This window comes from Pyrgilauda ruficollis, unplaced genomic scaffold, assembly GCF_017590135.1.
Source record: "Pyrgilauda ruficollis isolate IOZ18807 unplaced genomic scaffold, ASM1759013v1 scaffold61, whole genome shotgun sequence".
NCBI lineage: Eukaryota > Metazoa > Chordata > Aves > Passeriformes > Passeridae > Pyrgilauda > Pyrgilauda ruficollis.
In genome coordinates this window covers 644944-716362 of record NW_024527822.1, presented here as the reverse complement: position 1 = coordinate 716362, position 71419 = coordinate 644944, and the positions used below count along the sequence as shown (strand labels likewise).

General features: G+C 45.8%; 1 protein-coding gene across 3 annotated transcripts; it reads right to left on the bottom strand.

The window, feature by feature from the left end:
• Window positions 1–39180: 39180 nt before the first annotated feature.
• Window positions 39181–59219, bottom strand: GATA3 (GATA binding protein 3). Of its 3 annotated transcripts, XM_041483798.1 has the most exons (6): window positions 58879–59219; window positions 57640–58009; window positions 54419–54955; window positions 51348–51493; window positions 45859–45984; window positions 39181–40032 (listed from the first exon to the last, which is right to left on the bottom strand). In XM_041483798.1, exons 2-6 carry the CDS (start codon window positions 57878–57880, stop codon window positions 39748–39750), a joined length of 1335 nt encoding a protein of 444 aa, XP_041339732.1. In that variant the 5' UTR covers window positions 57881–58009; window positions 58879–59219; the 3' UTR covers window positions 39181–39747. The 3 variants fall into 3 exon arrangements, with proteins under 3 accessions (XP_041339732.1, XP_041339730.1, XP_041339733.1); XM_041483796.1 differs by lacking the exon at window positions 58879–59219 and having other exon boundaries at window positions 57640–58096; XM_041483799.1 differs by lacking the exon at window positions 58879–59219 and having other exon boundaries at window positions 51348–51490; window positions 57640–58096.
• Between the last annotated feature and the right edge of the window lie 12200 nt (window positions 59220–71419).

Here is a 71419-nt window from a genome sequence, read left to right as displayed (position 1 = left end):
AGAGGGTCAACAAAGAGTTTGAGAGCTTGGCACAAAGCAGGAATGTCCTGATGAGTGGAAAGGGATATCCAAGGCCACATTTCCAAGTCCTTTTGTTACTCATCTCATAATCCCAGAAGAGAAAAGGACTTTGCCTCACTGCAGTCACCTATGATGTCTCTCCCCTTGCTAGTTTTTGGTACTTTCAGATTATTCCATCTTTCATTTTCCCATCTTGTGAGGAGCCTTTCTCCTGCTCCATCTCTACTGTTCTCCACCTTAGCCCCTCTCCTCCCCAGCTGCCTCCTGCCCATTGACCTGAAAACCAACCACAAAAATGTGAGGAGAATTTCTCTGCATAGGTGGTGATGAGCAGCACAGCCAAGTGATTGCCTGGTTGTGGAGGGTAGAAATGCAATTGGAGAGAGGTTTCCCCATTCCTACTGCCAAAAGAGCAAAATTCCAGAGCAAGCTTAGGGAAATTAAGTCTTCTGCCCAGTTTCAGCAGATGGCAGCAATTGGGGAAGGCATTGTCCCAACTGGGGACGTGACAGAGGTGAAAGACCCCTTTTGGCCAGCAGTCCAATATGTAGAGGGAGAATGATTTCCATCCCAAAACAATGTACTCAGCAAGGACAGAGAGGAGGAAAGCCAGAGGTGAAATGGCATGCCCCAAGCCATACGGAGAGCAAGTTGCAGAGCCCAGAAAAGTGCCAGGAGCTGCTGTACAGTCACTTCAAGTCTCCCTGACACCATCCAGGAAGTCAGCTGAGGAATCCCCAGGAATGCTGTCCCTGCAGACCTCACAATCTTCTTGACCCAAAGGCCCCAGGCCAGTATCTTACTGTGGGATGCTGCAGTAGCCATGAGCAGGTGTGTTTGTTTTGGTCACAGTGAAGTTTCTGTCTCAGAGGACATCTACAAATTTTTCAGTCAAGCAAGGATGGCAGGACTCTTTGCACTTGCAAGGAAATAACTGTGGTATTTAACTTCTGATGAGAAGAATTGTTTTGCAAGAAGAGATTCCCCCTTTTTTTTGTGGAAGCAGACCTAAGGGGGTTCATTAGCTGTGCTCCACAGGTCAGCCCAGGACCAGCTTTTTGGAGAACTGGCGGACTTGGGAATGGGTCCCAGCACGGACATGAGGATTCCTTCAGACCAGGAATCTCCAGCTGGGGGGTAGACCCATGGTCAGCTGCCTGCCAGCCCCTGCCACCTCTCACCTGCCTTGGCAGCAAAGCCTGCCATGAAAAGCCACAATTTCCAGCCAGTATCACACCCCAAAAGGCCATCAGAACTAGCCAGGGCAAGTCCAAGCAGCCCTAAGGGTGTTCGATGGCGTGTTTGCAGAGTCCCTCCACAGTGCAGAGGCACCAGAAGGCACAGGGGTGGATTAAAGCAGTGGTGGCTAACTCCAGACTGTGGCACAAGAATGTGTGCACACACATGTGTGTGAGTGAATGTATCAATGTGAAATATGGCCGATATATGTGAATGAGTTCGGAGCCAACATTACAGCTTCGGGGGAGCCAATCCAACATTGTTACTCATCTAATTCCAAAGAGCAGTTATTCCTTTTAGTCTAAGTTTTATTTTTATTTCAAATGTGATGTGGTTACAAACTCATTCCCTTGTATAATTTTGCTTTCCAAGTTAATTACAAGATGTTCTAATTAATTATATTTAATGATTAACGTACAAACTCACAAGGAATGAACATAGCTTAGAGAACGTTTGCTCTCAAAAGATATGTCTAGACTAGTTTGGTTTATCAGGAAAAGGTTGAAAAAATTAAAATGAGAGAGAGCCAGGGAGAGAGAGAGAGAGAGAGCAAGCAAGCAAAAATACACTGTGGAAGAAAAAATAACAATTAAAAAAAATCAAATTATGTCCAAACAAGAGCATATTTTTCTTTGGAGTTCAAACACCACCTTTAACCATCTCCCCACCCAGGATCTGATTACTTTTAATGGGACTCTGCTTGTGATTTAAGTTGTTGTTCATTTGTACAGTAATTAAGTTGAGTTGAGTTGGTGTCTATTACATCATGGTTTATATTATGAATTCACACTGCAATTATGTGCGTGTGTGCAAGGGTAAGTGAGCAGAAAAAGGACCTTCTAGTTAAGATCACGACTGATAACTCCATCAGGCTGGGCTTAGCTAAGCTCTGCCAATGTCTTCTTCTTCAGCCTTAACCATGTCACCTCCAGACACCCAAATGACACATACAGGAGTGGAGACTTTGCCTCAAGATGTCCTAGTAACACATACACCAGAGAGAAATGCCCATGAGAAAGCAGGATACTGGGAAGAGGCTGTGAGGCTGATCTTCCACCCCTTGGGCCAGATAACTGCTGACACCTCATCTCTGAGCAGCCACGTGTCTAAGCCCAGCAGGACCATGGTTTTAAACAGGGTCTCCATTGCCCCAGGAATCAGGGATCGTAACATGATGTATCCACCCAGTGATCAAGAATACGCACACATACCTATTACACACACCTCTGTTTGTAATACACACACACACATCACATTAAAAATTAGTCCCGTAATTTCTAATGCAAGAAACTTAAATTTTATATAGGCAGAAATTTGAGTAGATTAAGTCAAAATAAGCCCCAAAGTCAGAATTTAAAAGCCGGCTTGATTTTCTTTTCCTTCTCTAGTACTTTGTCCAATTCAGCAAATTACCAGTGGGCTGAGAAATTCATCTAAAGGTTAACATCAAGATGACTGCAGCAAAGATTTTGGAGCACAGACCCCCAGTTTGAAGCGTGTGGGTGCTCTGTGGGGCTCAGTGCTTGTGGTGCCACATTGCTTGGTGAGCTGGCTGGGGACAAGGACACCCCTCCACGAGGTGCTGCACGAACACAGGCTCCATTGTTCACCCAGGAAGTTGAGTGCTCGTGGCAAGGGATACCAATACACCAACTTTCATTTCATGCTGTGAGAATGGGCCAGTGTCATCTCACCAGATTTATTCTCACCTGCAGCACTGAAGTCTTATTACGACCTTCCACCCAATATTGCACTGGAGCAGGTTGGAGGGAGTGAAAAATCTTGTTTCACCAAGTTATGACAGAGGCATCAAACACTCCTGACAAGAGCCTGAAGGAAAACACCAGAACACCTTGTTTCAGCTAAAAAATTCACTTCCATTCCAGTATTTAATAACCATGACTTGCTACTTTAGTTGTCTACCTTCATAACTTTCATACTGTTTTATCTGGGAAGTGGCCACAAGTGGATTATGATTGCACAAGAAAACAGCAGCAGCAGAAAAAGGCAATAAGAAATCTGGTCCCTTTTAGGATTTCTAGAAATGAAGCTGTGCACAGCAGATCCGTAGGAAGGAACTGGTTAATATTTGGAAAAACCAATCACCACTTTTATCCTCTTTATTTTTTTTCCAGCTCTACGATCCCATCCATGCTCCCAAGTCCCTATTCAGCATCTCAGGCTACATTCTTGGAAGCATTTAACTTCATCTATTCTAGTAAATAAGACATGCATGGGGCTGTTCTCTGGCCCAGAGGCCAATTGGCACAGACCAGTTTGCGTCCCTGCTGATAAGCGCCTCTCCTTCCAAAACTGGGGGGGCTGCATCTGAACCGCCTGTGGTGATGCTCCTTGGCCCAGGCTGTCCCTGGACCATGCCCAGGCATTGTCTGGGAGAGTGCTAGTTGGAACAGGACAAAACCATCACCAGGGACCATGCTAAACGTTGGAGAGTTTGGGAGATCATGTGCCAGCACCTGGGCTTGAGCTCTGGCCCTGTTTAGTTTATCAACACAGCCATAGCTTTAGGTGTTTAAGTGTAATTATAGAGGGACCTGATTGCCATAGATCTCCCTGTAGAATCCACCTAAAAACAGATTTCATAGCAGTCTGTCTGCACAGGGTCAGGATCTGCCTAAATTACCCAATAGAGAATGCCAAGGGGAAAAGATAAAAAAATGAAATGTTTGAAATTGTGTCTCCCTGTAGGATACAGGTACCATATTCTGGGCAGCAAGAGGACATCTCCCTTCCCAGATAATTCACAGCCCTGAGCCCTCTCCTGGAGTTAAGCAACGATTTTTTTCTCTGAGATACCCCAGAAAGGGACATTCACTTTCCTCTGCCCCACCTCTTTTATCCCTCTTCTGAAGGACTTGACAATAGGTGTGTAAGTACTGGGTGAGCTCACTGCTTCTTCTGAAAGGATTATACATGAACAGTACATGAACACCAGGACAGTACATGAACAAAAAAGTGAAAGGAGGAAGTTCTGGGAAGCTGAAGGAAGAGGACAAATAGAAAATGTTGAGAGGGACTAGCCAGGAGGAGCTGTTATTGACATGTAAGATTTTATTATTAATTAATTAGGAGGAGGAGAGAGAAAAAAAATAAAAATAAATAAAGACTGGAAGAGAATCTAAAATACTCTAGTGAAAAAAAAAACTTTGTTTTTCTGCTAATCCCACTGAAGTCTCTAGCCTGGTGTTGTCTCAGCAGAACATATTCTGTGAGCAACTTGGGAAGTAATTTGAACGTCTCTGAAGTCTTTCATTGGCTCATCCAGTATTAAATCATCTGGCAATAAAGAAAAGTGTTTAAAGTTAGCTTCCATACAGAACAAATTCCTCTGGAAAACTCTTGTCATTGAGCCCGGTTTACCCAAAATCTGGTAGCATTGATTAGACTGAGGCTGGGTTTGAATTTTTTTATGTGTTTTCATTTTTTTCTATTTTAAAAAAATGCAGTTAAAAAAAAAAAAAAAAAAAAAGAATGCTGGGAACTTCTATGGACTTAGCCACTTAGTGGAAAACTTAGAAGGCAAATGTTTGAGATGGGAAGAGAAAGTTTGTGACATGCTTGTCTGTCATCTTTGGACAATGAGGCTGCTACTGCACCTTCTCTGGGACACTGGGGATTAAAAGCCTTGTGTCGGTGACTCTGTAGACCCAGGGAAGCAAGGACCATCCCTTCTTGCTACTGCCTGCTAACCAAGGGCTTTGCAACTCAGAGCTGGAGATAAAAGCAGCCTGGTACCCCCACTCAGTGGGGTGGTCTAGCAGGATTCCCCCAGCTCCAATTCCACACATTGGGATTTTGCATTCACGCTGGTCTTTCCTTCTCTACTTTTTAAATGTTTAAATGCCAGGGAGGCAGTGAAGCCTTTGATGTTCGCAGGAGTCCTGCTTCAGTGTCTGTATGTGCACACACCCACCAGTGCCCAGCCAACCCAAGGAGCTCCTCGTCTGCAGGCAGCGTGGTGTGTCCTCCCAAAGGGCCAGCACTGCATCTCCACACATCCACCTTGTCCCACCTGGTCCCCTAGGTGGCTTGACACTTGCCATTTGCTCCCAGCTGCCTCAATCAACTTAAACCCAGGTCTCCTCAGCATTTTTCCCTTGTTTCCAACCAATTCCCCATTCTCACTAGCTATGCTGAAAGTCCTGCTCACCTCTTCCTACCCGCAGGCTTGGGAAGCTGAAACACCCCGTCAAGTAACACACCTAGTTAACTGTGTAATGCTGTACCTATGGGGCAATTCCATCCCAGCACCTGCAGGGATCCTGATTACACCCTAAAACATGATATTTCAATTTCATTATCTGATTGGGCATTAGCAACGAGCACCACTAATGAGTATATTAGTCAGTTCCTTTATTAAACTAGCGGCAGCATTTGATGCAATGACCTCCTGATGTAGCTCTTTGATGCCATGTGATTTGATTTTTATTTCTTCTTTTTTTTTTTTCTTTTAATTGAGAAAGATACAGCAAAGCAAATAGAAAAACTGTGAGGAGCACAATGGCAATGCAGGCAAATACATGTTCAGCAAGGAGAATAAATTTTATTGTAACTGCAGAAGAGACAAGTGGCGAGCTCCAGCTAGCTAACATTTGAATATAACCATTCATTACTCCTGCCATCATTATTATGAATTTGTTGTTGTTATTCTATTACACAGCCAGTCCTGAGGACTGGTTTTGCCATCTGCAACCTGGCGATCTTTCACCCTTAGCAATTGTTGTTTGGCCGTGTTACCACAGGGCTCATTGTGCAAGAGGCTGCACAAGCCCTGAACAAAGAGGGGATACCAGCCCCAGGGCATCTCCAGTGTAAGTGACAGATGAGTGACAACAGGCAGATACTGATGGACAGAGGAGCATGAGGAAACAGGGTCACACATGTGGCTGAATTCAGGGTGAAGTTTTGGAGCAAGCTTCAGGCTCAGCCACCTACCTACTCCACCAGTGAAGCATTGCATTCAGGCACTTGAATTCCTATGTCCTGGCAAAATTCCAGCCTGGGGAATAATACAGAACATCCTACCAAAACTGCCATTATTGTTTTCACTAGAGAAATCATCACACTCTTCCTTCCAAGAAACTCTGATACCACAGTCACAGCCCTGGATGACTCCTGCAACCTTCCCAAACACGACTGCATTTTCACAGATTTCATCTCAGGTCCAGTTCTAACCTGATATTTAATCATGAGAGTGTTCAGGTCTCCTTCAGATAATTACTGGAGGTATTAAGCCATCCCAAACTGAAGCACCAGGTGCTTTGCACCCAGGCAAGTGGCTTGCATGGGCTTACACAAGAAGCATTTGTACTGGCCATAGATCATTTGTGGCCCTGCTCTGGCATGGTGTCATGTGAAACACATCATGCCATCCACCTGGCTTTGGGACTTTGAGGCAAGCCCACTCAGGCTGCTGGAAGTAATATGGGAAGTACACAGGAGATTTTAACAGAATTATTTCTGCAGTCATTTTTCTTCAGGAATCCAAGAACCAAAAAACTAACTGAAAATATGAGGACAGAAAAAATATCTCTGTTGGTATGATAAGTGCTGGAAGGTCCAACCTGCCTGCTTCCTGCATGATCTTCTATCCAACAAGGTTAAAATATTGCTTCCTCTGTTCCAAGCATGTAGTCTAAACCTAATAGTCATGTGGCACCAAGCTGCTGTTTTCTTCCCCACCAGTAGTAAAGTTGCTCCTCACTGCCATGGAGGATGTGCCTGCACTGGCTCTATTTATAGCAACCAGAGGTGGGTTTCTGGGTCCAGAGGGCTGATTCACATTTCTCTTCAAAGGAAACAGGGCCTGACATCGAGGTTCAGGATCAAAACGCTGCCCAGAAATAATGCTAAATTCTCAACAACTCAAGCAATACTTCCATGACTTCCCTTAACCAGGACTGTCAGGTGAGCCCTTCACCACCCATCTTCAGAGCAGTTGGGAACTGTGCATTTTTGGGGGATACCTACAGAAGACCAAGCAGGAGCTGGGGACCCCCCTCCTCCCAGTATACTGAAGTAGCTCAGCCAAACTGGGCCTTGTTGAGTCTTTTCAAGCAGACCCTCTGCTGCAGATCCCTCACCTGAGCCGTGTGTCCACAGAACCCTGGCAGGGCTCCCAGCATACCTGGGTCTGTAATGGGCCTGCCTCCTCTGACTGCCCAGTTAACATCCTCCTGCTGCCTCCTTAATTATAATCCCTTTATTTTATCTAACCCCAATTGTAGCAGTTGGTGAGTCACCAGGCTCCATAACAAGACAATCAGGACACATTTCATATTACACTGCAGTTTTCATTCCAGGGCGTGGGCTGAAGGCGTTGTTTATTTATTTTAATTTGGTTCGGTTTGGGGTTTTCTCACAGGTGATGGAGTACAGAGATTTAAGCAGGGGGTAGAAGGGTGGAAGGGGTAAAAAACAAAAACAACCTCAATCCATCTGGATCAATTAAATCTTGTTGAAAAGTTTTCAACCTCAGGGTTGCCTGAGGTAGGTCTAATAGTCACACTCTTTGGCATTTAATGAAAATGCTAATGATTTCTCCTTTGGAATATATTTTCACTTCTAGTTTGAACAAGATGCATCTCTCCTCCAATCAATTCCACAAGCTCTTAATTTTTTTCCTCCCCACTTATGCGCGTGCCCCTTCGGGGCAAATTAAGAAATTATTGCCTCTATCCAAAAAGTAGCTGAAATGTGCAGCCTTATGCTTCACGTCACAGGGGTGGGGAGGAAAAAAATCTGTACATGGGAGCAACAATCCCATTTGTGTCTGACTTGTGTAGGAAAAATATGGCGTCAAACCTTTCTCATCCTGGTTCTCCAGCTGCAGGCACAGGTTTCAGCCCGTGAAAATCACCACAGATCCAATAGAGCTGCATCTGGATTGAAGACCTCACCTAAAACATTCAATTTTCTTGTTAATAGCTCATTGTAGTGAGAATAAGAGTGAGCAAATAAAAAGAGGGTTGTTTAAATATAGGATGAGATGTTTCTCCCCCAGTTTCTAAGGGTTCAGAATGGAGACGAGTGCTTCAGGTCAGCCATAGGCTCTGGAGGGAGACAGGTTCACCCCCACCCCAAACCTGACTCTGAAATTTTTAATGGCTGAAATATGATGGCTGAAACAAAGCCACCAAGTGGAAGAATTGCCACAAGTCAAACCCACCTAGAATTTGCAAAGGAAATTCAAACAAATCACAAAAGTTTCCAGTTAAAGGATGGGAATGCTGAACACAGGCTTAGAGGCATAAAGGCTAATGGAAAAGAGGGATGGGAGTATGAAGCATTTTCTTAAAATTACTGTTGGCTCAAGGGAAAACTAAGCAATCTCCCTGCAGAGGTCTGAGAAAAGGCACAAAGAATCATTAGTTTTGCCTAAACTAGCATATTAAACAAGGCCAGGGCATGTGATTGCCCTGCTCTGAGCTCTGTCCCTAGCAAGTTTTGTCCTGTGGCACCTGACATGCTGAGGTGTGGTTGAGAAGACATCATGTGCATTATTCCCAGTACAGAGTACCCATGGGACAACTTTTTATTTTGGTGGGAAGTTGGATTTTTAAGTGTAGGTGTACCATCTCAAGCCATGCCCTGCCATGATTTTTGGGATCAGAGAATGAACCCTGGACCATTTGTTTACTTGTCTGAATGTAGGCACAAATGCTGACTGTGACTAACTTTAACTATTTGAACTTAGGACTTTGTAGATCTTTTAAACTGGAAGATGTTGGCTGGCATCAGCAATAAGTCAGATTATGGAACACATTCAGCAATAAAGATTAATTAAAGGCCTGGATGCAAATGAAAATTGAAATAAAACACGTGTTTTAGAAAAGATAGATCACTCTCAACTGACCTAATCATTTGTTTTGATAGATAACTGATTTTCTAATGAAGAAAAGGTAGCAGGTCTAATCTATCTGGACTTCAGTAAAGCATCTCATATGGTACCTCATAAGAAATTATTAAGTGGTAGAATATGGAGATCAGGAGAGGAATTTTATGATGGAAAGGGGAGTCACTAAGTCAGAAATTGCAACAGGTAGTGCTGAGAGAGGATGTACTGAGGTGGAAGGAAATTATGACTACAGTTCTTCAGAAATCAGTTTGGGGACTGAATTTATTTCTGAAAAGTGGGATGCATGGATCATAGAATTATAGAATCATTTAGTTTGGAAGAGATCTTTTAGATCACTGAGTCCAGCCATTAACCCAGCACTGCCAGGGCCACCACTGAATCATATCCCCACGTGCCATTTAAATTCCTCCAGGAATGGTGATTCCACCGCTTACCTGGGCAAACTATTCAATTGCTGAAGACACTTTTTTCCTCACATCCAATCTAAATGTTCACTTTTCTCTTGTCCTGTCGCTTGTTATTTAAGAGAAAAAATCAACCCCCACTTCACTACAACCTCCTTCCAGGCAGTTGTGGAAGGCAATAAGGACCCCCTAATTCTCCTTTTTTCCAGACTAAACAACCCCAGTTCTCTTAGCTGCTCCTTATGTGACTTACTCTCTAAGTAAGTCACATAAGGACTTCACCAGCTTATGTTTTTCTTCTCACCAGCTTATGTTTTTCTTCTCTGGACAAGCTCCAGCACTCAATGTCTTTCTTTATAGACTTATAGAGTAGTTTATCTTGGAAGAGACCTTTAAAGTTCATCTAATCCAGGAGCCCAAAAGTGAGCACAGGACTTGAGGTGTGGAGTTTGGGGGCACAATCACTGCCCTGGTCCTGCTGGCCACACTATTTTTGATCCAAGCCAGGATGCCATTGGTCTTCTTGGCCACCTGGGCACAGCTGGCTTATCCAGCTGTCAGCCAACATCTCCAGGTCCTGTTCAGACACTCTTCCCCAAGCCTGCGGCCCTGGAAGGAGTTGTTGTGACCCAAGGGCAGGACCCGGCACTTTGCCTTGTTGAACCTCATCCAGTTGTCCTCAGCCCATGGATCCAGCCTGTCCAGATCCTTCTGCAGAGCCTTCCCACCCTCCAGCTGCTCATCACTCCCACCCAACTTTGTGTCACCTCTGAACCTACTGAGGATGCACTCATCCCCTCAGCATTAAACAGAATTGGACCAAGCATTAAAAGAGGGCAAGTGACCTGGCTACCAAAAATGTGCCTCACAACGTATTTCCCATAAGGAGAGGCGGATTTCTGTATTGATCTGCACAAAACACGTGGAGGACAACCTCCAAAGCAACAAAACAGGTCCTAGTTACCTGTATTGAGGAGAAATGATCTCACAGTACAAAGCTACAGTGCTGAAATATGTCAGGAAATAGTGAACCCATGACACAGAAAAAGTAGATACATCTTGGCTTGTTTAGCTCAACAAAGCAAGGACTGGGACAACAGTGCTGATTTATATATAAATACATCAGGAGAGCAAATAGGGAGAAAAAAATATCTATTTAAACTAAAAGACAACATGAACACAACAAATGGCATAAACTGAAACTAAATAAATACACACTAGCTGAAGAAAGACTAGGGTGAAAGACCTGAACAACTTGCAGTTGGTGCAACGAGATCAAATACACACCAAGAAACTTCCTTCCACATGAACCATTTTCAGCTCATGGAAGAGTTTAAAAGAGAGAAGAGATACAATTTGGAGAATCAAGAGATGCCCTCCAGTTTTACTCATCTGTATGTGAGAAAGAACAAGTAAACTTCTTGAAGACAGAAAAACCTGTCTGGTGTGCTACACCAAAAACTGCCTGGTTGTCCTTTTAGCACCTGGCACTTCCTTTTTCTCACCAGGCTGGTGGTGTTTCACTTGTAACAATACACTAATTGACTAGCACACTGACAGATTTGCATGCCACAGTCCTCCCGCTTCTGATTTCTTTGTTGTATTTGTGTACATCTAAGCCCAGAGAAAAGGAAAAAAAAACCCAACAACAACTAGCAAGAGAAACAAAGCAAACACACATGCACACAGCACTTCCAAACTGGTCTTGACAGCAAACAATAGTAGAAAGGGATAACTACCACTCTCAGGGCTCTCAGATGATCAGGTCAGCAAAGCAGACACAAGGAAAGGGGATTTCGAGAAACAAATAATACCTGTGCCTGAAATGGGAGCTTTGCTGTAAAGAGAAAAGAAACATATGCTTTTCAGCTGGAGTGGATTTCTTATGTTGCTCAGAAGTGAGTGGCTCATCCTCAGTGTAAAGGACTGGTGTTGTATTAACCGCTCTGTATCAGTTTCCCTCTCGAGTCCCCTGCCTGAGCCGCTGGGTTATTTCATTTCTGGCAGGCAGCACAAACAGGAGCCTGGGGTAACTCAAGTCCCTGATGGTGCTAAGCAGACATCCATCTGTGCTTCCTGGGATGCATATCTATACCCTGTCAGGGCTGGATTGGCTGGGCAGCACTGGTCAGGAGCTGGGACAAGTGGTGACAGTGGAATGACAAATGCAAGGCCCTGGTTTTCACAGAGTACCACATCAGCTTCTTCATAAGATCCCTGATGCCCTGACCCTTCTTCTCTATGAGCTGACCTCGTCCAAAAAGGAACAACAAGAGTCTCAGCATCCTGCTCACTGAGGGCAGAAAGTCCCCTGAGAGCACATAGGCCTCAGGAAGCTCTGTGAGAGCGCTGGTTGTCAGAGCACAGGCAAAATGTGTGCTCTGCAAGTAGTTTAACAAATTTCGGGTCCATCATCATTCTCCCTGTTCTCATGTGGTATTGTTTATGCTTAAGCCAGCATTCTGAAACAGGCACTGCCAGGTTCTGCATCATGACTGCAACAGAGCTGGCTCCTTTATTATGTATCCATTCCTAACTGAAAATAAGGCATTTGCCCCTGGGGAAGAGGGAGGTGAGCTACCGTCTGAGTTTTTCTCTGTACCACCCTCTACCTCACATGGTTTCAGAGCCAACATACACAAAGTTTCCTTTGCCTTCAACCTACGTACCTGAACACAGTCCCACTCCCAACTATTCCCTCCCTGCAGTTGTTTGCCCACTTCTGGGAATTGTATTTCAGCTGTCTATGGCCTAGATCCAGTGGAAAAAAAAAATAAAAAAAGATCTCCCAACAACAGAGCTCTTATTTGCCATAGACCTAGATTCCTTTGGTACAGAAGCATTTGCTTTCTTGAAAGACCAAGACTCACAGACGAAATGTAGGAGATTTTCCTGAAACTAGAGCTGGGAATTATCCCCAAACCCTACATTTAAGCAGAATAACGTCAGGGGAGCGTGGACCTGCTTTGATCTTTATAGCATCAGCCCCTCTTTCTCCAAGCTCAAAGCAAAGCAGATTGGGACTTGCCATCTTGGCCCAAATGAACATCAAGATAGATGCTGAAGACTTCTTTGTTCCTTGAATGTCAACTGTAAGTGTGAGTCATTGTGGCTTCAGGAAGGAGGGAACCTCTCAGACAAGGTCTTTCTGAGAGAGAGATGGGAATTGATAGCTGATGCAGAAGATCCAGTTTTAAAGATACGAAGCTAGATTCTCAGGGACACTTGTCTCCCATTGATTCCTAAGTGCCTTATAGCACCCAGCCATAATGACTGAATCAGAAAATAATTTCAAGGGAATCCAAGTGCATCGTTCCACGTTGTTGCAATGTTTAATAAAACAAAATATCCATGTATCACCCAGATAACAGCTGAAAGCTCAGTTGTACTCTTTATCTCCTGATAAACCTTTCCCCACAACCAGATCCACTTTCTTGGGCTGCAGGTGTGATCATTCCCCTCTCTGTATTTTTTTCTCATTAAGTGAATTCAATGGGATTTCTTACATGAGGGTGGAGCAACTTAACAATGAACAACTTGGCAAAATTGGGCTTTATGTAATTACTTGAGGATTTGGCCCAACATACTGGTACAACATGAGATGTATCTCATGATCTTTCACTTGCGTAACCCTCTTCCTCTTGTTGTTTATTGTCATCCCTTGCTGGGTTAGTTCCTTGGGGCAGAGACCTTTTATTTAATTAGTCTGGAAAGGGCCTGGCACACCTACAGAGCCATATTAATAATGAGAAACAGTACTAACCTACCCACAAGAAGATGTGAGCTTCCTTACAAGATATGTGACAGGGTACAACCACAGTGATCAGTCACACTGTGACCCAATAGGGCTCACCTTGGTTTGTCTTGGGTGGGAAACTTATCACTGCCATGTCCCCAGGCTTTTTCTCCTTTTATATTTGGAGAAATGTCATTATGACAGATCATCTGTTGATTAGATTTACCTCAAATAATAAGCTAATAAGTGTTTCTTACACCTTCTGGAACTCCCTTTCCAAGCATTAGAAGAGGGAAAAAATAGGAGGTGGACAGCAGGTTTCATGGAGCTCGTGTCCAAGTGATTTTTGTCTGCTGGTTGGTTGACTTCTAAGAGGGTAGCACTAAGGTCGCAGCAGGAGGTCCCTTATTAGTGGAAAAAAAGAGACAAAGAGAGGTATTAAGAGAGAGAGAGGCAGAGAAAGAAGGAAAGAAAGAAAAGAAAAGAAAAGAAAGAAAGAAAGAAAGAAAGAGAAGAGAAGAGAAGAGAAGAGAAGAGAAGAGAAGAGAAGAGAAGAGAAGAGAAGAGAAGAGAAGAGAAGAGATAAAAAAAGAAAGAAAGCTTATGCATGTGTTTGTGACTTATTCGGTGCCACAGAGAAAACAGAAGCAGCTGGTGATTTCTGTGGTATCTGATAGGTCATTAACAGATTAAAGCTGTTCTTACAGGTAGGGCATTCAAAATATCCTTCCTATATGGATTCTTTAATGTCTAATAAGGGTGGACCTAACATTGTTGTCTTTCTTTCAACAAAATCTCCAGCTCCAGTACTGTACTGTTTTCCAGCAGCTTACAGGAGCTGCATATCTTCAAATCTACAGTCCTGCTGTCAAATGTGATTGAATTTGGTTAATGGCTTCCAAAGTTACAAGGCAGACAGACACACAGACATGTACATGCATCCCGCCACACAGCATCGTCTCATGAGCCAAATTTCCATCAGAAAGGAAGCTTATGGAAAGCAACATGACCAACTCCCCCTTGATCACACCCCAGGTGTGAAACACTGGTCTGCACCCACATGGAAGACCAGACTTTGCCAAGAGCCCAGCGACAGTCGGCCCAGCAGCCCTCATTTAGCTGTGCGTCACGCTGTGCCAAAAGCAGCATGTTTTCCTTTGTCACTGTTTAAGGAAGAGTCTGGAGGTGTCATTGACTTTCCCTTTTTGTCCCATCCAGCAAAGCCAGCATGGCAAAACAAAACTGGAAGAGCACGCTACATGTGTGGTTTTTTGGTGCACCTATGGCACAGCCTGAATTTCAGAGGCCATGTTCTGGAGGCTTTCTCTACTCTCGGCACCTTGGAAAGGCAATTTGTGTCTTACATGAACTAAACACAGGTTTTTCTGACAGATATCAGAAGGAAGAAGAGTTGAATTCTGCTCAGAATGCAGGGGTTTGGGGGTTGGGGTTTTTTAAGCTGAAGAGAGCCCCAGAGTTGTCAAACCCTCCCACCATTCCTCAGTTCACCTGATTCTTTTGATAGCTCCCAGGCTGTGGATGTCAGCTTTTATCAGAGACAGAAGATAATCATAATGACAACAAAACTATGCTGAGAATAAAACTGAAGTCTATTTAAAAATTAAAAAAAAAAAAACAGGAGGAGAAAAAAAACAACAATGCACACTAAAATATTCCATATGCTCTTATGGTGGGTTGCCCTCGGCACATAGAGAGAGATTGTAACTAGGCACAATCTGATAAGGCAGAATGCAACTGTGAGCTACTAGGCAACCACCAAAAAAGAGGAAGAAAAAGGACAGAATCAGCATACACACAAAAAAGAATAGGGTGGAAGAAAGAGGTGAAACTGAGTTTCTGCACATAAAATATCACTATTCATGGAGGGCCAGATGTTAATAAAACTTTGCAGGGGTTTCCAAGTGAGGCCATGACTGAGGCTGCAGTCTGGATGCTGCACAACAATGCCTGTTGTAGTCTAGCTGGTTTTCTTTCCCTTTTCCTTGCATGGTGGAGAAACACACGCCAACCACATAATCACAAGGCACCCTCGGCACCTCCTTCCCCCTCTCTTTGTAGGTCTCACCCCACTGTCAAGCCTTGTCATTAATAGAAGCCTTGATCCTGCAATGCGAAGCACGCACAGGATGGCCGGTTCTTACATGGGAAGCTTCTCCTTGCATGGAGAACAGCTTTTCACTGGGATGCCAAGGAAGGGTGTTGCACTGCAAAGATGACAGCCAAGGTCTGCAAAGCCAGTTTTGTTCCCATTTTATGGCTTCCCAATAAAACTCACATGTGTTAGCACATAATTAGAAGTTAAGCACTGGTGGATCTAGACCTGAGATTGTGAAGGACAACTGTTGTTTCCTAGCACAAGAGGTCTGATTGCTGATTAGGAATTTGATGCTCTACTGCAATTAATAATAATAATAATAATAATAATAATAATAATAATTCACTAGGTCTAGGCTTACATCTCTGTTTCAAACAGAATTCTTATTGAAATTAAGCAGGCTTCCACGCATCCTGAGAAAGCGTGTCTCCTTACAAAATGGAAATGTGATCCTGCAGTCCTACCCTATGGTAGCAGTCAGGCCCAGGAACAGCGCCAAAAAGCTCAGCAAGATGAGCCTGTACAAGGGCCATTTTACATAAAGCAGGAGTAATCATGGAAACATGGCTCTCTGGATTGGAACCAAGCCCCTGAGTCACGAACCGGGACCCCCCTGTTGTAGTTTCTGTAGAAACACAAAGCAACGTGGGAACACAGCCTCATTTGAAGAGACAAAGGACAAAATCCCTTATTCTGGATTTTTATGGTAAGCACTTTCACACCAACCTGCTCTTTGTCTTTGAGCAAATCACTTTGCTTGCTTAAGTTTGTTGTTTTTTTAAATTAGTACTGAAAATGGGTTTCGACACATTTTTCCTCACGGGAGTGTTGGGAGGCTGAGTTAATAAATGCTTGCCAAGCAGTAGGAGATTCTCAGATGAATCTCACTTCCCCTGGATGTGTACCATGCTCATTGAGGCCATGTCTGAACACTTACGCATGTATAATTAAGAAGGACCATGATAACAGAAAGTGCAAAGTGCTGCTCCTTTCTCACTGCATAATCATGTCTTGGAGGTGGGTGGCCCAAGAGGGAAGCATTGCATCAGGTGCGACAGAGCTTGCTGCTGAGGTATGTTCTGAGAACAGTGAGTTTTTGTCTTTCACCAAACTGGGGCTCAGTACAGCCTTTAGAATTTTCACTATATGCTAATTAAACCTTCCCTGGGCACTCAGCTATTCCCTCCAGCTCCTGCTTGCTTTCTGTGCACAAACCCTCTGCAAGCCTACACAAGCACCCATCAGCTTTCATTATAATTTACCTGCAAAATCCACACACTCCTGCTTTCATGTAAAAAAAAAAAATAAATGCTAAAAAAAATCCTAAGATATAAAACCATCGTGAAAGCCAGTGAAATAATCTGTTGCCTACAAATCAGGCCTGTGATGGTAGGAATTAGACCTCCCACATCACATTAGCTAGGAGGGCTCTCCCTTCCCCTTAGCCTGCAGTGGAATTCCCACTCCTACCACCATGGTGGAAGCCAGCCCTGGCCCGGTGTCTACATACCACCCGTCCTGTAGCTGCAGCATGTTTACTTCAGTATTAAAAAATCAGGAGTGGGGGAAATGGCTGTGAGCTAACAGCAGTCTCTTTGTCGTGTGTGGCAGAGGCAGGGCAGGTGGAAGGATCCCACCTTGGTCAGAGAGCAGGCTGCATGGCCTCCCCATCTATTGTCACCAGGAGCTGGGTGATCTCAGGTGAGGAAACATTATAAAGAAGGAAAAGGCAGGTTGGGTAAGGCAATTCAACAAGGCTGGATTAATGTGTCCTTGGCCTTAAATACTCTATATGATACAATCCCCACTTTTCTATAACCACTGCTCCTCTGTCCCAAAGGCCTCGCAGCAAAGGTTCCATCATTAGTTATTACAATATATAGCTGTGTCACTGTATCCTCTTAATGCTGCTGGTTTCACATTTTGAATTTCCAAAGACAACCACACACACGTGTAGACAGTAATCACTTGCAAAGTGGGGACAATTCCCAGCAGAGTGGTACAATTCTACCTCACAATGTCCTCTCAGAGATGAGGCCCTTGCATGGCCCAGTGGCCATCCCAATGCTGTGAGGAGCACAGGGTTGTTCTTGCCACGTGGGTGTTGTTTCCTTTTCCTCATTCATGTCACCATCCCAAAGGCTCCCACCAGCATCCTCTGCCCTCATGCCAGCCTCCTGAAGGACGAGAGGAAGGAGAAAAAAGACCATGAGCAGAGCCAGTGCTCCAGGTTCCACCATCTGCAAAAATGAGGGCTTGAAAATACTGACTCAAGTCAAAGGGTGCCAACTCACCAAAGCCTGCACCGCACCCTCTCTTTTTGGCATACCTGAAGCAAACACTGAGGAGCCTTCAAAATGAGGGCTGTGCAGTCATTAGGACCTAAGAAATGGCTTGCAGGACTCTGCCAAACTGGGTACTGCAGCAAAAGCTTGGGAAAGGCTGGAGTCAGCAGAATGTTTTTGGAGAAAAGGTGCAGTAGGGTCTCAGATATTTGGGCATTTTACACGCTGAATCTTCCTAGGGTGTATGGCATGGAGTAGGTGGATGCCAGAGCCATTTGAACTCATTGTCTCCTGCACATTCATCAACAACAGATACAGTTTTGCAACAAAATCCTGAGACAGGTATTCAGTGGTGAAGCTAATTAATCCCCCAATTTTGGTACTCCAAACAGTCCCCTAAATATTACAGCCACTTAGATTGCACAGTAAGTTCAGTAGTAGCTTTCCTGCCAGAATCTTCCTGAGGAAAGGAAGACTGAGAAAAGAAGAGCAGGAGGACAAACTATTCCCTTTAAGAAGTGAAATGGGGTACAGAAAATCCAGTGAAGGAATCGTTTAATCAGATTCAGGCTCCCTGAGGGGACCCACTTCAATCAGGAGCAGACCATGCAGAGAGACAGGTTCCCATCCAGAGACATCTAGGATTTTCCTAGGGACTGGAAGGGAAGCTTGGAGAACATACTACAAATCTACTGAGCTCTATTTTGTTCATTAGTGCAGTAGTTAATTAAGGAATCATTTTGAAGAATCCGAAAGACTTTCAACAGGATATCAATATACCAAAATCAGGCAATTTACATTTTCCCACTGCACACTTTCATGTCATGTGAAGAAGGACAATACGTACCACCATATCCAGGAGAAAAACAAATGAACAGATCTCTCCTTGGAAACTCCTGGGCAGAGAGGATATGTAGAATGTGACCATGTGGAAAGTCACTTTTAAAACTGACACTTTTCAGTAATGGATGCAATGGGCCAGCAAGGGCAAAGATGCCTGTTAGCTTTTTGTGCATAGCTAATGAATTTGGAAAGTTATTATGAAGAGTCAAAAGCAGTACCTATAGACCTGTTGGCATAGCAAGGTTTTATAGTTCTTCCCGTTGAAGATCCAAGTCCTCACTTGGATCTTCTCACTCACATTCAGAGCTCATATCTCACTGGTCTCATTAGATATTCCATAGTCGGAGGGCTGCCAATGCCCAGTGGAAAAGCAGCAACCCCAGCAATGTACCCAGGGTCATGAACCCCTTGGATAGCTGCATATTTTTCCCTTGTGGTTTGCCAGCAAAGAAAATACCTTCTCTGTGATTCCCAGCTATGAAATGGTTGGCAGCTCCCTGACAAATCAAGCTCCTTGCTTATAATCCTCCCCTTTTCAGTTATCCAAAAGTCAGATCATTATTTTCCATAATGGATAATGGCTTCCCCGAGGGGCAACTTGTGATCTCCTGGGATTGCCATGTAACTAATAAGTAATTGGTGGTTTAGGGATACTATTAAGTATTCCGTTTTTCCTGGGAGCCATCAGACAAGACAAGAGAAATTATTTCTAATGGTGACTGTATTAATCACTGAAAGAGGAGATTTTAAGAAGTGCTGACAAATATCATCCCATAAAGAGAAGAGCTGAACCTGTCTTCAGACACCTCAGGGAGTGAAGGATTCAATTCCCTCACCCATGAAGTTCCTTCTCATGTTATTTTCTGCATTTTTTTTTTCAGGAAAATATTACAGTTCCTTCCATTCTGCTCTCTACAGAGGGAAAGGTCAGGTCGTCCCTGTGCCACCTCCATCTGAAGGTGTTCAGAAAGCTTTCAGTAACACCGTGAGGACCAGACCCATTGTCTTCAGCCAGCAGCAAGCCAAAGGCAGGCAGCAAAGGCAGCTGCCTCCATAAATGCCCAGCTCATCAACCTGGGGGGCTCACACAACCTCCAGCTGGAAACACCGCGAGGCTTCTGAGCCACCCAGGACCTCGTCTACAGGGACGGGCTTGCTGCAGGTTTGCTGCGGTCTCTTGCCACCTCGCCGTACATAAATCAAACATAATTAAAGACATAATCAAACGGATTCCTGAAAACAAGCCCTGACTGTAAAGTTTTGTTACAACCCCTAACACACCTGCTAGTGCAGCTATCGCCCGGCTGTGCGCTATCAAAGGTGTAATAACACGGCCGTATCCTGCGAAAGCTCCAGGGGAAAGCTTGAACAGAAAAGCCTTCATAGTCTTAAGGCAAGGAAAATATTATTGCACTTCCACAAAGCAGCTTCCCTTCCTCCAGAATAACCACCTCAGGACTTTCATCTCAGCGAGCTCTTGGCATTTATTATTTTAGAGCTTTTTCGCATCGAGAAATGATTATTTTCTTTCTTGCTCCGAGATCACTCTTTATTGTTAGTTAAATAAATAAAATTGATGGAGAAAATAGCAAATGCTTAGCAAAAGTGTGTTTCATAAAACTGTCTGATCTTGGGGATCCCAGGTATTCATTCAACATGGAAAACCTACTCAGCTGGATTTATATATATATATATATATTATACACACACATACAAATGCACTCTTATATATCTCACAAGTGTGTATACATTCATGTGATGGCTAATATCAAGTCTCTCTGTCCACTGCTGAACGTGATCATGTTTCTTGAGTACAGACCTAAAGTCTGTCTCTTTCATAGGTAACAAAGAGGGTAAGTCCCAGAGACTTCCATTGATTTCATTTCCCTTGAGAAATTTAAGTTTTGTCTGCAAGAGTGGCAAGCACTTCACTGGGAAAGGAAAGGAAATGAGATCATGTTCCCATCTGCCTCACTCTGTGCTTCTCTAGCAAAACTTCTCTGACAAACTCTGAGATTTATATGGCTTGCAAACTCTGACAAAAAATAATGAACTTAGGTTTTGCAGGAACTTAGAATAATCCCACACACATCCCTAGGTTTACCGTCACTTCTGGAGTATCCTTTCATGCCAGGTGGCTCCCTGATGCCTTTCAAACCCAAGGACTGTGGTTTCATGGAGCAGATGAATATTTGCTTTTTATTCACCCTTTGATCAAGACCAGCTCCAGCAGGAGCAGCAGCAGGCAGTGGGTTCTGACAGCATCCCTTTTGGATCTGACCCATTTTGGGTACTGGTTTCTGCAGTAATAATCCATGCACGCTTTAAGGCATGTTTTTGTTCCTCATCTATCTATTCACTCAACAAATTAGCTCAGTCTAGTCTTATGCAAATCAGAGGTTCGATTTCCTTGTGTACATTGAAACTCTTCCTCTGCCTTTACCAGCCAATGCAGAGCTACTGTTATTTCCCTGCTCAGATGGGTTTTCATGGCTCGCTGCAGGCTGTAGAAATTAATACATGGGAACACAATCCAAGTAAGCTAAGCATGTGTTTTACCACGTACAGAGAGTAAAACATGGGGACAACAAAGAGACAGGAGATGGAGGAAGAAAAGAAAGGGTCAGATTCATTTGCTTTCAGAGGACAGAAAGCAAAACATAAATAAAGAATAAAAAAGTGATAGTTGGAGACAAGAGGATACAACCAATTACCCACACTCAAATGCAAATGAAAAATGACTCCACACTCCAAGGTCCACACTTGATGCCCTTAAAGAGAAATGGAGGGTGCCCTTCACATGTAAGAGCAGAGTCGGGGGAAAACAACATGTAATTTCCTTTCAGTAGCACCTAGGGATCATAGAATCATATAGATTGGAAAACACCTTTAGAATCATCAAGTCCAGTGACTGCCACACTCACAAAACCATGTGCCTCCCTAAGTGTCACATCTACATGTGCCAGAGAGTCCATGGGTCAATTTTCCAGACAAAAACCAAAAACCTGTTTATGGTGCTGACAGAAGGCCTGGAGAGTGTAGAAAAGAGAAAAAAGAAATTAAGGAAAACTTTATGAGGGATTGCAAAGAGACAATCCCACAGCAGACCATGGGCTAGATCCTAGCCCTGTAGTCCATCTCCAGACTCTGACCACTGGACAATAAAACCTGCTGCCCAGCTGCTGTTTTCATTTGATTTCAGTCAAGGTAAACTGGGGCCTGACTTCCATGAAACTGTAATTGTGTCAAGGGAATTGTAATGTGTCCTTTGCCAGCACAGTTAAAACACCCTAACAGATGTTATTCTGATGACAGACATCAAAATAAGTAGATAGATTAACTGACAGATATACAGAAAGAGATTGAAATAAGAAAAATACATACAGGGAGGGAGTGAGAGAGATGGATAGATAGATGAGCAGGAAGAGCTGGGAATATAAAAGATTATATAGATAGATAGACAGATCTTGGCATAAAGCACTCACATCAAGGTGCAGTTGGCAGCCCTGATTTAATGCATCATTTGCTCAAAGTGCTCATCTCCCTCCGAGTAAAACGAGGTTGTTTGTTATGTGTTACAGAACAAATCCGTGTGTGGGCTCCCTCAGGGTCATGGGATTGCATGAGGTGAAGGGCCTGATCCTGCCAAGTTCCCGGCACCCTCTCTCCCCTCTGAAGCACAGGGTGAAAGGATGATGCTCAGCATCAGCACCCAAAATGCCAAACGCCCTGAGAGCCCTGGCCAGGGCTGGAATGAGCACCAGGACACAGGGAGGAAGGAAGGAGGGTGGATCATGGCTTACCCACATCATCTCATAACCTGCCTCAAGATGTATTCAAATTATAAATAAGTAGTAAGATTCCTTCTGTCAACACATTTCAATTTAGGACTTCTGGTTTGGCAAACAGTTTCACAAGAAAGCTTCTTACAATACCCAGGATGGTGTGAACACAGAGGACTCATGGCCACTCTTCTGCATCACAGAGCACCTTTTCCAATTTCACCTGAGAAATACTTCTTGTAATTTGTTTAAACTTTGAGGCTCTCAGGAGGCTGCCTACCCCTGATTTTCATTTAAAGCAACTATACCTTGTTTTTGCTCTGCATTAAACCCCAGCATTAAGGTCTTTTTGCCAATCCAAGACTGAAGCCTAACACAATGTTTTTAAAAAGACAGCTTTATGCAAAGCTTGGAGCTGGGGAAAAGACACAATGCAAATAAAAGATTGTAATTCTCTTATTAAATAATCTTGGTTTATTCTCCCTGACTCCTGTGCTGTTAGTCCCTATCTGTTGGCTCACCTCTGCTTTGTTTTAAGATTGGTGTAAAATTTACCCTGATTTCAATGAGAACAGAAATTTTTGCATCCTCAATAAAAACTTGGCCAGGGCTGAACTAACATTAGTTCTTCACCCAGAGGGTGGTTGGGCACTGGAACAATCTGCCCAAGGAAGTGGTCATGGCCCCAAGGCATGGCTGCCAGAGCCCAAGGAGTGTTTGGAGAATGTTCTCAGGCACATGGTGGGGTTCTTGGGGCTGTCCTGGGCAGGACCAGGAGTCAGATTTGATGATCCTTGTGGGTCCCTTCCAACTCAGAATATTCTATGATTTTGCCATTCTAGTTTAGGAATGAAGATTTTGTTTTGCCCTCTTTGTCTCCATAAGCCAGACCCATTCTCAGTCTGGCTTATGGATACAAAGAGGGCAAAATAAAAGAGGGCATTCTCACCCACAACAAAGATTCAATCTTTACACTCAGGACAGCGAGGCTGGGGAAGGTTTGCACTCAGGGGAAAGGCCCCACCTCCAAACCTGCTCACGAGCAAGAGCCATCCTGAGCCCTGCAAAAATGTGCTGGAAACCTCCCCAGACCAGGCGGCCCTTTGCGGTATTTCAGCGCATCCTGCTTCTTGTCCTACCTTGGAGGAGTGAAAATGAAAATATGAATACACTTTCCAAAACCTCAACATAGTTTTGGTGCAAGGGTGGGGAAGGCAAAGCTGTGGTTTTGTTTGCATTGCACATCCACAGAAAGTTCTGTTGTTGTTTTTTTTTTTTCCCTTTATTTTTGCACCAGTGCCTGATTACCCACTGTGAAATGTCCCAGACAGGGCAACATTGTGGCTATGGAGAGTGTCATTTATCCATATAAAAAAAAAAAATCATCATTTCTAAGCCATAGTTACTTGTGGCTGCATTCCTGACCACTTTACATGGACAGACAGCCCCAACAGTGGTGCAGAGTCACCTATTGTGGTTAGAGGAGGAAACACTCCAAGAATTTCAGTTTTACTCCTTGCTTGGAAAAAATGACAGCCCTGATATCTCCAACGGGGTCACATAAAATCCTGCATTCATTTTATGGTAATAGCTTTCTTCCCTTGGCACTCTGTGGCAGTGCTTAATTAACAATCGCTCAGACCTGAGGAAAGATGTGAAAGATTGGAGATATTTGAGGTGTATCACCAAAACTATTTTCAAAGAGGTCACCAGTGGTGATTCACTTCAGAGAATTACTGCATTTTCCAGCAGCAGGGCCAAGCATAATAAATTCAGGGGGAAAAAATTACAAGAGTCAAAGCAAAGCAAAACGGGAAGTTTGAAGGTTTTCATTTGGTTTTAATGAAACAAACAACAACAACAAAAATCTTTTGAGTCAGCTCAAAACATTTTCTTCATCTGAAAATGAAATGTTGAGTACCATTTGGAAGTCATTTAAAAGTTTTCTTTCTTATCTCTTTCTTTTAATATAAACTAGGTCAATCCTTCAAGGAAAATGCCATTTGGAAATGAAAAATGCAAAAAAGCGTTTTAGTTATTTTTCATAAAGGAAGAATTTTACCCTAAAAATACCCATGTGTCATGATTTTTAAACACTTCCCTTATTTATTTTGGTGACAAATTTCTTCAGCAAATTCAAGCAGTGTTTAGTCCCTGGTAAAAATATTCTGTTTATTAAAACATATATATTGCCCTCCACACCATAGATTACAAAGTGCTAATTGCTTGTCACCAAAAGCTGAATTCAGTAAGTGAGCATGAAACAAGACAGTGCTCCCAGTCATCACCAGTGCCCTGGCAAAAATACCCAGCAAGTGACAGGTTCTGTATCAAACCAGACCAGAACCAGAGTGTGTTTTGTGGCCATTGTCCTTGGGAAGGGACTCACAGACAGCGTGATGAAGGAATTCAGGCAGGAGTTCAGGTTCACCGCTGAGCTTGTGCAGGTCTGCAATAACATCTGCACACTGGAAAGCTGTCAAGTGTCAAGAGAAGGCTACAGCCCCGTGCCCCTCATGTTTTCTGCGGTGGTTCTCATAGCAGTAAGGGCCAGAGGAGGTCACAAAGATTATTAGAGGGATGAAACTCCTCTCCTATAAGGAAAGATTTAGACAACTGAGTGTTCAGACTGGAGAAGAGGAGGATCCAGGGTGACCTCATTGCAGCCTTTTAATACCTGAGGGGTCTATAAGAGCTGAAGAGGAGATGTTTGCAAGGGCATGGAGTGATAGGACAAGGGGGAATGGCTTTAAACTGACAGAGGACAGGTTTAGATATTAGGAGGTCGAAATTCTCTACTACGAGGGTGATGAGACTCTGGCAAGGGCTGCCCAGAGAAGCTGTGACTGCCCCATCCCAGGAAGTGTTCAAGGACAGGGCTTGGAACAGCTTGGTTTAATGAAAAAGTGTCCCTGCCCATGGCAGGAAGACTGGAACTTGACTATCTTTAAGGACCTTTCCAGCCCAAACCAATCTATGAATGTTTGGAAATGTAACAAAAAAAATCACTTGTCCTATGGCCATTTGGACATTTCTCATAATAAAAGCATCTCTCAGCTTAGTAACTGGGTATTGGCCTACCTAAAAAAGTGGTGATTGGTATGGGAAATATTGGAGTGTTGGGGGGTTTCATCTTTCTCTTGAAACCTTGGGGTCAAACCACGCCTGTCTGAATACATGCCATTACAGTTTTTTGGTTTTCTTTTAATACAAAGTGCTGTTACTCTGAGTGTTCCAGACAAGGTAAGGTTTATTCTTCCTAAAGGCTTTGGAGTACTTTTGGCTGAATGGCCACGTGTGTGTCATGTTGGATGCTGGATATTTTGCCCCCAGGGTAAGGGGTACAACCCACGTATTTATGCATGTGCTAAAGCACAGTAACCCTGACCACCCTATCAGCCTATCTCGCTATCAGCACCTCCATCTGCCCGTATATTTTATCTCATCATTCTCTATTTATTTATATTGCCATGATATCTGAGATCCTGCCTACACTCAGCTGCCAATGTCTCGAGCTCATGTGCTGCACGGGAGGGGAAGGCATGAGGAGGGGTGCAAGGCTCAGCCTGGCCAGACATAGTTGTATAACAAAGGCAGATTTGCCTCTACAAAGTGCAAAATCTGTGTGGGTTTGCCCCCTTTTTTTTTTTTTTTTTTTTTTTTTTTCTGGCTGAGGTGTTGTTTTTCTGCACGGTGGTCATGTGGGGAGGTGCAAAAAGGTATTCAGCTCACTTCCAAACAAGCTCAAATTTACCCAAGTGGTGTCAGAGTTGGCTGGGGGTTTTTTCTCTCTGATATTTTTTTTTCAAGCATTTGCTCCCCAGCCATGTCGTTTGCTCGTCTCTGAGTGTTAAATACAGGGAGGCAACGTCTAATTGTGGTTTTCCTGAGGGTGCTGAGACACATAAAAAGCACACGGGCTTGAGGTCAGTGTCCTGGAAGTGTCAGCTTTCTCCCTTGGAGGAAGCCGCTGCGAGTGGTACCTCGTGAATCACTCTCCCAGGGCTGTATACCTGAGATTCTCAAATTCTGCCTGAAGGAGGGGAGAAACGTGGCTCAAATGCTATTTATCACCCCTGTCTTTCAACAGCACAAGCGGAGTCATCCAACATCTGCAGCACTGCTGAAAGGCTCCCGTCCATGTTTGCTAGGAAGGTCACACAGAGGTAACTGAGCACTGCTGCACTTAACCATTTCTCTTGACCTGATGGGTTGTTCCCCTCTTAAATCAAACTTTGGGCACAGCCTGCCTATGTTCCCAAGGGATTTTTTCTTTTTTACTGAACTTTTTAGGAGTGTGAGATAAAAGGCAAGGTGTGAAAAATTTTGTGAGCTCTCTTCTGGGGTTCTCTTGTCAGGAACCCCCATTTCCAGGCTGGCAAGACCCCTGTTAGCAAAAATTAGAAATGTCAGCACTGTTTTTGTTACAGAACATTTGATTCATACTGTGTCTCACTTGTAAGACCCAGATGGGCTTACAAATGTCAGTGAGTTATGCCCCATGTCTAGTAGGTGGAGCTATTATTAGTAGTAGAACAAACATAACCAAGATATTAGATTGGGATTTACACCCCTGCGTTCCTGGATTATGGGGGAGCAGCTGAAGGACTTGTGAAAATACACAGCTTTGGCTCATGTAGGCTGACTTCTCTTTCCCCACCAGTACCTGATGTCTTGGAAGAATCTGTTATATCACAATATTTTAGCAACCTTCCAAAAGCCTGTCCTAAAGTAAAACAATGCACATTCCATAAACCTGGCAAGATACCAACCCTTCAGGATGAAGTTTCTGAAACCATCTGAGACTGATTCCTTGCATTGAAAAGAACCTACTTCTGTCCTTGGAACCTCTGTGTTGGGACACTTAATTTGTCTTGGAAAGACAGTGGTGGAAGAGAAGAGAAGAGAAAAGAGAAGAGAGAAGAGAAGAGAAGAGAAGAGAAGAGAAGAGAAGAGAAGAGAAGAGAAGATGCAAACTCTCAAGTCCTCTACATCTTAGTGCTCTTCTGGCAAGATTGCCTTAGAAATCTTCATGCCAAAGAAGTACAATTATTTGACAGCTGAATTGATAACTCCATCATCTAAAGCCTTTAAATTTTATCCCCAACCCAGAAGTCCAACTTCTCACTCTGGACATGTATGCAAACAGTCTTTTTACGTGGCACCATTGCTGTTCATGGCTCTGCCTGGACAGAAATGTGTGATCTCATTCATGGGTACATTCAATATGTCAGCCATAGATAAAATAAAACTTCTCTTACACTGGATATCTCTATAGGGTGCCTAAAAGGAGCAATAAAATGTCACAATCCCTGTTAATGGTGGGATTTCTGAAGTCAGGCTGTGTTGGCCTAGCTCAATTATTGATCACAAAGACAGCAGATTAAGTCCAAGAATAATCTGGGTGTGTAAAAAATTGCTCTTTGCTAGAAATGTCCCTCCTATTGGAGGAATTCAATTTAGAAATGGAATAGAAAAAATTAAAGATGGTTAATATTTATTTTTCATTTTGTGCTGAATTATTTTTAAATGCATTATAGGTTAAGGCAAAATATTTTGTTCAATTTGACCCTAAAATTTTCATATCAATTTGCCTTTTTAATAATGGGTTTGGTTGGTTAGTTGTTATTTTTAAGTAAATCCCTTTTTTTTGCAGAGTGCTTTTACAAAATGAAATATCAAAAGTTTTTGCTTTTTAAGCATGAAAGTAAATACATTTCCAAAAGAGAAATATTTTGAAAATGTAGAAATTATATATTTGGGGATTAATTTCTCTGCAGCTTTTTTCTGTCACCTTCTAGCTCAGTTTTGAAATTAGTCTCCATCCCTTTCACATGTTATTTTTTTAGTAAAACTAACTTGAAAACAAAACCCAGCTTCAGGGAGACTACAAACTTATTTGACTCACCAGGATCTTAGCTACTGTGAGAAGAACCCAATGCAGTGCCACAAACTAACAGTCTTTAATAACCAAAATTATTTTTCATGTTATTAATATCTAACTTTTTTTAAGATTGACAACTGAAACAACCACTGAATTTTTTTGCACAGCCATCTTTGTGTGTTGGCATGGTTGCAGATTTAGAAGGTATATCAGGATTTTAATCTCAGAAAACAATATTTTTCAGACAGAGCATCACGTTGTTCCTGCCATGGCAAAGTACTGCAAGAGTAGGTTTATTGTAAAGGGGCTTTTGGCATTTCTGCGGTCACTGATTGCAGTTGGATGGGGTTGGTACTATTATGGCAGTGACTTTACTCTTTTCTTTTAGCTTTGAAGCTTTTAACCTCACCCTCAGGAGTGCATTGTTATTCTTGCATAATGAAGGAGATACAATACTTTGCATCTCAAATACTTTCACAATGTTTGATGACATGAGGATAATTATCTCCATTTTTAAGATGTACAAAAAGATGAGAACCTAATAATTTACAGAATTAGACATTGGAGCCTAAACATCTCTGCCACCATCCCAGATAAAGTCAAAGCTAATGTGAGCAAGGAAAAATAAATATAATTTTTAAGGGCCACTTCATAGATTTGTGTCTGCATGACCATAATATTGCAGTAGGTTAAATGAACAAGTTAAAATAGGCCTCAGTAGTCCTGACTTGATTTTAGAGCTTTAACAATGCTTTACCATGAAATAACATCCCCTTAAGATGTGTGAAGCATTAATTTTATGTAGCTGAGAATCAAAGTATTTATGTGTTTGTTTATTTACCTATATAATGGCATTTCAAGCTTCTTTAACATCATTGCTGTGTCTGGGTGCCCTCCAAATACATGCTCAGATGTCAGATAAGATAAATATTAAAATTATTTGTGTCTATAATTATTGCTGCTGCTGCCAGGAGCCCTTTTGATACCAAAAAGAAAACCTGATTAATGCAAATTAGCTGATCATAATAAACACAAAGAAGAATCACTGCAGCACTGAGCACAGTTTTGACATAAAAACAAAGATGTGTAGATCTGAAAAGGTTTGGGCCTCAGAGGCTTTACTGGTATGCCATTTTTGGGTGGAAGTTTGGAAGTTTTTAGAAGGGGAGCATTAGGAGTCTCTCCTAACCTATCCACTGTATTCCTTGGAAAATCCTCTGCAGTTAAATAGTGCATGGCCACTTCCAAACTAACCAGAAAATCTTCTGTGGGAAGGTCAAAGCCCAGCTAAGTCATCCTTGCTTTGCATGCAGTCATTTCTGGCTGGGACTTATCTCTCTCATTTCCAGATATTGGCAAAGCCCACATCTTCAGTAGAGCTACTCCATGAAAGAAATGGGCCTTTCCAGGATGTGGATGGCATCCTAAAAAGGCTGTCTAAATTATGTATAATATTAAAACTTTAGAAATGCCTTTTTCTCTCTACTTGCTGTCGAGAAACTCCAGACAACTCCTGGTAAGTAAACCTTGTATTTTTGTCCTGGGAAACCCTAAGCCTGAGAACACATATTTTATTAGATATTCCTGAAAAGGTCATGTCTCCAGCTGGACATTTATCCTGGTCTAAGGACCTAATACCAAGTCTGGATAGTAGAGAAACATGCAGTAATGAACAGTCAGCAATTTGTTGCAAAAGACCTCAGGAGGAAACCTCAGGTTTTTTCAGTGCCCCTCTGAGTCACTGGCCAGCTGCCATGAGCACTGATGCAGGTTTTGGGGATCAGAAGATACTAAATAAAAGACTTTTCTCAAAACCAGGAACATTGCAACTGGATACTCACTGCAAATATAGTTTGGAAACAAATGTTGCTCCTATTTCATGCTGCTCAACTAATAGGTACAATTCAGACATAACTTTCTGAATTAATTCCAAACTTAGTGTCACAGTTCTGACACCACCAAACCCAATTACACTGAGACAACTGAGGGTAGAGATAGACTTCTCCTGACCACCTAAAATTTTAAAGGAATAAAGGAGGAAAAAAAAAATACTGGGATACCGCTACAAAAAAAAAAAAAAAAAAAAAAAGGAAAAAAAAAAAAAGGGGGGACCCCCCAAAAAAAAAAAAAAAAAAAAAAATAAAAACCAAACCAAAACAAACAAACAAAAACAACAGTGACAAAGAAGGATTGGACAACTCTTTTTCATCTGTTTTTTCATTTCCTGAGGCACATGTGCCATGAACATTTGGAAGGAAGACTCCACATTCATAACCACCTCTCAGTGAACGTCAACTGAGTGTGGTCAAGATTAAATTCCAGGCTTGAATCTCCTCCTGGGTGTTTCTTTTTGAAAAGCCTCACACACCAGAGCAGGCAATGGCATCTATTGATCACCTGTAACAGGTTGTCTGTTCCTTTGAGGACCAAGAATGGCTGACAGCCCAGGAAATCCAACCTTCACTCAGGGCTCTGCCAAAGCCGACAAATGAGGCAGGAGGTTTTCCATCAACACCTCAAGGGAGAGGAGAGGCGTTTTTCACAAGCCACCTCTTCCATAAGATCAGGATTTGGGTTGATTCATATTTCTGAATCAACTGAATCTATCCTGCTGTACTTTGTGCTTCAAGGTGCATTGCTGAGCACAGGTACCAAATCTAGCCAAGACTAGAGAGACCTGAGGGATGGGATATGAGATGGGAACAGACTCAGAAATTAAGAAGCAGACCTGTGAGTGCAGGGTCTTTTGAGGTGAGATCATGTGTTTTTATACACAGGAAAGTTTTGGTTTAGCAAATGGAATGCAGAATAAATTATTTGGAAAGTCAGTCTGTTAATGTTTGTGGGTGCTCACTCAATCAATGTGCTATTGCTCCTGTAGACCTCTCACACTGCTCCTAATCCCAAACTGCAGGTAATGGGAACACAAATATCACCATACCCATAAACTGTGGAGAGGGCACATCCTCCACCTAGGTTATGTAAACTACACATATTCCTAAGCCATAGTCAATCACCAAACTGAAAAATTGTCAAAGATTATGTTTAAATTACATTACAGAGCTATCTAAAAGCACTTGGAAATCTTTCTGATTATCCTGCAACAGTAGGAATATGTTTATATGGATCGATCTCGGCCAGAGCACTTATCAAAATCAATAAACTCCTACAAGGTATCATAGATGTTTTCCTTTCCATGTGCCTGGATTATCAGTGGCTACAGACTTCCACTGCCTTAAAGGAAAAATAGCTCATTCCTAAGTCTTGAGATTTATGGTGGAGAAGAGAAAAAATTTGATTATCCAATAACCTGCAGAGAGAATTCAGTAGTTCCTGAGAGTGAGCAGAGAATGAGACCTGGCAACTGATTTTAGCAACACTGACATGAAGACCTGGTCATCAAAGTTTGAAGACAGATTTGATTTGGAGAGTTATTCACTCTACATGCACAGTGAAGATGCATGACATCATGTCAGAGAGGTGGATCAAGTACACCAGTGGGAATGGAAAGAAAATTCTGTGAAAACATGGGATTTCCTCATCTCCCAAAACATCATAAATCATGTCTGAGCTGCTTAGTCACTCTGTGCTGATCTATCATACTCCAGTAAAGCAAGCACTTAAATGCTTGGCTATCCTGAGGTCTTTGAGAAGGCAGGAGGCTTGAAAAGCATGTTGCCTCCTATCTCTCTTCTGTCTCAATTCTAAAAAAAAAAAAAAAAAAAAAAAAAAAAGAAATTTTCCAGGGACCAATTCCTTCCACTCAGACAGGTCAGGAACAGTGTGGGCAGATGTTCTCTGCACCACAGGCAAGTGAAATCTGAGACCTGCTAAAGCCAGAAGCCAAGAAGGACCTGGGTGTTGTCCACTCCAAGGGCAAGAGCTGAGAGACAGGACACTGAAACAGCAGCTCAGAGCAGAGATACAGAATTTGCTGCTCAAGGTTTGTGTGATAAAATTTCCAGTCAATTTTCCAATGAAGTGATAAAGAGAGACGTCCCCACCAGAGCCTGCACACTGGTTTTACATCTCTTGATGCAAAAGGACAAATCTGTAAAACAAAAAACAACCATTCCTATGACATCTGTGAAGTACCTATGCAGAGATGACAGGGATAAATATGCATTATCAAATCCATAGGCTTTCACCTTCCTTTCCCATGACCCCTTTGGAAAAGGTCTCCTAAATACAAATAAGGTTGGCAAGAGCAGTTGGAAGCATAACTCTTTTTGGATGTCCAGGATTTTATAGAAAAGCCACCCTACGGAAATTAATAGGCAAGAATATCCCTTTTACGTCCATGCATCCAGTACACAGAATGAAAATCCTTATAGAAAGGTTATCAGTGTCTGACAAACTTAATCAGGTTTTTATAAAGGAAAACATCCTGCCTGCTATTAATGGAAAGACCCTGGGTGACTGTTCAGAAATCCATCATATGTTCAGTCCCTCCTTCCTCATTTTTGGCTTTCCCATGAGTCTTGTTCAATTCCTACTCGAGGATCCTCCTTTCTCTGGGCTCAGCATAATTTTATATTCCCCTCCACTTCCTGTCCCGTACTGACACTTTTTTAAAAAATCTATTATGAAGCAGCTGCAATCAAGAATAACAGTTCAGGACCTGTATCTATTCATTACTGTTTCCTCAGAGTCCCTAAATATAGTTTAAAATTTATCACAGAATCTATAAATCTGCTGCAGTGCGACGCTGCAGGAAGTAAATTCATCAGCCATCATTTCTGCATGCGTGGAGAAGAGGGATGACCTTCTGTAACTGGCTTGAGGTTTTGCAAGGGAGGCAACTTCACCTCTTGCAGAGAGGGATCCTCTGCCCTCCCTAGCTGTGGGCAGTCTTGGCATGTGGGGGGACAAACCACCAGTGTCAAAAACGAGTCATCATCACCCCTCTGCATTCACAGCAGTCCATGCTATGACTTCTCCATTTCTTCTGACTTCTTAATTTTTCACAATGGTTGCAGCTGAGAGAAGAAGCTCCTCTATGGCTGGTGAATATGAGGGAAGAGTGTAATTAAAAGCAGAACTGGAGCTGAAGGATTGTGTTCTGACCTGGAATAAAGAAATCCAGGTCTGCAGGCAGCAGCACTACCTGCAGCCATGGGACCACCCTGAGTTATGCACTGAGTTGTGATTTAGCAGGAAAAGAGTTATCCATTCAAGAAGTGTAAGAAGGTTAATATGATTCTAACACACAGTGAAATAAACAGTTGCACTGTAATATTACAATGAAATAATAATTGGGAATTAAAATGGTCATGGGCTAAGTCTAAATATGCATGCAGGTGGTTCACTAATTATCCACGTTAGCATGAACACCAGCATGTGAGGCTTGCAAGCAAAATTTCCCTGAGCATTTCAGTCACTTCTGTCTTCCCAGAGGACAGGTTTTCATTAATTATTTCAGTGCCTCTGCAGTCAACAGTAACCCAGAGTGGAAATGTAAAAGGACAGGTTAAATAACCAGGTGTTTTGTACCTTGAGAGAAAAAAATGAGTTGAGCTTCAGGTCAAAGCCTTAATTTAAACTTATAACAAGGGAAATATACTTCTACAATAGAGTGATCCAACATGCACCCGGGAGTCTGCATAGCCTCAGGGAATTGTGTGAAACAGGTATAAATTTGCTATACATTTGTGTTGTTCCTTGGTTTCTGTAGAGCTGTAGCTTGGATATGCGCAGAGGCACACACAGAACCAGCACAGACAGGTGACACAGGGGCCCTCCAGGTCTCTGGGTACAGACACACCTATGCACAGGCACAACACACATTCCCTTTCCTTTGTGACAAGGTATGGAGTCCATACCACCCATAAGCACCCACCTGTACTTGTGTGTGTGTATTTCTACAGAAGAATTCAGCCAAAAATTGCATTTAAAAAAAAAAAAAAAAAAAAAAAAAACAGTGTGAAGATTTAAAAAAATCAACCACCAAAATGTTAGGAAACACCAGAATGAATTATTCACACTCTCCTCCTCTATTGTTTCTTCTACAAACGAGAGTCACACCTGTTTTTTTCCTTTGCCTTATCCAGGGCACGGGGAGGACATTGCCCTTCCTGAGCCATGGACCTGTATTTTGCTTACTCCTCCCTCCTGGTGTCCTGCAGACATGTCAGAGCTGGTGGGTTTTCCATGGTGCTCATCAACCTGCAGCCAAACTCTGCACAAGTGATGGATTTATCTTCATAACATATCTTCTCCCCAGATTTAGGGATGGGAGGAAGTGGAAGAAATTGAGCACTGGATTTGCAGTTCAGGTTGAGATGAACATTGTATTTTTAAAGAATTCAATATTTGATATTCTGAAGGATAAATACAGGCATAAGACTCTCTGGCTTTAGATGCCACTGAGAGTTCTGCACCCACAAAGCAGAGTTCAAGGTGTAAAATTTGGCATCTTAATGATGATCACACATTTAGTACTGTTTCTATGTGACAAGACTAAGTTGAGTTTCCCAATGCCATATAGAACCTCTATAGAAGGGATAAATAGGAGGAAGTAGGGGTAAATAGGACATTTTAAGGGCTTCATTTACAGGGTTTTTTCAATAAGAACTTATTTTGGTTTGTTTTCCCAATACCTCCTAAACTTTGCAAAAAACAAAACAGGTTCCCTCTTGCCCCTTCATCACCCACCCTGATTCTTTCCCAGATTAAAACAAGTCTTGAGTGAATCAAGAGTCTCAGTGACCAAAAAGGAGTATGAGAACCTGTGGTCTAGGAGTCTGTGGACATTGGAAATAAAAGTGATTCTGGAGGGGAAAACAATGCATACTGAGGACTCAAAGACCATATTTTGGAGGTAACTTCAGTGTAGTTTTATTCTGGCCCCGAGGCCTGAGTTGCCATGAGTGTAGTAGGTGGAGGTCTGAGGAAACCATGCTTCATGAGCCAAGGAAAAATCTCCTCACTCCAAGGTGGAACTACCACCTTGGAGGAAATCACTTCAAAAAACACATTGCTAATTTGAACCTAAATGCAAGTCTAGATGCATTCTAAGTCAACTTGTGATTCAAAAACGCAGGGTAAAAATTAAAAGTTTGCAGATTGTGCTAGGTGCAACATTTCTATTTTCTTCAACCTCAAAGCACTGAGGCTGGTAATCTTAAAAATATCCCTTCAATATCACAACAGCTGTGTGCACTGTGTGTACCAATAAGGGAATGAACAGTAGAGCTAAAACATTAACTGAGATCCTGGTAATCTTAGAATATCCTGAGTTGGAGGGGGCCCACAAGAATCATTGAGTCCAACCCCTGGCTCTGCACAGGACAGCCCCAGGAGTCACTCCATGTGCCTTGAGGGCATTGCCCAAACACTCCTTGAGGGCATTGCCCAAACAATCCTGAACTCTCAGGGTTGGTGCTTTGACCACTTCCCCAGGGAGGCTGTTCCAGTGCCCAAACACCCTCTGAGTGAAGAACCTTTTCCTGATATCCAACCTAAACCTGCCTGACTCAGCTTCAGGCCATGCCCCCAGGTCGTGTCATTGGTCACCAGAGAGGAGACATCAGCTCCTGCCACTGCACATCCCCTTTGGGTGAGGAAGCTGTACACTGCTATGAGGCCTCTCCTCAGCCTCCTCGTCTGTAGGCTGGGTAAATCAAGGTGAGAAGGTTGAAAATAATGCAAAGGATGTCTTGATTCAAGTCTCATTGCGTTACTCATTAGGAATCTTTCCACTGAGTTCAATGGAGTTTTGCTTGGAGTAAAAAGTAACTGCAACAGACACAGCAGCACAGCAGCTATTACTCACTCAAATTCCCAAAAGGAATTTTGCCTGCAAAAAGACCACAAGATTTGACCCCACTAATGACTTCCATGGTGTTTTCTGCGCAATATAGATTACCAAAGTGGAGCCATGACTCAGAGGGTTTTTCTGCTCCAACCTGCCCATCATCAGCTCTTCCCTGCAATTCTCAAAGCAATGAAGAAAGGCAGAGTGGCCATTCACAAGGTGTTTGCCCAAGAACAACAGCTCTCAGCCTGTTCTGTAAACCAGATTTTAGTCATCAGAAGGAAGAAAAGAAGGAATAAAAGTCCACCCAAGCAAACAAAACAAAGCAAATGTAAAGCACAAGCACAAACACACAAACAAAACCCTTCAAGACATTAAAATTTGCTCAAAGAGAACACAATTTAAGAAAAAAAAATTAATTGAGAAATTGATAGAACACTAATGTTACTTTAGCATCTTATGTGGTAGTTGGGGGGATGTGATCTTAGGGATTCTGTTCATCCTCCTCCTGACATTGAAATATAAGATAATTGATGTAAGAAGTCTCTAGACAAAATGTATATATTTCCTAGAGAATATGCAGACAGAGTGTCTCCATTTGTGTCCTTTACAGGATGCTCATTCTCTGGGCTGGCCCCAATCCTGCTTCATTTCACTCAATGCCCCTAAGACCTGTGAAACAACATCAGAAGGAAACTGCAAGAAGGTATTTCAAAAACTTTTGAGGAAAAAAGACTTAGAGAGAGAAACTCAGGAGCCAGCTCCATCTAAAGCAAATGAAAAAAAAAAAAAAAACCCACAATAATTGCTGACTGCAAAATTTCGTCTTGCAAATCCTCCTCTATTTTTTGCCATTGCTGAGGTCCTGGAATCAATATTTTAGTCTAACTGCAATCTGTTGATGAGTGAAAGGAGGGAAAGGTTGTAGCATTGCGAATTAAAAAATAATAATCTCTCAAGCTTAATATCAGCAAAGATGATTATTTCCTCTGATTTGTCAGGCTAATTGAAAATAGCTTTATAGTTCACAGATGATTAATTAGGAGCCAACAAGATCTCCATTTGCATCTTGGTAATTCTTCACTCTGTTTTATTTCGACATTTATTCTTTATGCTTAAAATATTCATTGAGAAAGCAGAAAGGTGATTAACATAAGATTTTAAATGTGTACCATTTGTTCTGATTTTTTTTACACATTTTTGTCAACAGAGAAGAAAGGAGAGACTATACAACATTACAAAACGATTACTGCCTGTTCCACTTCCATCTGCCAAGTCCTCCTTTATGGCAGATATACTTTATCCAGGTTCATTTTGAAACAGGGGAGAAAGAGCCCAAATGAAGGTCAACCTTCTGTCCCTCCTCCCCCATTCCCAAATCACCAACTATCTGACCTCTGTATAATCATCCTGAAAGTTTTGGACTGTTTTATTCCTTGCATGCAACACCCTCCCTCGTGTGAACCATCCTGCAGCAGATTAGACCATGCCACTGTTACCCCTCCCTCCAGACAAAGTGGGTTCAAACAGCTGTGACAGACATGATGATATTTTTCCATCCACCTGGCACTGAAAGGCAGGGGTGCACATATTTCTGGGTGAAATATTTCACTCAGCATTAAAAATATAAAAATAATTTGCAGGTCACGTCTGTTGAGGTTTTTTACATTTTGGGGTTGTATTTTTGTTTGGGATTTTTCAAGCATTTTCTCACAGCCTTGGTAACCTCTGTCTTATCACACTGCACTTAAATCTCCAGCAAATGGAGTGGTTTGATAAGAAGTTTAACCCTTCGTTTGGAAGGTGGATTCCCAACCCTTGTAATAGCATAAAGAAGCTGGATGAGTAAACTCTAAAAACTAAAAGAAGGATGGATTCCTAAGGATTAAACCACCAGAAATGAAACAATGAGAGCCAAACTCTGCTTTATCAATAGTAATGTTAATTAAAATTGCACTGTTTCAAAGAGAGTTCTTACAGGACCGGACTGGCTAATGGACTTTGAATTTTTGTGAATTTTCCTCTCTCATCAAATCCAGCTTTTCATAACGGATTCTGCCCATTCCTCCAAGAGATGGACAGATCTGATCCATCCTGATTTCACATCAAGATCTCAGCTGTCACTTGTTTGATCTATCACTGAGTACCCCACGAGACAGAGCAGAATGTGCTTTTCCAGCTCCTGTCCAAAACCTTTTCTTTTTTCAAAAGCAGCCTGGATCATAAGGACCTTGCTGAACCTTTGCACTTATCCCAGCCCCAAATTGTCCTCAACACCAGTTTGGTCGTGGTTGCCCGAGACCCAAAGGGACCCATCCCACCTGGGAGCCCGAAACCACGCAGGGGCAGACGCTGGGCTGCGGTTCAAGGGACAGGGAGCACACACCGGACAGTGGGGTTACACTAACATGCAGTCCATTTATTTTTTGAGGGTTTTTTTTCCTTTGTTCTGTGATTTATCTTTTTTTTTATCAAGCCACTGCAAACATTGCTTTGGCTGTCAGCATGAGCGCAGAGACAGACATTCCCGTACCCGTGGTAACTATGTCATAAATACCATCCAAACAAATGTTAAGAAAAATTAATAAAGAAAGAAAAATATTCCTTTTCCCACCCCCAAGCACAAAACACTGTTAAGTCAACAGAATTTAATCTAGTTTATTCTCCAAAAAAAAAAAAAAAAAAAAAAAGAGCAGGTCTTATCACTAGCAGTAAATAAATTTGTACAACCATTCAGTCTGTATAATAGGATGAAATAAATCTACATCTTTCTTATTTTGGTGCGTTGAATTATACATACAAACAACAATTACAGGAACTTGTTCACAATGCGTATAGACCTGGAGAATGGCTATCTGAAACCCCCTTGTTGGCAATGTCCGCATGTTAACACTGATTGCCTGACACCATTGGTACCTCCTATGCAAAGGGCCCGTGGCCCAAAATGAATGATCTCCCTACAGGTTTTATTTATTTAGTTATTTAGTTAGTTAGTTAGTTAATGCATCATCAAAACCGTTCTAGCCAGCCCCCTCCCCCTCCCCGGAAACGAAAAAAAAAAAAAGAAACCAAAATAAAAACCAACCGAAAAAAAAATGAAATAAAAATAAAATAAAAGGAGAAGACATGACTGGCAGTTGGTCCATTTGTTCATAAGACCACGTTTCCTCTTGGTCTGCATTGTTTGTTTTTCTGGTTTTTAAATTGTCCTCCCATCTTCTTTTTTTTTTTTTTCTTTTCCTTTAAAAAAAATCTCTCGGAGTCCTTCATGCCTTTTTCTTTACAGCTCCTCAGATGCAATAAAGTCTTCCTCAAATGTACATATTTCTTACAATATAAGTTATATGCAATGTTCAGCGTTTTTTATTTTATTTTATTTTATTTTTTCACAGCACTAGAGATCCTGTCCAATAGGGAATGCAAGTTCTGAATGGCTTATTCACAAATGGTATCCAGATTCAGTGGGTAAGAATACATAGACGCCATAGTGAGTTCCTTTAAAAAGTGGCAAACATCACTTTTTTAAAACTTTTTTTTTACTCTTTTTTCTCTTTTTTTCTTTTTTTTTCCTTTTTTGTGCTTTTTGTAGTTTTTTTCTGCATTTTTAATTTTTTTTCTCTCTCTTACGCCTTCAAATAACCTTTTTTTTTTTTTTTTAATTTTTTTTTAATTCTTTTTTTTTTCCCCCTCTCCCATTTGATTCGGGACGTCAGACCCATAACCACACGCCTGCAAAAATGCAAGTAGTATATAAAGTAAATCTCATTTTGAGACTGTAAGCATTCAGCAGGGGAGTCTCTTGCTAACCCATGGCAGTGACCATACTGGAGGGGTGGTGAGGTCCGAAGGAGAGGCTGGATGGAGGATGCATCGGTGTCGGTGTGGTCAGCATGTGGCTGGAGTGACTGAAGGGTGAAATGTGGCTGATGGAGGACATGTGTCTGGAGAGGGCGGCGGGGTTAAAGGAGCTGCTCTTGGGAAAGTCTTCGAGGTTGTCATGGACCTTTTTGCACTTTTTGGATTTGCTAGACATCTTTCGGTTTCTGGTCTGAATTCCTTCTTTCTTCATAGTCAGGGGTCTGTTAATCTAAACAAAAATCAATTATTTTTTTTGTGCTTCCATCCCTTCTCCCCAGATCACCGTGGGATCTGTGTACCCCATGCCCCAGCCCAGTAGGACCAGCTGGTCACAGCCCCCCTCCTCCCCTGCACACACCATGTGCTACCCAGTCTCTCCACTTCCATCCCAAAATTCAGATCCCTCCAGGAAATCCCAAGGTCAGTTGAAATTTCTGAAGACAAGACGACAGAAAATTGCTGGCAGAGCCACACAGGAGCAAAACACACCCGAATAATTCACAGCAGCTGAAAAATTTCAACTATCTGCACATTAGGTAATTGCACTGTGTTTAGGTATGAAACCAATCATTACCTCCTGGAAATATTCCCCACAGACACTGTCTCACCCTGAGGCTTCCTGTCTGATCTAAAACCATTAGCAGCAAGAACTGCTGGGATTTCAGTGCTGTGAGGGGTCTCAGGCTTTCACAGCTCCATTAGGAAGCTGGGCAACTCTCCACAAAAGGAACGGGGTTTTTGTCTTATTTTTCTTCTTTCCAAAGATTTTGCTCTGATCATTCTTTCCGGTTTTCTTTAGCTAATCTGATTTTATTTCTAAAGGCTTCCAGGTTTTTTTAGGGAGGCTGAAACAGGTATCTCTGCTGACCAGCAAAGCGTTTTCTACATGTATACAAACGTATCTGTAGGGAAAATAAACATTAAATTCTCCTCCTGAAACTACACAGCAGAAATTATCATACATGCATTCATCAGGATTAGGAAATGGTAGCAAAAGATCTGTTGTACACCCTGTAAAAAACTCTTATTATTCTTATTACTTGAGGCTGTCTTGTTCAGGGCCAGGGGTTGGACTTTGATGATTCTAGTGCATCTCTTCCAACTCAGAGTATTCCATAATTTTGTCATTCTATACTGAACAGACAGCCAGCATCACAACATGCACTAGCACAGGTGACATGAAACTCCCACAAACCACACTTGGGAAGGGATTTATGCTTCCAATGTTCCTAAACAACCTTAAAAATCCAGGCTTGATAATGTAAATGGGTCTTGCTCTGGCTCCTCTGCAGGATTTCACCTATAGCAGAAGGCAGCAAATCACCCTGAGGCTGAACCATTTTTCATAATAAATGTGAGCACATGATGGTGCTGATGGACATTCTGCAAAAGGGAGAAAAAATTGATCCACAGTCCACCAGAATCTGTGAAGGACAATGACACGATGTCCCTGCAAAGATTCTGAGCAACTCTTTGTCTGTAAGACCTTAACTTAGCGCAAGGAACAAAGCATTCCCTTCTTCCAGATCACAGCAAAGTTTCACTTGTTGCTCCTCAGCCCCTTTCTGCTCCCTTTTCACAGCATGAGAATCATTCCTGGATTTTTCTCCCTACGGAGGCCAGGATAAAATAGCTCTCTGTTACATGTAAAGATGGAATTATGGGGAGAGGAAGGACCAGGCTCATCTCTTGTTTAGGCATCCCAGAGTTTGTCATTCCAGTCTGAATTTGTGACTCCAGACTCTTTTTACCAGCAGTGACAAAAGCCTTCACCTCATCTAAAAATGGGTGAATAAAAGGCGGATTCCTCTGCCTCTGGATAAAGGGAGATGAAGAGAGCAGCCCTGCTTGCCAACAGCTAAAGGTAGGAAGGAAGAATCTGCCCATGATCAGCCCAACAAGAGCCCTGCAGCAGAAGCAAGCAAAATTTAAAATGTCGTGGGTTCCAAACACATCATAACCCACTTCCCTGGCTTTCTGTCCTCACTGAAGGAATGAGGATGCACACACAAGGATGGTCCTTTGCTCCAGACTGAGATTGGAAAGTTTTGCCTGGCCTGTTTTAAGTTTTTAACAGGGATGTGTCGCCCAGGTTCAAAGCCAGGAAGAATTCCCAGGTGAGCCCCACCAGGCAGAAGCATCAGAGGAGGCCAGGAAGTGCCAATCCCTGACAAATCCAGCTCAGATTTGGGGAGGCACACACAGCTTCAAATGAGGATCTCTATCACAACACAAAGGCTCAGGGGCAGCCAGAACCAATTTCCAGTTGAAGCAGTAAAGCTGCAAGCTTGGGAGCTGGTTGTGGCCAAGTAACATCAGCCTGGTGGTGGGACTGGGGCTGTTCTATGCTTGGAAAAAGCATAGGCTCCTGACCCTTGCTTGGTTTCATGTCCCACAGGACACTGAACACTTCCCCAAAGCAACATCTCTCCTGCTTCATTCAATCTCTAAGAACAGGATGGCCCAGGCCATGATTTGACATGAAACTCGAGCATGGGAACACCAGCTCTGTGTCACCAGGATGGTGACAAAGCCACGGCCAGCCCACAGCTGGGGTCAGAGCTGCCATGCAAGCTGTGGGCTGGCCACATCATCCCAGAGTAAATGGCCTCACACTACGAGCAGGTAACTAAGCCAAGAGCCAAACAGATAAAGACTCAGATAAATGTCAGGAACCAGTAGAATCAAAGCAGCAAGCTGGAAATTTTTTCCAGTGACTTCAAAGACCAGTCACAGCAGGGTAAAAGAGGTCCCCAAAACATCAAAGCCAAGGACCCATCTCTGTTTCTGGGGTAGAGAAATGAAAAACCCGGAGGGAAGACCTTCTCCGTGAAAATTCATTCTGATAAAAATGACAAACACATGCTAAATTAAAATTAAACCAGCCCAACGCATGTATATGAAATTCATTAATTTCAGATGGAGCCAATTAATTATGGGCAGGAATTATGCTCTTTGTTTTATCATATGCAAAATACTGACTGCTCTGCTCTCGGGACACATAGGCCTGCTTTAAGGTATTGTGAAAGGGGCTTTTTCTGACTAATTTTACCAAAAATAATGACAAATCACTCTCTTCTACAGGCCCAGGCCAGCCTGCTGTACACCTCCAGAGAGCAAGGTGCTCTCCCACCCATCCCTGAAGTGTGCAAAGGCTCATCCCACTTCTAAGGACTAAAATAACAAGGATGAGAACCCCATATTCAACAGATGAAATCCAGGGGAAAGTCTTAACCATTATAGGTCTGGTCTTGCTCTGGCTGAAGACAATGGGATTTTGCCATTGACCTCAATAAGGTCCTGTCACTGAAGTGGATTTATCCTTCAGACATAGTCATTACAACGTTGGGTTAATCTTCCAGGCTGGCTGTATCTTAGAAAGCACTCTGGGATGCCACGGGATGAAAGGCACCGTATCAATGTGAAATATTAGTCATTGTTAATACTGGTGTTAATGGAGACGGCTCTTGTTGAAGTCAGTGGGAGGAATGCCAACAGCTTCACTAAATGCACCCCAAGACTATTATGGTTATTGCTTATATCCTACTGACAAATGGGTTTGCTTAAGCTGTGGGAATCAACAGTAAAACAAACTGATATAGCTCCATGAAAAAATTAACACCATGGAAAAAAATTCGGCTTTTCACTGCAATCGTTCCCAGTGTGGACATAAAATCTGGGTAAGTTTCAACTGCAGATCAATCCATTAAAACAGCCTAATGATGTTAAGGTCCCAGAAAATTTTATTAAACCCAAAGAAAAGAAAAAAAGGGGAGGGGGAGTGGATAAAACAGCAGACAGGAATTTGTTACAGCCTAGCCTGAAACAGGGTTAAGTCAACTTCCAAGCATCCAAAGACCTTCCACTGGCAATGGCACAACACCCATGCTGACAGCTGCTTGGGAAGGACATGCTACAATCAGCCCCTCTATTTCTGACCCCTCTCCTGATGGAAATCAGGAGATAATATACACACAGGGAGCAGGACCACACTTCTCACCACAGTCATAACTAAAGTACATACTTTACTAAATACTAAATAGTAAATACTTTAAGAATTTATTTTTTTAATTCATATCTGGATTTTCGTATCCTGGTTATTTTGCTGCACGCAGGAGCTCAGTCCTCTGGGGGTTTCTTTTAAGCAGGATCTATTAATGGCGTTGCTCATAAGGCAAGATACTACTTGACTTTGGTAAGTAGCTGTGCTGAGCTTTTAAGCAGCTGTTGGAGTTTTTAATGAATATGAAAATGGTTCCAATATGCTCAAGGCCTGCCCCATGTCACAAATTTCACAGCTGGATCGGCGTTTCCCTAAATACTGGATCTAGAGGTCAATTCAGGCCAACTAGGTTTGCAGTGTTAGTGCAAAAAATAAAAGGATAAGCTCTTGCAGGCATATTTCTGGAGAACCTCAGCACTGAGACACCATTCTAAACACTCCAGGAGGAGATTTCTCCAGTCAGATGTCTACAATGGAATCAGACACATCGTAACTCATCATCCTGCCATCTTTTGCAGGCATGGGGAGGACCTATTCAAGGGTAGAAGTCACCCCATTGAAACACAAGCATCCACCAGCACCAGCTGAGAAGAGCCTGTTTTCTTCAAAGGGCTTTGCTGGCTACAGGAGGAGCAGCTCCTTGAGATTTCCCAAACTAAATTATTTAAGTCCTACCACTGGTGGCTATAAGGCCAAAATGGAAACAGAGCACCACCATATATCCCCTGCTCAGTGAAGCTGGCTGACCTTGATCCCTTCTTGCCAAGGAAATAGCAAACAGAATATTTTCTCATGATATTCTGAGAGTTTTCATGCTGGGTCCAACCCAGTGTGTTTGCAGTGGTCACACTGAGAGTTTGATGACAAGCTTTACTTGCTACATGAGACTCAAAGCGTGCTGAGACACCTGCCCACTAAAAGGTAAACACAGTTTCCTTTTTTCCAAGAGAGATGCCTTCCCTGAAACAGGTGAAAAATTAGCCTGGTTGTTTGTTGGGGTTTTTTTCTACTTAATCCAAACTTGTTTACTCATCCTAAGAAACCAAACAGTTTGAAATAACAAATGGAAGGGACTGAGATACCACAAGGGTTGGATGCCCCATGAAACCCGATATGTCTTTGATGTGTTTCCATGGGTGGACATAAAGGCAAAACATAGCCCCAGATTTCCAAACCAAACACAGAGCAATCAACCACTAGTGGAAAAAAATATATATCAAAGCAGAGACATTGGAAGTCTTTTCCTTCTTTTGACATAATAATTATTCTAATGCCACAAGTGGAATGAGAGAAACAGGAGTAGCCTTAAGTCTCCTTTATTAGCAGTATTATTCAGTAGAAGACTTTTCAGGTCCCTTTAGCTCTTTGCCTGGGGCACATATCCCTGGTTCCTGCAAGCTGGCTTTGCATGGAGATATTAGATTAAATCTGCCAGCCATTTCATTTCATTTAATTTCTCCTTCCCTTCCATGACAGATGCTTTGAAATTCACATCACAGGTTGAGCAGACTCTGCAACCCGCTAACTAAATCAAGTCCTTTTTTGGTTTTGGACTCATTTGCATCAACCAGCACGAACACAGGGCCTAAATAAATCATCTCTGGGGACAGCACAAAGGCAGCCACAAACCCAAGAATGATCTAAATAGTTTCTGGCACATATTTCTTTTTTTCCAGAGTTTGTATTTGCTGGAGGAACCAAGCTACGCATAGGAGGGGTATCGGCTTGCAGGACAGTGTGTTGTCTTTTCCAACTCTGTGAGCCCAATCAGCAGCAGATAATGTCTCTCTGTGTTGATCCACCCCTCCTTTCTTGGCTCAGGCAAGGAAAAGCTCTAACATTACCCATGGACAGCCTTGTTTTATACCTCCTCAAGTTGGATAGGCTACATTTGAAAGGCTGACGACTCATCGCTCCAAACCCCGAGGTCTCCAAAGGGATAACAGAAGTCTCGGCACCACCCGAGACTGGAAATCCTCAAGTTAAGGAAGCGTTTGGATCATTGAGCACCAAAGATGAGTCCCCATTATTGAGTATTACAGTCACACTTACATTGTGCAGCTTGTAGTAGAGCCCACAGGCATTACAGACGGGATCGCCGTTGGCATTTCTCCTCCACAGGGTGGTAGTGGTGGTCTGACAGTTTGCACAGGACGTGCCCGCCCTCCTGGCTGCAGACTGTGGGAAGGAGGGAAAGAGAAGGAGAGGAAGAGAAAAACACCAGTGTCAAAAAAAAAAAAAAAAAAAAAATGCAATCTGCAAAATTTCTGAGAAAGAAAACATCAACCCTGCAAGACTGACGCACATCAGCAGAGGCCTCCAGAAACTGACTTGTGAGAACAAATAATAATTGTGAAAAAAAATCCCCAAGGTACTTTAATCCCAAATTATATGTGAACTGAATCAGGTGCCAAAGGGCATCCTAAAAGTGAGTGCTAAACCTCTGATAGAACTCATCAAAATTAGCAGCGCTGGCACAGCCCATTCCAGAGGGGAAAATGTTATTTAAATGCCAACATGTCTTTCCATCTTAATTCTCCCAGACCCCCCAGGGGTCTAATTCTGCAGTCAGGGCCTGAACTGACAATTGCTGGAGTCGAGGGCGTGAGTCACTCCGGCTCCAGCGAGCGCGGGTGAGACCAGGGTGGGCAGCTGCTCGCCAGGTCCGACCGCAAGCGCAGCCCGGTCCCGTAAACTCAGCTCAGCTTCAAAGGAGACAGGCTCCAGATCGGAAATAACACTGTGGCAAAGAGCAAGAATCCCAACTTTTTAATTACACCCTTTTCTCAGCCCAAACCTTCATGTTTATTTAAGGATTGGTAACAAGCCTGAAAGAAGAATTTACCATTTCATAAAGGGGTAGGAACAAGAAAAAAAATCTACGTGGCAAAGTGTATACAGAAGCTTTTTTTGTTAGCTGTGATAATGACTTAGCAAAGTCAAATTTAGTAAAGTTGCTTTCTTTCACATGCATAAATTCGTACTTAGCATTTAAAAACTGTAACTCTAGCAAACAAATTGTCCTTCTGCCTCTGAAGGAGGAACAGGAGCTTTCAGACTGCTGTGTGAGCGCGTATGCATGCTTGCGTGTGTGCAAATGCCTACAGCTCCTAAAAAAAAAGACCTTTAGATCCCCATCCTATCTATTCTTCATCAATATGACATGGTCCCAGAGCTCTGATTTCATCCCGATGCGTTGCTTTCAATGGAACTGCTCATGTGCTTAAAGTTAAAACATGTGCTTAAGCGATTTGCCAGATCATAGCAATGCTTGGCACCTTGCAGAACTGAGCCTTTAATGCTCTCTTTTGTGCTCTTACTGTTTCAAATTTACCCCTCACCCCACACAGCCGCACACTGTAGCACATCCAACATTGAAAAAAAAAAAAGAAAGAAAGAAAATACCGCATCTTTGGATACCGTACAACAAACCCAAAATGCAAACATGGACACTGGCACAGCCTTAGCGTTAATACCAACTCTTGTTAGGTCATGTTGCAATTTTAATCATAATTGAATGCGGCGTAGGTGGAGAGAGGACGGGTTGGTTTTGCTTTAGATAGGGGAGGATTTTCTTTTTCTTTTAATTAGACAAAAAGGACTGTCTAAAAAATAAATAAGACAATGCCCATGAGCACTAGGAAGCATCACAGAGTGGCTGATCTGACAGCGAGTGGCTCTCTCAGGCTGCCCATAGGGACAGTTCCATTTTGCCTGACCATAAACCACTGCGAACCAAGCCAGTCCCAAGGAGGCCTTTAGCTAACTTCTCTGTGCTGGTGACCAGCAGGAGCTGGGGACTCGGAAAAATCCCAGGGCCAGCAGAGAAGACGAAGCATCCCACCACGAAGAGCAGAGCAACAAACTGATGCACGCACACCTCCTGACCACACCATGGACCCAAACTGGGCTCCCTTCAAAATCACCAGGATAATGAAATAATGAGTCTGTTCCAAAGGCAGCAAGGAGACAACAGCTTGCAAAGCCAGGTTCTCGCTAAAGAGCTGGAGAAGAGTCTGCAGCTCTCTGCCCCCCAACTCCTGACACTCGGCGCCCATGGCTTGGAGGGGCACGAGGCTGGATTGAGTCTCTTGGTGGCAGCTTTGCTTTTATCAGGCCCAAAAATCAAGCCTAAGGAAATTTCTAAAAACCAGTGATATTTGGCTCAGCCCACACAGGGGAAACATCCCCTTTGAAGATATTTGGGGTTTCTACACAGCGCTCGCCGTAATTTCTCTTACAGCAAGCGCGTTCAAAAGACACGCCTGGTCACCACCTCGCTGCCTTCAAACAAATTCTGACATTAAATAAGCAAATAAATCACAACGTCTACCGTCCTCTCTTAAACTATTTCCAACTACTGTGTTTCACTTGCAAAAATTCAGCATCATTAGCTGAGTATTTTAAGCTCTTTCGGTCCCAGGGTACACCTTTTATGCTGTACCAACTTCTACCGGAGACAGAGGCAGCGGGCAGGAAACAATGAATAATAACGCTATTGTAAAGCTCCAGCAATGGCATCCACTGACGCTAATCAACGACTCGGGGCCTGGCCATGGCAGTAATGGGATGACTAATTAGCTGCCCCATATCATCTATAGGACCACAGCTGCCACTGAGCAAAGACACAACTTCAGAAGCGCTAGCAGTGATGAAAAGGTGAAATTGAGGAGGTTGGAGGAACCAAGTACTAATAAAGATGCTTAATTAAGGGGCATTTTCAATGTCTGCATTTACCCACAAAGCTCCAAGCATCATTTTCCTAAAATAATATTGCATGTGCATGGGCCTGCTGAGAAATTGGCTATAATCCTTCCAAAACCAGCTTGGCTTGACTTGGAAACGGAGAGCTCTGCATCTGCATGGGCAGGGAATGGGAGAAAAAACTAAAGAAAGATTTTCATCTCAGCAGTGAAGGGGCTGCCACTGCCTGTGACAAGAACACGAATGTCCTCCAGGAGGGCTGAAGATTTTTTAGGCAGCGATGGTGTGGTACCACCTGCCTGTTCTTGACTCCCCTGCCAACATCTCCAGGTCTTTCTCTCTCGAGATGAAGCAGAGCTGTCTGAGCCCCCTCGGCCAGCAAGACTTCATCCCTGTCACCTAAAGGACACCCTCACAAAGACACCCATTGAATTTAACAAGGCTTGGGCTGTGTTCTCAGCATCTAAGAATTTCTTTGCCTCCTCTCTCCCACCCATCAAATCCTATCATTAGGTTCAGCGCAGCTGTGATCAGAGCCTATGAAACCAGCCCGAGGTCAGGCAGGAAACTTGTGGCACAGGGAAGGAGCTGGATCCCCACCCCGAGCCTCCATCCCCAGCCTTGCCCAGCCCGCCTGCCTTTACAGCAGGAGAGATCCAGTCAAGCCACAGCTACATGCACGTCCACATCCAGGCACAGAAAATGCAAATGCAAGTCCAGCTCTGGTGCCTTCTGACTAAATTTTTTTCCAGAGGTCAGCAAGGGAAATAAATATAGGTGCAAACAGCATTAGGGATGTTTGTCGTTTTTTTTTTTCTTTTTCCCAGGCAGTGCTGGGGGGTGGAGGATGGTGGGGTGAGGGAAGTAGAAAAATCAAATTTCACATTTAGCAAAGGCCACATTTAAAGAAGGGGAACTTTTTGTAACTTTAACTAAAATGCCCAAAGATTGGAGCGATAACGCAAGACAAGGTCTCTCTTTACTTCTTCTCTTTCTTCCTCTTTTTTTTTTTCCCTCAAGAATGACCTTTTACTATGTATTTATTTATATAGTTCATTTTACATGTGCCGGGCTCAGGGTGACTCGGGACATTCTTTCGTGGTTCCATCAGACACTTTTTGAAAGCTCTCCCCCTCTTTCCAGCCGCTTTCCTATTCTGCCTCCCCCTCTGCTTGTTTGGATACGCTCAAGCTCCTGTGTGTTTGGACTGGGGAAACGGAGCTGTTGTTTAGGAGTTATCTCCAGGGCTCAGATATCCGGCAGCTTTTTCCTAGGAAGTTAACTTTACACATAGAGAGAGAACGAGGAAAAAAAAAAAATAAAGAAAACGAGGGCTGTGTGTTTAAGACAGAAGGGCCAGGGGGGAGGAGGAGAAGAGAACAAGAGAGCTGCCCAAAAAAATCAAAATTCCAGCCTGTACTTCCCTCCCTAGAAAGCTTTTCCTCTTTTCTAACAAGGCTGTGAAAGATGAGAAAGACAAACATTTTCCTATACGGGAAAAGCCCATATAGGAGGGCACAGAGAGGTTTCACACGCAGGAAGTTTGGCAGGGTAGAGGAGCAAACCCACACCTTCCCCAAAACTCACACTGCCAGACAGAGCTATTGCTGGTGCCCCTCACAGCATAGCCCTTCCTGGGAATGTGCCCTGCAAATGCTTCCCAGAGCCAGAGGGGACAAAGCTGGTACAATTTTATGGGTGCCTCAGAGGTGAGGAAGCTGATCCCGACCTAAGAGCTGTGAGCACCTTCAAGAGGAACTCAAATGAACCAGCCCTGTCCTGCCTGTGGGCTCTGGCCATGCCGGGCACAAGCCTCACCAAACTGGCCAGATCCATCCATCAGCTCAGAAATTCCAGAGAGGAAAGGGCCACTTTTCCTCCATATTTTGAGCAGCCCTCAGGAGCCTTTCCACATCTTTAATCCTGACAAAACCAAACGTGCCTCGATTCGAAACATTCAATAACTTCCCAAGCAGGGACCATAATTTTTTCCCCCACTTGATATATTTTTTCCCCTTGTGGTCTGCCTGATTATTTGCCAAATACACTTTAACACATTTATTAGCCATGCCCACAGCTTCCAGACCTTTTTGTGGCTTCCAGGGAAATGCATGAACAGATCGCTGGGGATGCTGTAACGTATTGCCTGTGCTTAGAACAGTCACCAGTTTTGTAACTATTATTTCAAACAGTTACCCACACATTTCATCTTCCTCCAGCTTCTGTAGCATGGGCATACTCTTGGCTTTGCACGCTCGTGATCCTCTCTGCCTTGTGGCCTTGTGACACCATTTGAGACCCAGATGGCACAGACATAAATGACCACACCAGGTACCACTGGCACCAGGACCTGATGGTTCCAGCTCTTTGCAGGACCAGTGACACCCCAGTGACACCTGGGATCCATGACACCACCAGCCAAGGGGGATAGAGACACATTAAAGAGTGGAGGGCAGAAGTTTGGAGAGCACAGGAGAAATCCTGTATTCCTGATAATCTCTTTGGCCACTAGGAAATTATTGTCCTCTCCTTAGGCCCTGGAAAATGTCACTGTCCTCGGGTCACCATTCAGAAGCACCGTGTGGAGTTGGAAACTCCCTTCTCATTTGCAAGAAGCCCTGGATCTTGACTTTTAAGCCTGTTTTGCAGTTTGCAAGAGGATCAGACAATGGAGGCCCACAGCATCTGGGACCATCTCCCCAAGCATCCCTCCCTCCCAGCCCTCGGACACAGTGGGACCAGTGGGAGCTGGCTGAGGTTCCCTGTCCATCCTGAGCTGCAGATAGGAAGCAAAAGCTGCAGAAGAAGAAGACAGAATAAAATAGAAGGAGACTCACCAGTCTTCTCTTGGGCTTGATCAGGGGCCGGTTCTGCCCGTTCATTTTGTGGTAGAGTCCACAGGCGTTACACAAATAGTGCCCAGTGCCGTCTCTTCTCCACAGAGGGGTTGAGGTAGCCCCACAATTTACACACTCCCTGCCTTCTGGAAACAAGAGAGCACACGGTTCACTTAGGGAAAGCAGAGATAAAAGGGGCTGGGGAAAGCCCCCCCTCACCAAAAAACCCCACAACCTCCCCAGAGACCCAGCCATGCCAGACCCTGCCAGTGCCCCCCAAGCTCAGGATTTCCAAAAAAGGGTCCAAAGCCACGAGTGAAGGATGTCCCTGGCACAGTCTGGTGGGCTCTGATCCTGCTCTCCTCCCCAGCACTGCTCCACAGGCAGCATCAGGCCTGTGTCCCAGCAGCAAGGAAGAGGGATGGTGACAATGACAACCCTAATGCCATGGTGGCTCAAGAGACTCCCCAAAGAAGCTCTCACTCCTCCCACAGGTCTCTTTGGGGAAGTGGGGGGAGCTGACAATTTCCCCTGACCTTTGGATTAAGGGCTCCTACAACTCTGGAGACCCCATGTTTCCATAGGCACCAGAAAAACCTTGGCAGGCTTTGCAAGAAGCTTCCAGCCCTCTACACCCAAAATGTTGGATACGGAATTTAAGTCCATGACCCCCTTTCTGATGTGTATGAGGACCCCAGTGTCACTCCTTGAGCATTCTTCCAGTTCCCAGGGGCGTTCATGAGCCTGGAGGGCTCTTCCCCTGGCCTCAGGTCAAGCCACATCAAGGATCCCCAAAATAATCACAGACAATCCCCAAAACATCTCCCCAGCTCCAGCCAATACATAACCACTCCGACAATATCTGCTATTGATTAATTCGAAATTAAGCCTCCACCACCCAAAACTTTCAGAAACCCCTCTGGTTTCCCCACCACATCTGCAGCCTGATGGTCCATCCTGGCTATCTGGGATAGCAAACAGCCCCAAGCCTGCTTTGTAAGTTCTTTCACTCCTTCTCCTTCTTTTTGGGCACCTCTTTATCCTCTCCTTAGCTACTGCAGCGGGAGCTCTCCCCCAGCCCACCAGTTCCCAGCTTGGAGGAGGGAGCTGGGAGGGTGCAGACCCTGCCTCTCAGCTACTTTCAGAGGGTTGAGTGTTTTTTTGTTGCCTCTTTGGTTTAGTGGGCAAAGTTTTTCGGTACCTAACATCAGCTGTGGCCCACCTGAAAGCAGCGGGGCAGAGCAGAGCAGAGCCGAGCCAGCTCAGCACAGAGCCGGCTCCCCGCTGCCCCAGCCCGTGCTGCCTTCGAGCAAGAGGCATCCGTGCCCTAACCACAAACTGCAACCGTTTTTCCAGAGCCTTCTCACTGAACCCCTCTTCTCTCACACCTCCCCAGCAACTACAACAAAAAAAAAAATACATTTGCACCCGTTTCTCCCTCTTTTATCCTGCAGAATCACCCCCTTCCTCCTTTTTCTCCAGCTCTAACCCTCTTTGTCTGAGAGGTCCTAGCTTGCTAAGATCGACTTCTAAAGGTGAAAAAAAAAAAAAAAAAAAAAAAGAGAGAAAGAGAAAAAAAAAATAGGTGTTGCTGCTGGGGTTGGTTTATCACGAACCGCAGATGTCTTTCTAGAAGGTAAAGTAACAGAAAGTGGCAAAAGGAAAACAAGAGGGGAGGGTGGAGGGGGGCCGAGACGGTTTGAAAATACCGCGCAGCCGGTGGGTGCCCCGGCCGGAGCTGCGGCTCGGCGGGCGCCGGGGCGGCCGGGGGATGCTCAGCACCGCCCGGGGCGACAATAAACCGGTCCCTACCCCGGACACAGCGCCCGGTCCGTACTGGGGCCAGGCGGGGAGCCGGTCCCGTTAATACCCAGGTCGTTTTGTTCCCCTCCGGTTAAACGGGGCAGCCGCTCCCGGGCTGTTTGAGTCTCTGTCCCTCTCTTTTGTTTCACCCCATCTCTCTCTCTCTCTCCTGCTTTCATGTACAAAACATACAGGTCTGGGTTTTTTTGTCACTCTAACCGCATCCGGACTCTATTAAAGTTCCTGGCGCTGGATAAACAATGCAACTGTCGCGTGCAGCAGTCTGAAAATAATTGGATTAGCTCAAACATATCAGCTAAATAGAGACAGTCCCTGCTCAGACAGACAGAGTAAATGTCACCCTGGAAAAACCCTGAAAACTGATCTCATTCATGCCAGGCAACCCCGCAGCAGCCTCCTCGGAAAAACAAAATAGAGAAGAAAAAAAAAAAAATTAAAGGGGGGAAAAGAGTTTTGACTAATCGCCCTTTCCTCTACACACAAACACACTCCCCTCGGCTCACTCCCAGCCCTCCGTGCACACAAACCCGGTCCAAGCCCGGCGTGTTCAGCCGTCGGGAGCCACAGCCGCGCAGCCCCTCGCACCCCATTCCGCGGGTGCGCACAGAGCTGGGGCCCTCCGCTTCCCCCGGGAAAGGCGGCCGGGGGGACACTTTTGGGGACTCTCCTTGTGGGTGATCCAAACCCCCTGGCACGGAGCTGGCTGGGGCTGGGGGCTGCGTGGGCGAACTCTCCGCAGCGCCCCGGGGAAAACCCTCCCCGCATCCCCGGGCGCCGCTTGGGAAGAGGCCCTGGGAAGAGCGAGGCGGAGGGCGGGCGGGGGAAGTTGGCCGGGATTTAGCACCATTATTAAAATACAGAGAGATCACCAATGCTGCGGTTCCCTCGGTTTCGCTTCCTCCCCGGGCGCCGCAGCTGAGCGCACCGTGGGCGCTGGAGGGGCCGGGTCGCCCCCGGGACTGGAGCCCCGCGGCACCGGGTGGGTGCTTTGGGTTCCTGGGCCTGGTTCTATCCCCAGCCAGGGCTGGACAAGGGGGAATTTTGTTATAAACCTAGCAGAGCAATCTGTGAGGAAGGTGAAGTGTCGTGTGCGTCCCCCACGAGGCTTCAGCCCCTGCTGCTCATCACACGGATGCTGGAGCACATGTCCCTGCGTGCGGGGCTCAGCCCCATCCCTTTGCCCCCCACTTTTCCGCCCCTCAGCTTCCTCTCCCGAGCAACGGGGATGAAGAAGCCAAAAGCCCTACCTGTGCTTGACCGTGCTTTTGGTCGCGATTTACACCCAAAGCCGGTTGGCGATCCTCCTAAGAGGCTACTGGGGGGAAAAAGTCCAGAGCCATATTCTGGGACATACGGTGGGTAGGTAGTGATGGGGTGATGAGCGGAGGAGGTGGCTCCTCCTAAAGAGGCCATGCTGCTCCGAGAGTGAGAGGACTCCAGCTTCATGGTGTCGGCCAGGGACACCTGGTATTTGATGCATTCCTTCTCGTCCTGCCGGGTGGAGCCGGTGGAGCCGGGGGTGGAGATGGACGGATCCGGGGACACATCTTTAGGAGGGGTCGGCGGGAAGGTGAAAAGGTGCGGGCTGGAGTGGCCGGCGGATAAAGTGGAAGAGGAGGCGGGTGGGTAGACGGAAAGGGGTCCCGGTGAGCTGTGATGGATGGAAGTCTTGGAGAAGGGGCTGAGGTTCCAGGGGGAAGCGCTGTGGTGGCTGCTCAGCGCCTTGCTCCCGTCCAGCCAGGGCAGCGAGCCGTGCAGCAGCGGGGGACGGCACACCTGGCTCCCTGCTCGGAGAAAACACGGAGACACGTCGGTCAAATCCCTCTGCCACCCTGGCAAAGCCCCCCGTGGGGGTCCCGGGACGTGCTTCCCCCACCACCACCCCTCGTCCTTCCCAAACAGATCAGCATTGGGGGGAACAAGGAAAATTACATCTGATGAGAAACCCCGTTCATTAAAAATTAAATTTTAAAAGCTACAAGAGCACGGGGTGGCAGCTCTGGTCCTGTTGAGGAATGAGTTTTGGGGTCGGGACCCTTCAAGCAGGATGCCAGCCCTGTGACACGGGATTTGGTGAGCTCTGCTTCACTCTCTCCGTTTTCCAGGCAATCCCACGAAGACTTTGAAGCAAAGATCCTGCGTGAAATCGCCAAGTCCCGACTTGAAAATTTTTTTTTTTTCCTTAGCTGGAAAATGATTTCCCGAACAGAGCCGTGAGCTATAAACCCTGGGAATTCTCTGGTCAAACGAAGAAGACAGAAAATGCCCACAGACATGACAATAACCTTTGCAACAGGGTTGATAAACTTCGCAAAACACTCAGTTTGTCTTTTCTTCTTCCATGAGACTGCACGAAATGTTAGCTGGCTTTTTTGCGATGATATGGCACACACAGTGGGTACCAACTACCTCAAAAGAAATGCTCCATACCCTTTTTGTGACAAGGGACACTTCACTTGCCTTTTAAAAGACAGACCTGGACTTTGTGGGGGGAAAAAAATCCACTAGATTTCTGCAGTCAAATCTTTTTCCCTTTGGTTATAAATGTTCCTAATGGCTTGTACCTGATATTTTAAATTATTTTCGGCCCTTCCTAAACAAATAGAAGAATACATCCTAAGAGAATTAAATCTATCCAAATCCACAGCAACTTGGGTGAATGGCTGTAAGACGGAAAACACAGTTATTCAATTGGAAGGGAGCAAGTTTGTGTCTGATGATAAAGCCCTGGAAAGTCTCTGACACCTAGAGATCTTTAACCTCTGTAGGCATTGTGATATGTGTATAGAGATTGCTAAACATACAGAAGGAGAGATGCAAACACCGATGTATAGAGCCACAGGTAGTTACAGGGTGGACACATTTGTTTGCATGGGGAGCTCCTGTGTGTCTAGAAAAGCTCCAGACTGGTTTTCACCATACCAGGCACTCGTGAACAATACTGAAAGTCGCTGCTCAAAAGGAAGGGAAGGTGGGTTATACGAATAGAAAGGGTCAAGATTCATTATCTTCTCCAGGAAGTAGCATAGTAAATAATATTCAGGCTAGATCAGAGAGACCGCATTTCCACTTTCTGCTGATATATTGGGGAAAAAATGAAAAGGGAAGAAAAGAAAGAAAGGACAAAGGCTGCTGATCCTTAAAAATAATTGTTTTAAAGGGACTAATAGCAGAACAATGCAGCTACTGAGCGGAGCCTAATGCAGGCTCGCACTCAACAAGTTGCTGAAGGCTGGGAGCAGCCTCCTGAACCCGCTCGGCTCCATCTCCACTCCACTCATCCCATTTTCTCCATGATTTTGGGGTTATTTCCTCTGTAAACCTCGGGGATTTAGATTTTGCCACGACAGAGATCACTGTCCGGCTTCACAAACCACGCTCTGTTCTTTTCCCTCCTTTTTTTTTCTTTTTTTGTATTTCTTTCCTTATTTTTTAAACCATCCAGGTAAACTCCAGCTATAAATACTGAACCTCTCCACTTCTTCATAAAAGATGGCACCAAAGTGTTCATCCCTCCGTGGAGCTGGGCCCCATCGGCCCCAGGTATTTCACCTCCTTTCTGAGAGCTGTGACCCAGGAACAAGATTCACTTTGTGGATTCACCTTCCTGCGGGACCCTCAGGACAACACACCAGGTCTGCTACCTAAATACACCACGGGCTGTATTTTTAAAGTTTCTTTCTTATTTTAAACCCACGCCATGGTGCTGCCCTGGGTATGTGTGCAAAACTTTCGTCCCAAGCCTAACAAGCTCACCAAGTGCGAATTAAATAGCCCAAGCGTGAGGACAGCGGGGTCATTTTCACACCCCTGCTCTCCAGCTTGCTTTGCTTCCCCAGAGCAGCTTAATCGTGCAAAAACCAAACACAGTATGAAAACACTAACTGTTAGCCTAATTAAAGAGAGGGGGGAGAAACCAAAGCGAAAGAGAAGGGAGCAAGAGGAGGAAGTCAAGAGGAAGATGAAAAAGAAAGAAATAGAAGGAAAGAGAGCAAGAGGGAAAGGAGAGAGGGAAGAGGGATGTGATATAAAAAGAGAGGATGAAAGAAAGTGAGAAAGAGAGGAAGAGAGGAAGAAAAAGAGAAAGAGAGGAAGAAAAAGAGAAAGAGAGGAAGAAAAAGAGAGAGAGAAAGAAAAAGAAAGAGGGAAGAAAGAGAGAAGAGAAAGAGAAGAAAGAAAGAAAGAAAGAAAGAAAGAAAGAAAGAAAGAAAGAAAGAAAGAAAGAGAAAATTTAACAAAAAAAAAAAGAAAAAAAGAAAAAAAAAAAGAAAGTGAAAGGAAGGAAGGAAGCCTAAATTTTTATTTATTTCCAATAAGCCAACCCCAAAATCCACCCGTGACGTAGCTTCCCCGCCGGCAGGAGAGGGTCTGCCGGGCAGCAGCGGGGGGCTCGGGGCAGCGCGGAGCCCCCGGCCCCGGGGCAGCCCCGGGCGCGGCGCTGGGGCCGGGGCTCGGCGGGGACACTCACCGTGGTGCGCCGTGGGGTACCGCTGCACCGTGGCTCTCACGGAGTTGCCGTAGTACGGCGGGACGGGGTTGCCTTGTCCGTCGATATTAAAAAGTACATCCACTTCCTCGGCGAGAGGATACTGCGTGGGGTCCATGTAGGTATGGCCAAGCGAGGGGTGATGCGAGTCCGGGTGCTGCCCATTGAGCACGGCCGGGTGGTGGTGGCTCACCCACCGCGGCTGGTCCGTGGAGACCTCCATCTTCCGCGCTCGCTGCTGCTCTTCCTCCTCCTCCTCCTCCTCAGCAAGGCGCGGAGGGCTTGAGATGGGAGCGGGAGAGGCTGCCGGAGTTATGCAGCGCAGGGCGGGGAAAAGTGCTCGGCGAGTTTTCTGGTTAGGTTTGGTTTGAAGTGGAGGGAGTAGGGGGGTTTGGTGATAAACGATCGATTCCAAAAAAAGAAAAAAAAAAAAAAAAAAAAAAAAAAAAAGGGGGAAATAATAAAATTAAAAGGGAGGAAAAAAAGGGAAAACAAACAAAAAAAAATCTCGGGGGAAAAATTTCTCTACGAAGCGAGATCCCCTCGTTTCTTCCGCTCTGTTGCAGATGTTTCTCTTCTTTGATCACCTGTAACGAGAAAGAGGAAAGGGAAGGAGCAGAGAGAGAGAGAGAGAGAGAGAGAGAGGCAGGGAGAGAAACACGTACTTGAGAAGTTCTGAACTTTAGCACCTGACTTTTTAGGCAGGAGCAAACCCATCCCATCCCTCGGCAGCCATCCCTGGGAAGCGCCTGCTCTGCCCTGGACCCACCTCTCCCAGCGCCTCTTTCTCTTTCGCTCTCTGCCGGCTCGGAGCGCAGCCCAGCAGCTCCTGCCGCCCAGCTCTTACTTTTCCTTGGGGTTTTTTTGGCTTTTGTCTTTTTTTTCCTTTTTTTTTTTTTTTTTTTTTTTTTTAGTCGTCGCGGTTGTTTGCTTATTTTTTTATTTGTTTCATTTGCACCTGAGAAGCTCCAGTGGCTTAAGCCGGTGAGAACTTGTGCCATTCGCTGCCGCGCAGCCCAGAGTCACTTTGATTGCTCATTAATTATTATGCAACCGAGAAAGGGGGGAACAGGGGGAAAAGAGAAGGGAGGGAAGGGGTAAAGCCATGGGAGAAGAGAGTGGGGGTGAAAGGAAAGGAGCGAGGAAAAAAGGAGGGTGGGGAGAGGGAGGAAAAAGAAAAATTTTAAAAGCGACAAGTTGCTCAAGAAATTCCGCACAAACCTTGGTGGAGAAGCAGAATGTGACCCAGGAGGGATGAAGCTGAAAGTGCTTGATCAGATCAGAGTGTGCTCGCTCGCACTATTTTGTTTTCCCTACTTTTTTTCCTCCTCTCTCTCTCTCCCCCTTATTTTTTTTTTTTTTTTTTTTTTTTACAGGGAAGGCATTCTTTCTGAAAGGAGCAGGATGGCGCCAGCCGGCTCAGTGCTTACAGACAGCTGTGGCGAGACGCAACTTAAGGAGGTTCCAGTGTCATAAGCCCGGGGGAGGCGGAGCCTGAGCCGGGACCGGCCGGGCGCTCCGGCCGCCCCCGCGCTGCCCCCGCGGGAACCCCCCGGCCACGAACTTCTCTTCACGTCCCCTCCACACTCCCTTTTTCTAAATTTATTTTGACATTTTTCTTTTTTTTTTTTCTTTTTTTTTTTTTTTTTTTTTTTTTTTTTAAGGGGGAAATTAAGTTTTCCCGCTGTCCCAGAAACTCAGAGAGTGGCCAGCCCGGAGGGATGGTGATTGGAGGGGATGGGTTGGCTTCTCAGGGGGACACCCGGGGGATGCCAGCGGGCTGGGGACCCCCGGGAGCAGGGATGTGCGGGCAGGTGTAGGACCGGGGGGCTCCCCGCTGGAATAAAGCTGCAGCGGCGCGGCTCAGAAGGGATTAATTATTGTTATATTTAAGGATACAAGCGCACAGCACGGCCACGTTTGTACACTCCATCTGGGGAGGTTTAGGGGGGTATTTTTTCACCCTTCTTGCCCCGCTGGGGACCCGGGTGGGCGGGAGGGGCCGGCACCGACGGGACCCCCGGGCCGCGCCCGGCCCCGCCCCCCCGGCAGCTGGGCCAATAGGCGACCAGCAGGAACTGGGGCGCCGGCCTCGGGCCTCGCTGATTGGTTGCGAACCCGCGCCCCGCCGGCCCCCGGCGGCGCTGATTGGCTGCGGGCCCGCGGGTCGGCGGCCGCGGCGGGCGCTGCGTTGAGCCAGGGCATCCCCTAGCGGCACCCCGGGGTCATCCCGGCGGGAACGGGACCGGGACAGACAGAGGGGACAGCGGGGACAGGGGGATAGGGACAGCGCAGGGGGAAAGGGAGAACCGGGGACAGAGGGTGGGGGGAGAGAGAGAGACAAAAAGCGTGGAGAGGAAGGAAAGACGGGGGGGAAAGGAAGAAGAGAAGAGAAAGAGAGAAAGAGAGAGAGAAATACAGAGAGAGAAGAGAAAGAAAGGGAGAGAGAAGAGAGAGAGAGAGAGAAATACAGAAAGAGAGAGAAGAGAGAGAGAGAGAAGAAAAGAAAGAAAGAAAGAAAGAAAGAAAGAAAGAAAGAAAGAAAGAAAGAAAGAAAGAAAGAAAGAAAGAAAGAAAGAAAGAAAGAAAGAAAGAAAGAAAGAAAGAAAGAAAGAAAGAAAGAAAGAAAGAAAGAAAGAAAGAAAGAAAGAAAGAAAGAAAGAAAGAAAGAAAGATTAAAAAAAAAAGTAAGTGAAAGAAATAAAAGGATAGATAGAATGATGGGGGAGGAGGGGAAAGGATAATATTAAATTGTTTTAAAAGCACTAGAACGAGTCACTCACTGCGTGCCCCGCACGCCGGCCGGAGCGCGCCAGCCCCGGTGCGGGAGGAAGCGGCTCTCGGGGGTTTTACACCGGGGTCTCGCTAAAACCCGAGGTTCCGCAGCTCCGGAGCCGGGCTGGGCTCCACCTGCGGCCGGGAGCCGGGTATGCTCCTCCATGGCCAGAGGAACCGAGCCCCGGTCGGAGGGATGGATGGATGGATGGATGGATGGATGGATGGATGGATGGGATCCTCTAGGACTCCCGTTTTTAGCCCGAGTTTCAGCCCCCGGTGCAGCCCATCGCCGCTGAGCGTGGGGACAGAGGTTTCACACGCGAAAGATGCGCCATGCACACTTATATATATATATTTTTTTGAAACAACACGACCAGGGCTGGTATAAGAGCCCTGAACCATCCACACGGTAGTGTCCCTGCTGCCCAACCAGCGGCGAGGAGCGTGGACGAGCCGGGAAGGGTGGCAGGTCGCCCCATCCCAGAAGTGCCCAGGGAACAGGGCTGGGGGCTCCCCGGGCTGCCCAGCGCCGCCGAGGCCGCCCGGAGCCCGGGGCAGTGGGAAGCGCTCCCTGCAGCCCACCAGGGGAAGGGGGACAGCGGGGGATGCTCATGGCCCTCCCCGAGCCGGGGGCTTTAACCCGCTGCGGGAAAGCTCGTCTTTCCTCTCTCCCCAAAGAGGAGTCGCTTTGCCTGCCGGGGTTTTGTTTCCCCTCCTTTCCGTACTCCAGGAGTTGGGGCGCACTAAAAGGAGGAAACCGAGGGGAGAGCGGCGCGGTCTGTCTGTCTGTCTGTCTGTCCTGACGCACTTTCCGGGATTCCGGAGTGTGGGGGCCGGGGCGCCCCAGCACCAGGGTGGTCTCCTGCCCACCCCTCCTCCCCCGGGAGTGGGGGATTCCTTGGAGAGGAGGAGGACAGTGAAGAGGGGAGCAGCGTCCAGGAGAACAAACTTTCCTCCTCCCGCCATCCCCCTCCCCAGCTTTTAGCAATTTATGGACCTGAGCGGGAAATTTCTCCCCGGGATTTGCCTCTTCATCCCCGCTCCCTAAATTTCCTCACACCCCAAGCACATCCTGCCAGAGAGGGGTTTCCACGCTTTGGAAAAGTCACTTTGTGTCTTTTAACTTTGGGGGGCGGTTTAATGCGAGCTGAGATCTTTGGGCAGGTAAGCTGAGATTCCCACCCCCGCTCCCTGCGGCACTTACAGCCCTGAGACCTACAGCCGTGGGATCACAGGAGGGGAATTTCCATCCAAAGGTCACAAAATTGCTAAACCACTTTAAAACGTGCCTTTAGCCCTGTCCGGAGGTAGTGAAGAAACTGTTTTGCTTCAGCTGTTTGGAGGACAGGGACTTATTAATGCAAAATGAAATGAATAAAATAGAAATAAGTAAAATAAAATAAAATAAAATAATAAATAAACAGCTACACCAAGTCACAACAGTGGCAGGAGGGAAAAGAAATGGGAACAGCTCTGAGGGCTCCGTCCTGCCCCTACAGGGGTGGCACGGCGGGACCCTGCCCCTCGCCTGTCCCTCGCAGCCACAGCCCCGGCAGCGGGAGGAGGACACCCGCTCTCAAATCTAGTTTGCTTAGGCTGTCCCCTTATTTTCAACCCGTCCTCGATAGACTCGATCTTCCTATCCCACTCCCAGCCGGGAGGAAGTGGTGGTGGGGAGTGCAAAAACACCCCCTACCAAAAAAAAAAAAAAAAAAAAAAAAAAAAAAAAAAAAAAAAAAAAAAAAAAAAAAATTAAAAAAAAAAAAAAAAAAAAAAAAAAAAAACCCATTTTAAAGAGCAAACCAGAAAACCCATCATTTTTCCCCGTCTCCTCGGATTATCGTGTGATCCCCGGGGGTTTGAGAGGAGAGAGAAGCGCTGGCCTTGACCGTCCTTTTCCCAGGCTGTGGCTGCAGATCCATCACCTCGCCCCCCCCGGCAGCCCCCAGCAGGGTTTCCAGTGACAGCTCGGCGTTAATAGGAGCCCATTGTTGGAGCAATTAGCCCCAAGCTCGCCACCAGCCGCCAGATAAGGGTCGGGGGCGCGGGGGTTAATTCTGCCGGGGGGGAGGGGGCTGCGGGGAGCGGGGCTCCAGCATCCCCCCGTGCTAGGGGAGGGATGGGAGGAATGGGGATAACTCTGCCTCTAAAAGGGCACGAGGAAACGCTTTGGACACTTTATTTGTCACCTAGAGACCCAAAAAGAGGGAAATTCAAGGAAAAAAAAATATAAAATCAACAACAACAAAACCCCAAACTTGGTGGGATGGGGTGGGATGACCGGTGAAAGGGCACTAAAGCTGTCACCCCTCTTTTGTTTTTTTGGGTTTTTTTAAATTTCCCTCGGGTCTTCCTGTTAAAGCAGGCTCAGGCAAGGCTGCTCTGGAGCCGGGAGCCGGGGCCAGCCGCTCCTTGGTGCCCACGGCCGGCACTGGCACCTCGGGGCGGGGACAGGAGCCTCCCCCTGCTCCCCCTCTCCTTTAGCCCCCTTTTAAACCACAATTGACTGAAAGGGGATTAAGTTACGTTTGTCGGGCTGGGCTTTTTTTTTTTTTTTTTTTTCTTTCCAGGGTACCAGAATAGTACAGGTAAAGCTGTACAAACAGCCGGGAGCGAGGAATCGGGGGGTTATGGAGAGGACACGGCCCAGGGCAGAGCTCCGAAGATTATTATTAATTTTTTTTTTGGGTTTTTTTTGTTTTTTTTTCCTGTGTACAGCAGCTTGCTCTCTTGCCGAGGAAGAGAGACCCGGGATTGTGAGTCCGCTGCCACCTCCCCAGCTGGGGCAGCCCCTCCCGGGGCACGGAGCCTGCCAGTGCCCGGGACGGCCCCGCCGGGAGGGTACGGGACCCTGCTCAGGCTGCTGAGATAATCTCGGGTTAAACAAAGGAGCAGAGAAGAGGGAATATTTTGTTTTCCTATTTTTTTTTCCCCTCCTTTCGTGAATTAGGCAGGAATTACGATCCACTTCCCCAAGGCCATCCCTTCTTTATCGTTTAAACGGTAAGCAGCGTCCGTCCAGCTAGGAGCAGCAAATTATTATTAACATTGATAATAAAAATAATAATAATAGTCAAAGAGAAAGAGAGACTGGCATGTCTGCCTCTCCCCTTTCCCATCCCACATGAGTCTTCCCTTCCGCTTCGAAACCAGCCACATGGGTGGTTGTTTTTTTGTTTTGTGGGTTTTTTTTTTTTATCTCTCTCGCTCTTTCTATTTTTTAAAAAATATACATACGTATTTCCGTTCTTTTCTAATAATTCAGTTATCTCCCCTTCGTGAAGATCGGGAGGAAACATAAACACGCACACAAAGAAGTGCCGAGCCATGCAAATTCAGAGAGAGAACAAATCATCGGCTGATTACACCGGGTCCAATTTTTTCTCCCTCCGTGCACCACCACCCACCACAGACACACACACACTTTTTTTTTTTTTTTTTTTTTTTTCCGGCGCAAATGATGCTATTTGATGGAGGGGTGGGAAGAGACGGGGGAAAACCCTGCTCTGCCGTAGAAAAGAAATTCGAAGAATTAAAATTGGGAGGAGAGAAACTGGCACTTTTCTTTTCCCTCCTCCCCCCCCTTCTTTGAAGCTGAGAGAAGGGCGACTGCCCCAGGACACTGCAGGAGTAAAAAAAAAAAAAAGGGTCTGAGAAAGATCAAAAACCGGCTCCGCAAGTCCCAGGGGCGACCTCTCCCCCCGACACATTCCCCAAAGTGCGCGGAGAGGAGCCGGGCAGAGGGGACAAGGGGAGGGGGACTCGTGTCACCCCCGCTGCCCGTGCCCGTCCTGCTCCGGGCGGCAGGACCCGGCAGGACCCGGCAGGACCCGGCAGGACCCCGCAGGACCCGGCAGGACCCGGCAGGACCCGGCAGGACCCGGCAGGACCCGGCAGGACCCAGCTCTTTCCCTCCTTCCTCCCCTACCTCCGCACAGCCCCGCTTCCAGCTCAGCCCGGTAAGTCCCTCTCCTCCCTTCCCCCTCACCCTTTTCCTTGCTCAGACAGCAAAAGTGCGCTTTGGCAAGGGGTTCTCCTTCTGCCTTTTATCCCACCCCCCCATTTTACCCCGTTGTCCCCTTTTACCCCCTCTCCCGACCCTGGAGCGGGTCCCCGGGTGTCCGGCACCGGGCACCGCTATTGCTGCAGGGAGCTGGGCAGCGCTCTCGAAAGGCTTCGACCCCACAAATTAAAAAATAAGAGAAGAAAAAAAGATCAAAAACCGGCTCCGCAAGTCCCAGGGGCGACCTCTCCCCCCGACACATTCCCCAAAGTGCGCGGAGAGGAGCCGGGCAGAGGGGACAAGGGGAGGGGGACTCGTGTCACCCCCGCTGCCCGTGCCCGTCCTGCTCCGGGCGGCAGGACCCGGCAGGACCCGGCAGGACCCGGCAGGACCCCGCAGGACCCGGCAGGACCCGGCAGGACCCGGCAGGACCCAGCTCTTTCCCTCCTTCCTCCCCTACCTCCGCACAGCCCCGCTTCCAGCTCAGCCCGGTAAGTCCCTCTCCTCCCTTCCCCCTCACCCTTTTCCTTGCTCAGACAGCAAAAGTGCGCTTTGGCAAGGGGTTCTCCTTCTGCCTTTTATCCCACCCCCCCATTTTACCCCGTTGTTCCCTTTTACCCCCTCTCCCGACCCTGGAGCGGGTCCCCGGGTGTCCGGCACCGGGCACCGCTATTGCTGCAGGGAGCTGGGCAGCGCTCTCGAAAGGCTTCGACCCCACAAATTAAAAAATAAGAGAAGAAAAAGCCAGCAAATATCCTGAACAGCCGCTCCAAATTGCGGCGAGGTTAAAGTGCTCAATAGAGGGGAAAAAAAATTAAAAATAAAAATAAAAATGAGGGAGTCGGGGGAGCCGGTTTGTTTCGGGTTTCTCGATTATTTTGCTTTATCACCCAGGACCGTTTTGAGCGACAGATTGAAGCATCTTGCGGGCTTTAAACCCGGCAAGAGCAGTTTTCCTCGCACCCCACGGAGAAAGTGAAGCTGCCGACGGGTTTAAGGATTCCTTTTGTCCATTTTTTTTCCTGGGGGAGCCGGTTTGTTTCGGGTTTCTCGATTATTTTGCTTTATCACCCAGGACCGTTTTGAGCGACAGATTGAAGCATCTTGCGGGCTTTAAACCCGGCAAGAGCAGTTTTCCTCGCACCCCACGGAGAAAGTGAAGCTGCCGACGGGTTTAAGGATTCCTTTTGTCCATTTTTTTTCCCTATTTTTTTTTTTTTTTTTCTTGAAAACAAAAANAAGGAAAAAAAAAAAAAAAAAAAAAAAAAACCAACCACAAATCGCCCGGTGGCTGGCGTGAGAGGAGGCGGCAGAATTAACACCAGCTCCTTGGTGAGACCAGGGGCATATCCCCTGATTAAAACCGGAGCGATTCACTCCGGCTGCTGTCAGTTTAAAGCAGTCCTTGCACCCCCCAAAACAAACCCCCAAAACAAACCCCCCGTGCCCACAGACCCCGCACGACGCGGTGCCAACCCGCTCCGTGGATGTGCGGCTCGCGTTTACCGACAGAGCCTCCAAAATTCAGATAGTACCGAGGGTGTCAGAATGCGCACGGTTTCTTTTCGCCCTAAAGACAGGGCTACCGCACCCGAATCCCCCGAGGAGCACATGCTGGCAGCCGAGATGCTGTCCCACCCCCGTCCCAGCACAAGGCGAGAGACCCCCCCGGCAGGCTGCTCCCCCTCCTCTCACCCCACTCCCTACCTGCCCCTGCCGGGAAAAACCTCCTCGTCTTATTTTCCCCACCGAAATTAAAACGCTTCCCTCGGCTCTGTAAAAAGAAATTCACATCCCCGGGAGGAGGAAGCGCTTCGCCCCAGCCGGGAGCAAAATGCCGCTGCGGGGTGGGGGTAAAGCTTCCCTCTCTCCTCCTTGCTTTCCGAGAGCCTGTTTCTCCTTTCCCGGGGCCCTCGGGTTGCCTCTCTGTCCCCCCGGTCTGTCCGGGACTCATCCCGGTGCAGCGGGGAGGTGGGACCGGTGTCGGCCTCAGCAGCCCCCGCCCGCGGCACCGACAGGTCCCGGCTCCCCCGCTCCGCACCTGCGGCCCATAAATAATAGAGAAAACAAGCAGGGCCGGTGGTTATTAATTATCCGGTTTCATTAAAATCCGTCACCCGGAGCCCGCTGCCTGTGTACGGACACGTGAAGGTAAGAGGAGCTGGGATGGATGGATGGATGGATGGATGGATGGATGGATGGATAGATAGATAGATAGATAGATAGATAGATAGATAGATAGATAGATAGATAGATTTTCTCCCCTTTCTGCTTTCAAAACGCTGTATGACAGATAATGTGGATTTTTTGACAGCACAAGCCATTCCCATTGCTCCCTCCGGAAACATCCTCCACATGGTTTGGAGGGTGAAAAATTCTCCTGCAAGGCAGGGAAGGAGGAGAGAGACTTAATGCAGGGATGCCGGGAGAGAGGGGGAACTCTTCTCTCGCCTTTCGGCCCCCAGTCCTGCCGAAGCCCATGACGGCCCAGCCCGGCCCGGCACGGCCCGGCCCGGCCCGCGGATCCCCTCAGCGGGACCAGGAGCCGCGGGGAAGGAGCCACCTCCCTCCTCATCCCAGCCTGCCTTAACCACACACCTCTAGGGTAGCTCTGCTTTGCGTTTCTAAGGTTAAAAAAATGAGAAATATCTGCGTAAAATCGCCCTAAGTAGATTCTGTTAGAAGCATTCTTGTTATGCATTATATACATATATTTTTAACCTGAAGAGATAGAGTACTACATATACTGGGTACATTTTATATTATACTGCACATATCAACCAAAGAGAATCAAATCAAATGGGAATTATTTGTGGGAAGAGCAAAAAACCGCAGCCATCGAGACACGGCTGCCTGCACGAAAATCGCTGTACACAGAGTGATACACAGAGTATGTGAGTCCGGATATTCAATATAAATATGCACAAATATATATATATATATATTTTTTTTTTTTTTTATATGCACACGGGTACAAAGCCAGGCACAGGAAGGCCCCGCATATCCCTCAAATATAAATCCATTCCCGTCCTGAGATTAACATTTCTCATCCCAGCTATGCCAATGCCGTGTCCCATCTCCCAGCCCCCGCCAGCCCAGCCTCACTGTTTGCCCCCAACACCCACAGGTAAAACATCTTCTTCTCCCCGGCTTCCCAAAAATCGCTCCCTCACGGAGCAGGGGGGTTTTCCCCAAGGTCACCGAGAAAACTCGACTCCCTCCTCCATCCACCCTAAGCAATAAAGAGGGATCGAGGCTGAGTTTCAAATCCTTGGAGCCGAGCTCCCCGTCCTAATGCCCTCCACGTGGAGAAGGAGTAAAAGGAGGATGAATTAAAAAAAAATAAAAAATAACATAAAAGAAAAATATTTAAAAAGAAGAAAAAAGGAGGAGGGTGGAATGGAGGGACGCACAAATCGGTGTTCACTGACCTGGGCAGATGCTTTTGGTTTTGTCCGGTTCCGCTGGAGCGCTCAGAGCAGGAGTGCGGGAGGAGCGGAGCCGCTGCTGGCATGTCGCAAGCTCTCACCGAGGGGGAAAACCTGGGGGAGCCGCATCCTCCGAACGCCCACCCTTGCCCTCCTCCTCCTCCTCCGGGCTGGGCTGAAGATCAGAGCTCTTCCGGGTTGGGAAAGGGCAGAGCAGGAGTGAGAGGAATATGATGGGCCATTTCTTTACACACCCATCGATGGGGCGGGGAGGTGGAGCTGGGGGGGACAGGGGCAGGGCCAGGGGGACGCGCCAGGTACAGCGGTGTGAGCGTGATGTAACCCGTCCCGGGAGCAGCTGTCAGTGCCGGGAGCCGGGAACGCCGGGAACACAGGGGGAAAATGTAATTAAGCGTAGGATCATACAAATAACGCCGGGGCTCGCTCCGCTGCATGGAAAGCTTTCGAGGAAAAGTGGTGACATTAGCGACAAGGGGCTGGTTCTTCTCCTCCGTACCCCCTTCTCCTCCCGGGGGGATTTTTAAATACCCTATTCTCCTGCCTTCTTTTTTTTTTTTTTTTTAATTTTATTTTGAATATGTATCTGTGTAAGGCTCCATGATACAGACAGAAAAAAAAATTATTATTAATAATAATAATGGACACACATCCCCTGGTGCTTTGAGAACTGGCTGGGACGAGGATTGTTCCCCCTCTCCCACTCCTCCTCGGGACGAGGAAGGCTCTCTGCACAGAGCAGGAGAGCAGCACCTTTGCAGGGAGACCGCAGGGGTCAGCCCCAGCCCTGGGGGTCCTGGGTGTCCCCCTCTTTGTCCCCTCAGACTCGCACGGGCTGAACCCGGGACCGATGCGGAGCGAAAGGGACGGGCCGGGGGACCGCAGATCCCTGCTCGCTCCTCATCCTCCTTTCCCCGGGAACACCTGGGGGGTTTGGAGGGCTGGGGGTGGAGGGAGGATAAACATCCCCCCTAAAGTGCTGTAGGAACAGCACAAGCCAGGGAGCCGGGCTGTGGCCACGCCGCAGGCTCCGGGGGATGCCCCAGATCGTTCAGCGATGAGGAGATGCAGGAGCCGACGGGGGGCTCTGATTTTCCACATTTTACCCCCCACTCATGTCACTCCTCCAAATCTAATGCTGCAGCCTCAGTGTTCTCCCCCGTCGGCCTCGATCCACGGGCAGATTCGCTTACAAGAAAACTTCCCCAGGTTTTGGTGATGGTATTTTTATTCGCTAGGGCTGGGTGCTCATTTCGGAGTGGGTGGGTGGGTGTCCTGCCACAGAAACCAGACAAGACATCCAGGACCAGCCTGGGGAAGGCGGGAGGGAGCTTATCCACGGAAAACACGTCCGGGAATGGTCACTCTCACCCACCGGCATGGGCAGCCAGCTCCGAGTGGGAGAAGTGGGGAGGGGGAAGAACACCCCCCACGCTGCACATCCACCCTTGGTGTCAAGATGCTCCCTCGGGAATAAACCTGGGATAAAGCTTTATTTCCAAGGCTAAACCAGGTGCGTGCGGCAGATCCCAGGCCCCACGGGTGGGAGTCCCGGTGGTGCCGGGGGGATGCAGAGCCGCCCTGCCCGGCCCCGCTACGCGGTACCCGGCGGACATCCCCGGGGCACATCCCGGCAGCGCCGAGCCCCGGAGCTTCGGAAAATGGGGTGAAAATTGGTCACCTAGGGAGAAAAAATAAATATATATGTATATACACACCCTCCTGGTCCCGGAGGGATATTGTTGGATTTTTCTGCTGACGCTGGGAGTTCGCTATCGCTGCTTCTAGAGTGACTCTCTGTGAGGTGAAAGGTAACGCGATCGCCTCCCAATTCTATCTTTAGAAAACACATTCAATTAAGGTAATAACTTAAAGCTCATTAGAGGCACGAAGGGAACCTTCCCAGCGCCAAACACCGATGGAAACAGCTCGGGTACCCCAACGGCGGGGGGAGGAGGGATGAGCCCATCTAATATCGACAAGAAATGTGCCTTTTGCTAAGGAAAGGCTTCGAAAAAGAGGATTTTAAAGCCACGGGGCTTGTGTGGTTTGGACTGAGCCGTGTGGACGAGCCGGGCATAAATCCTTGCTGGGGATGGAATAAGAAAAAAATAAAGGAGAATATAGCTGAAATCACTCGGGGGGTGTTTTCCTCATCATAGGGCTGGGAAAATCCCTGCGGAATCTTCGGCTCCCCAAAACAGTACTGAGGGAGGCAGACGAGATCAGCCTGGAAAATGATGCCGGATCCCTCCAAAACTGCCCAGAAAAAGAAAAAGAAGAAAAAAAAAAAGCGGGGGGAGGGAGCTGGATCCGGGCTGTCTGAGCACATCGTGGAGATGGCGGAGGGGGGACGAGGTGGGGAAACGAAAAATCAAGGATCTCCCTGCAAAAACCGCTTGGGAGGACTCGGAGATGGAGACCCCGCACTGTTGTCTCTGTTCCTCCGGCTGGGGCTTGCTGGGGGGCGGGAGGGGACAGAGGGAATTTGGGCACAGGCGCAGGCGCATCCACACTCATCCCCCCTCCCGCATCCACCCCGCACGGGGAAGTTCATTTCCAGCCACCATGGCCGGTGATTCAGAGGTTAAACATAACTAATGAGGCTTTAAATGGCACCCGGGGTTTATCACAAATATCACAGACCCGCCTCGATGCCTGCAGTCGAGGTCCGAATACACATTCAAAGCAATAGTCAGACACCCGGAGGTCATTTAAATAAATAAATACACGGGGAAAAAATATGCACACACATTTTTCAGTATATATATATATATATATATATATATATATATATATATATATATATATATATATATATATATATATATATATATATATATATATATATATATATATATATGTGTGTGTGTGTGTGTGTAATATTTATATGGTGTGTATGTACATATATACATATTTTTTCCATGTATAAATATATGGAATAATTTTTTTTCTTGTGTTTTCCAACTTGCTAGGGGAGCCTGTGATTCTCCCACTGCATGTGCTTGACCCCACCTCTTGCTCTCCTCCTGGCACACATTTAGACGGGTATACACCGAAATAAATACCTACACACACACACACACACACGCAATCGATTTCGGCTCCGCCTGAACCAAGATTTGCAGTCGAACCCTCCCTAAATAAAATCCATACTTTATTGTTAGGGATAACCGCTCTGCCGGCTGCGGAGAGGAGGTTGGGGATGTTTTATTTGCTATAATTAAACCGCCTCTCGTGTTCTGCAAAGAAAACCCACCCTCTCTGCCCTCACCGCGGGGAAAAGTTGCCAATAATCAATAATTCCCCCTTCGCCGGCTGTGAAACACAGTCTCAGAGAGGTTATTTTTTAATATCGCTGTTGCAATCTACGCTTGCAAGGAGGGGAAGAAAGCACCCTCCGTCTTGATCTCCCCAAATCAGGCGCTTTGGCATTGATCCTGCGCTTTGTGTGCGCCGGGTATATTCGCTTTAAAACGATTTCCATTGAACGCGGCCGCCTACATTGGTGGGATCGACCTCATGACTTTGTGGG

Excerpts from the sequence above, each read along its gene's own strand:
- GATA3 (XM_041483798.1), bottom strand. The coding sequence starts at position 57,880 with ATGGAGGTCTCCACGGACCAGCCGCGGTGGGTGAGCCACCACCACCCG. Across the intron at positions 54,956-57,639 it reads GTACCCCACGGCGCACCACG|GGAGCCAGGTGTGCCGTCCC; the intron begins GTGAGTGTCCCC and ends TTCTCCGAGCAG. Across the intron at positions 40,033-45,858 it reads TCTACTACAAGCTGCACAAT|ATTAACAGACCCCTGACTAT; the intron begins GTAAGTGTGACT and ends ATTTTTGTTTAG.